The 72,089-nt window shown below is 41.8% G+C and overlaps 1 protein-coding gene across 8 annotated transcripts; it reads left to right on the top strand.

Moving 5' to 3' along the window:
• Positions 1 to 29,970: 29,970 nt before the first annotated feature.
• Positions 29,971 to 56,807, top strand: nudt12 (nudix (nucleoside diphosphate linked moiety X)-type motif 12). Of its 8 annotated transcripts, none has more exons than XM_072281346.1 (8): positions 29,982 to 30,017; positions 31,442 to 31,523; positions 40,320 to 40,536; positions 42,389 to 42,981; positions 46,981 to 47,148; positions 49,391 to 49,504; positions 55,052 to 55,251; positions 55,920 to 56,807. In XM_072281346.1, exons 1-8 carry the CDS (start codon positions 30,015 to 30,017, stop codon positions 56,025 to 56,027), a joined length of 1,485 nt encoding a protein of 494 aa, XP_072137447.1. In that variant the 5' UTR covers positions 29,982 to 30,014; the 3' UTR covers positions 56,028 to 56,807. The 8 variants fall into 8 exon arrangements, with proteins under 8 accessions (XP_072137448.1, XP_072137452.1, XP_072137447.1 ...); XM_072281348.1 differs by having other exon boundaries at positions 29,996 to 30,082; XM_072281347.1 differs by lacking the exon at positions 31,442 to 31,523 and having other exon boundaries at positions 29,971 to 30,082; positions 40,315 to 40,536.
• Positions 56,808 to 72,089: the final 15,282 nt, after the last annotated feature.

The following is a 72,089-nucleotide window of genomic DNA, read 5'->3' as shown; positions in this document are numbered from 1 at the left end:
AAATTGAGTGATGGTGTTAAACCATGGGCTGTGTGTTTAGGTAGCAGTCCATTATGCTGTTTCTGTGGGTGGAGCACGTCCTTGTACCATCACCAGCTTCCATGACCTTACAGAAGATCCTACAAAGGTAGATCCCTACTGTGAGCAATTTAGCGGGCCCCAGACACAACACAGCTATGTTTAAATTTAGTTTTGGTGTTGTTGGCCATTAAATTAATTTCATTCCCTCAGAAATACCTGCACTGGTGACCAAGCTTTCTGCCAACCTCCAACCCCTCCTCCCGTGTGCTTACACCCATCCATTCCTGAGCAACACCTACCCTTGCCTGCCCTGCATTCTTCCGTTCCCCTCACCCCACACCAGTCCCAGAACACAACAGCCTTAAAATTCATCACAATGTCTCTCACTTGTTTTTTTATTAAACCCGCCTGAGAACCGAGCCCTTGGATATTGGAGAGTCTAAGCAAATGGAAAGAAGTGTCGTAAACTTTGCAAATATAAATGAAAGCATTTGTAGAGGAAAACTATTGCTACTTATGAATTATTGGGTCACCTCACCCTTAATAGAATACAAATGGTATTTCATGGGTCCCAATGAAATACTGTCTACCTAATCAAGAAAGACATTTAAGACAAGGCACTTTCAATGTTTGAAGTTTCTTGTTGTCTTTCACAGAAACACCCACTGGGATGGCGAGATTTGAATAGTTTACTTGTAGTACTTTAACTTACAACCTGAGGAATTTCCCCCCAATTCTTAGCAATAGCAAATAGTTTTGTTTTACTAGGCAAACATTGATTTCAGGATATTGTACTGTGCTGATTTAAACCTAAATCTTTTGGCAGGAATAAGGCAAGATGGCTTGCAGCTCATTCTGAACCATTTATTCCAGATTTTTACCAGACAGGTTAAATTACAACTGGGTTTCAGTTACCACTCATGTTCTATGCTTTGTTCTGGTTAATGACCAACAAACCTGTTACTGGCCTTGATTTAGACACACTGATTTAGAACAGAGATGCGGAGGAATTTCCTTAACCATAGGGTGGTAAACCTATGGAATACACCGCCACTGACTGCTGTAGGCGTCAAGTCATTGAGTATATTTAAAGTGAAGATTGATAGTTTTTGATCAGTCAGGGCGTCAAAGGCCACGGGGAGGGGGCAGGAGAATGGGGTTAAGAGGGATGATAAATTAGCCATGATGGAATGATGGAGCACACTCGATGGGTCAAATAGCCTAAATCTCTCTGATGTCTTATTATCACCTACTGAATGCCAGCAAACTTCACATAAAACAGTGAGCATTAATTTAAACAACTTTGTATGGGTCACTCCAGGAAAAATACACAAAGTTCATTAAATGCCTCTAGATTATATTTATATGACACATTTATGCCTGTATAAATAATTATCTGGAAAACTTTCATAATACTGTTATGCATCAACGTTATTCTGACCATATAAGAATTAAAGAACATCAGAAATATTCAGTGCCACATTGACAAATATTTTAAAAATCGAAACATAGCTTTTAATGAAAAAGTTGAAATGATTATTCTCCCCCCCCCCCCACAATGGTTATTAGCCCAAGGCCTCAAAAGCTATGGAGAATGATACCTACGGGGAGTAAGTGTTTGACTGGAGGGAAGCCTGGTATTGTGGGAGGAACTTAACAAGGCTACAAATAGAGGTTTTGTTGAAGTTACACTGTGCTGTCCGCTGAGTGAACCATCTAACCGAAGAAGGCTGCAGCCCGGAACACTAGGTATTGGTTTATTTTGGTACCAAGTCACAGTAAAAAGCTTCTCTTGTAAACTGTTTATATAGATCAAATCATTACACCGTGTATTAAGATCGGATAAAGTAAACAAATAAGACCACAGGATAAAGTGTAAAAGCTGCTGAAAGAGTCAGTGCAGGCACATGATAAAGTGCAAGAGCATAACAATGATCAAGAGGCCAAGAGTCCATCTTTTCGTACAAGAGGTCCGTGATAACAGTGGGATAGAAGCTGTCCTTCAGGCTGCTGAGGTACAGGTTTTCAGTCTTTTGTATCTTCTGCCTGATGGGAGAGGAGAGAAGAGAGAATGCCTGGGATGGGTGGGGTCTTTGATTATGCCAGTTGCTTTGCTGAGGCAGCAAGAAGTGCATACAGGGAAGGCTGGCTCTGCTGAACGTCTCTCTGCAGTTTCTTATGGTCACATGCAGAGCAGCTCCATACCAAACCATTATGCATCCAGGTGTAATGCTTTCTACAGTGCATCGATAAAAACTGATAACAGCCGATAAAAGTTAGTCCTGACAGTGATAATCACGGATCATAGGACAGGCTAGTAACCGTGGCTGGAGAGAAAGGAGTTCAGAAAATAGGCTGGATTATCTGGGACTGAGAAGGAAAAATAATGGTTGAAAAGAGGAAGGGCTAGCTGTGATCGAAAGGGTTACAGGGTCAGCTTGAGTGATCCTGTACCCCCCACCCTATAGGAGTTCATGAGCATCAGGAAAATTTCTCAGGTCTTTGATTACGCAGGAGAAGCCTAAATATTGTTGAGTTCTCTCCTTAATCTCCCTCTCTTTAAGGGGGAGCACTTGTACCCATGGAAATTGTTATGTTTTGTAAATCCAAAACATAAAACTAACTGAAAGAAAAACATGGAGCTCATGTTCATTTAGTTTTTATTTCAGTGAGGCGGGCACATATGACGTAGTGACATAATGCCATATGCCATTCACGTACTTCTCGCATATAACTCATAATGAATTATGGGAATAAATGAAGAATGCTTAATCAAACAATATAGTTACAATATCACTGAAATATTAAATACACTACAGAAAGCTACCCAAATAGGGGTGCCACAGTAGCACTGCTATTACAGTTCAGGATGTCAGAGTTTGGAGTTCAATTCCAGCGTCCTCTGTAAGGAGTTTGTACGTCCTTGCCATGAGCATGTGGGTTTCCTCCAGGTGCTCTGGTTTCCTCCTAGAGTCCAAAGACATACTGATTCAAAAGTTCAAAGTTCGAAGTAAATTTATTATCAAAGTACCATATACAGTACAAGCCTGAGATTCATCTTCTTGTGGCCATTCATAGTAACTACAAGAAACACGATAGAATCAATGAGCATCCGTACCCAACAGGATGGACAAGCAACCAATATGCAATAGACAAAAAACTTTGTAAAATAATGATAACAATAATCATAATAATAAATGTACGCAACAAATATCAAGACTATGAGATGAGGAGACCTTGAAAGTGAGTCCATAGTTTATGGGAACAGTTCAAGGATGGGGCAGGTGAAGTTGAGTGAAGTTATCCACTCTGGTTCAGGAGCACGATGGTTGAGGGGGTAACAACTATTCCTGAACATGATTCTGTGAGTCCTGAGGCTCCTATACCTTCTTCCTGATGGCAGCAGTGAGAAGAGAGCATTACCTGGATGGTGTGCTTCTGTGCCTTCTTTGTAGTGGCATTTGCTGTGCAGGCCCAGGTTAGTAGGTTAATTGGTCATTGTAAATTGTCCTGTGATCAGACTAGGGTTAAATGGGTGCTTTGCTGGGTGGTGCGGCTTATTGGGCAGGAGAGGGCTGTTCCACACTGTAGCTCTAAATAAAATAAATGAAATGGCATAAATAAATAAAACCCTACCAATGTAAAGACATGCACAGAAATGAGAAGGGGCCATATGCCAGATGGTTAGGGTGCTTCGAGGTGGATGCTGCCCTTTTGAAGCATAGCCTCTTGAAGATGTCCTTGATAATGGGGAGGGTTGTGCCCAGGATGGAGCTTGCTGAGTTTATTACCCTCTACAGCCTCCTGGGATCCTGTGCATTGTAGACTCCATATGATGCAACCAGTCAGAGTGCTCTCCAGTATACGTCTATAGAATGGTAACGAAGGTATACTTATCTTGAAGGGTTGAAACAGCTCCACCCACCAACATTGTGGAACAGTGTGATTTCAACTTACTGATGTTCAAAGACAGGGAGGTATTTCCTACTGCTGACGTGCTGGCAGAAGCCGGATGAACAAGGTCACAATTCAGTATGCTCAGTATGAATTGTATATGCATGAAAAATTAGAGGAACAAATGATAGAATACTTCAGAGCACCAGCAACAGTACAGAAGTGGCAAAAGATGCCTTGTTGGTTGAGACACAGGCAAGGTAACCCCTTCCAATGTCCATGAGAAAGAAAAATGCTCAAAGGAGGATGGTATGGTCAACCATAATAGTCCAAAGAAGATGAGACCGGACATTTAATCACTGTCATAAACACCTAAGTTTTCATTTGCAATTTTGATGTGGGTTGTTTAAGTACAGTGGAAGTCCAATTGGAGGAATGCAAACTGTTAATATATATGAGAAACCACAGGGAGCTCAGTACCAATCCCTGTGGCACACCACTCGTCACAGGCCGCTGATCTGGAAAACAGCCCTCTGCTGCCATCCTTTGCCTCCTTCCACCAAGCTAATTTTATATCTAATCAGCTAGCATATCCTGGGTTTCATGTAATCTGACCTTCTGGACCAATCTGCCATGTGGGACCTTACCAAATGCCTTGCTAAAGTCCTATGTAGATAATATTGCCTTGTCAATATTTTGGGGTTTGAGTCTTCAAAAAAACGCAATCAAATTCATGAAACATGTACGAAACCATACTAAGTATCCCCAGGCAGTCCTTTAGAATAAAGTTCAAATAAAAGGTTATTTTGTGTTCAGAACAGAATGTACCAGTATCTGTGAATTAGAATGATGTATCATGAGGCCTTCACACTTCGATTGTCTGATGATGACATCTGATTAACAGAATTGAATTACTAAGATCAATGATCTTAGATATGTCTCAGATAGTCCACAATTCAGATAATATCAGTTCCATTTGGTTACATTATATCTTGTAATATTAATGCCATTGATTGAGAGAAAATGCTTACCGTCACGGTGAAAGGACAAAATCAGCTGACAAATTTTAAATGATAACGAAGCAGTAGCACAATTGCTTTACTGCACCAGCGATCACTGACTAGGCTTTGATTGGCTCTGCTATCTGTAAAGAACTTGTATGCTTTCCCCACGAACACTGGGTTTCTTTCTGGTGTTCTGATTTCCTCCCACGGTCCAAGGACGTATGGTAATTTGTGGACATGCTATGTTGGTGCCAGAAGCATGGCGGCACTGCAGGCCTCCTCCAGCACACGCCTCAGGTTGTATTGGTCACTGGTGCAAAACAATGCATTTCAGCCTCTGTTTTGATTTCACTGATTTTGGAGAAACCTTCTTCACTTAGAGTGTGGTGAAATGCATTTCACTCGAGCTGCCAGAGCAGGTGGCGGATGCAATTTTGATTTCAACATTTAAGAGGAGTTCGGATAGGTACATGGATGGGAGGCGCATAGAGGGCTACAGATCGACAGGACTAGGACGTTTAAATGGTTCGGCACGGACTAGATGGGCTGAAGGGCCTGTTTCTGTGCTGTGGTTTTCAATGACTATGAAATGTGACAAATTAGATCAGATTAGATTATGAGGACATGCAGTCCTCCTTTATTGTCATATAGTAATGCATGCATTAAGAAATGATACAATATTCCTCCGGTGTGATATCACAGAAACACAGGACAAACAAAGACTGAAAAAACTAACAAAACCACCACATAATTATAACATATAGTTACAACAGTGCAACAATACCATAACCTGATGAAGAACAGTCCATGAGCACAATAAAAAGTTCAAATTCTCTCTAATGTCCCACATCTCATGCAGGCGGGAGAAGGAAGAAAACTCTCCCCGCCATGCCCGACCACAGTCCAACTCTGAGTCATCCGAAAACTTCGAGCCTCCGATCAGCCCTCCGACACTGAGTACAGAGCACCATCTCTATCCGAACGATTCAACTTCAATCTCGGTCACCAGCAGCAGGCAAAGCCGGGGATTTTGGGGCCTTCCCTCCGGAAGATTTCTCGATCGCGCAGTAACAACGGCAGAGAACTGACGTTTCAGAAATTTCTCCAGATGTTCCTCTGTGCTTTCACATCTGTCTCCATCAAATCAGAATTGTTCAGGGCCCCTATTTAACAGATACGGTATCATTTTCACCGGAGGGCTGCACGCGCATGGCGCGCTGCTATCTCCTCCTCCCGCCGAGGAAATTAAGCTAATCTTTATATTTATCTTTAAACCTTGAGAATGAATGGTTCTTTAATTCCTGATTTATCCAAAGCACAAGTCAATTCAGAGCTATGATTTGATATTATGATAGTTAAAATGATTTTATATGAACTGAAGTTACGAGTTTTATTAGTAGAAATATATATCTCATAACAAAAGTGTCTATTTATAAAACACCTTTAACATTGGATCACATCATAAGGTACAGGCATCATAGGGATATTTTCATTGACAATTACTTCAGTGAAATCACAGCAGCTTCATGGCTTTATCACTAAAACAATCATTCCGCCCACATAGAATACGTATTCAGATTTGATCACCAGGCTACAAAAAATATGAACTTGACAGAATACAGAGATGAGTAACAAAACTATCTGCAACTATAACTGTATACGAGATGAGTAATTTTTATTTAGAGATACAAATAACAGGTCCTTCCAGTCCAATGAGCCCATGCCACCCAATTACGCCCACTGACCAATTAATGGACTAACCTGTGCATGTTTGCAATATGGGAGGAAACCCATGCAGTCAAAGGAGGAGGGGGGAACGTCGATTCAGACCATGAGAGGCCTGTGTCGGGCATTTTCATGCCTTACAAGGAGCAGATTGGAAGTCTGTGTGGGGCGCCACTCCTCGCACAGACTAGAGCAATGTTTGATTAAGTGCCTTGCTCAAGGGCACAAACATGCTGCCACAGCTGAGGCTCGAATTAGGGATCTTGAGATAACTAGACGAACGCCTTAACCACTTGGCCACGGAAGGAAGAACGTAGAATCTCCTTACAGATAGTGTCAGGAAGGAGCAAAGACTGAGGTTTCAATTACTGTTTGGGTTCCGATGCACAAAAGGAGAATTTTTTTAGTAGGAATACACTTTCTAAATTGTGAACACTGCCTGTGATGTAATACATCAAAGTTGCTGCTGCGTTCACCAGCAACTTTGATGTGTGTTGCTTGAATTTCCAGCATCTGCAGAATTCCTGTTGTCTGTGATGTAATATGGTGCTTCTGAAAAGACAGGGTTTGTTAGGAGCTCATTAATCCTCAATGTAATAGAGTAAACTGAACTGGACTGAATTGGTGTGAACAAAGCCAGTAGTTAGGGCCCCCACCATCCAGGGCATGCCCTCTTCTCATTGCTGCCATCAGGGTGGAGGTACAGGAGGCTAAAAACACGCACTCAATGTTTTAGAAACAGCTTCTTCCCCTCCACCCAGAGATTTCTGAATGGACAATACACCCATGAGCACTACTTCACCATTGCCGTCCTCCCTTTCAGCACTACTTAATTACTCCTTTAAAATATTTTTCTTATTATAATTTACAATATCTTTTTATGCATTGCAATGTACTGCTGCCACAAAACAACTAATTTCACGACATATTTTGGTGATAATAAACCTGATTTTGATTCTAAATTTTACTGCCAGTAACTGAGAAGTATAATTGAAGTTGATAGAAAACAATTTAAAATGTGTATCAGCAAGTAAAACCTTTGCTCATATTTTAAAACTGTTTACTGAAAATACAAGACCATTGAAATCACCAAGAAAAAAACTAATAAACATAAATGCATATTGTCCTGGAATATTGGAATGATTCTGCCTAGCCTGGAGATAAGTTCCTAGGAGTGATGTAAGACAGAGTCTCGTAGTTGTGAGGGTTGATAACTAAAATGACAAAAAATTGCATTTATAAAATATATCTGACATTAATAAAAAAATAACCTTATAATACTAGATTTGACTGAACACCATTAACGGATAGCAAGGTAGCTGACCAAAATTTGTTAAGAGATATCAAAGTTATAGATTTCAATGAGCATGTTAAGAGAGGTCAGGAGGTTTAAGGAAGAAATTTCAAGGTTTAAAAGTAAAGAACATATATATAATAAATATATATCAGGCTATAGACTGTAATAGCTTTTACAGTGCTCGTGGCTATGTGTAATTAACTGCTTCCTACATTGCAACAGAGAGTTATAGGAGGTTGGGAACAGAAAATTCCAGAAGAAAACAGCTGTAAGCATGCCTAGTGGCTTTGTAAGTGGTTTTATGAATGAAGGATCTTTCATAATAGTTTAAATTATAATTCCCAATTTATTTAGGAATGGGCAATCAGTGGCCACTTTATTAGGTACAGGAGCTACTTAATTAAGTGGCCGCTAAGTGCATTTCTATATGTTCGTGGTTTCCACTTCATGTTTAGATCTGTTGTACGTTCGGAGATGCTCTTCTGCACACTGCTGTGGTAAAGCATGATTAGTTGAGTTACTGTCAGCTTGAACCATTCTGGCCATTCTCCTCTGAGCTCCCTCGTTAACGAGGTGTTTTCACCCACAGAACTACCACTCACTGGATGTTCCTTTAGTTTTTCACACCATTCTCTGTAAATCCTAGAGACTGTTGTACGTGAACACCCCAGGAAATCAGCAGTTTCTGAGATACTCAAACCACTCCATCTGGCACACTCAAAGTCACTTTGATTACATTTCTTCCCCATTCTGATGCTTGGCCTGAACAAGAACTGAATCCCTTGACCATGTCTGCATGCTTTCATGCGTTGGGTTGCTGCCACATGTTTGGCTGATTAGATATTTGCTTTATCAAGCAGGTGTACAGGTGTAAAAGTAGCCACTCAGTGCACAATGGAGTTACTAAGAATATATGATTGAAGGGTACTTCAGAAATAAGGAGGAAAAAAGTCATAGAGAGAGTTGGAAGCAAGAATGTAGTCATTGAAACTGAAGTGTTCTTTAATATTAGAAGCTAATTGAGGCAAGCAGCTGTGGACTGGTTGCAAGTGAGAGGATATGGGAACAGAGTTTTAGATGACCATAATTTCAGGGGATAGGTGGTAAATAGTACATTTTTATAGGTAGGCCTCAATATAAGAGGGAATGAACGAGAGTATCAACAACAGATGAAGTAATATTTGTGCACTGTTATGATAATAAACTCTGGCAACATAATCACGAACATTGATTTGGCCAGAGAAAGTTGGTACAGAAAGAGGAATGGATGAGGTTATTATGCTGATTGAATGGTGCCCGTTATTTCCAAAGGGACAGATAATTCTAACGGCTTGCTGTTTAGAACTCTTCCCCAATGCAGAACTTTGAGTGAATTATGAATATCATTGAGTTTAGTCTGCTTGAGAAGCATTCCATTATTATCAGAAACGTTACTGACTTTTAATGAGTGGTGAAAGTCAATGAAATGATTGAAACATTGAAAATCAAATGATGTATCTTCTTGTGAGTTTTGTGCACCTATGTTTGTGACTGCTGGGCCAGTGATAGCTATTACATCTGTGTGTTGTTTCAATTCCTAGATATTGTTAAATGATCCGGCAATGAACTGACCTTCCTGGGAAAAGTTTGCAACTTTCTGCCGGATGTGTTAATTGATTGCTGTCAAAGTTTCCTACTTTCTGCTGAATAGCCAATACCTTCTGCTAATTGTGTACTGCAAATGAGCAAGGTCTGTGCTTGTACTCAGACTGAGTTTGTTAAATGGATGGTGGTAAGGATAAAAAGAAAGGGATACATACTTATGACACCTTCCATCTCCTTCCTCCAAGAGGACCACAACCATGTTGTGGTTTGGAAGCGTACGTGCCTCAGTGACCTGGAGAGCTATGCTGGTTGGAGTCAGGCCCTTATACTTTGGCTTTTGGTAGGGTCATCCATGCCAAACAGGTCAAAGGGTAAAGGCTAGACTATGAGTGGTCCACCAAACCTCCAGGTTTTGGGGGTTCAGCTAGGGGCTAACAACCCTGACCATAAAACAAAATTATTAAGGAAACAGCAATGAAGAATCCTTCTACATCTGAGGGTGATGGTATCTGTGAGTCTCCACCCAGAACTTGCATGACTGACAGTAGTGAAAACCAAGAGGAAGCTACTGACACGATGAAGGAATCCCTGAACACCACCAGTGACGGAGAACTTTCATTGCTGCCCTAAAAGCTAGCAGCATAATGGGCAGTAAGTAAGTAAGATCCATATCCTTAACACTTTGCAAGCAATGAAGTTGTGATTTTGCAAAGAAGCAGCCAGCTTTCACATGTATGGGTTAGGGTTAGTAAGTCGTTGGCATGTGATGCTGGTGCCAGAAGCATGGCACTACTTGTAGGTTAACCGCAGTACTCTCCTCACTGACTCAATTTCACAGTGTGCTTCAATGTTTATGTAGCGATTCCATGACAAATAAAGCTAATCTTTAATCAGTTTTTACAAATTGCGAGAATTATTCGTCAGGCATGACCTATTTGTTCTTTATTAAAGAGTGCCATGAACTTTTTCTGTTCACCCAGAAGAGCAGACAGGAAATTGTTTAATACCTCAAAGGAGCAGTTTTAGTAGTGCAACTGTTTTCGAGATCACATAGGTCTTTACGTCAGAGTGTTTGAAGAAGTCTCCAATACTCAGTCCCAATGTGGAGGCGAAAGTTGTTATTAACTGAGCACCCTACTGCCACTACCCGTTACCCAGTTCAGATATGGCCCGAGTGCGGAGTGAGAGTCACTGAAGCAGGTCGATAGTTCACAAACTTTATTGCAAACAGTGTTAAAGGGAAAATAAGCAATAAATGCTAGGCCAAATAGGGCCGTTAACTAAAACTCTCAAATGGGAAACGAAGCCTACGCTGCAGCTGAAAAGAAACTCTAAACACTAAATGAATACCACTAGCCTTGGAAGTCAGTTGACTCAAAAGTCCAATTTCTCAGGGAAAAGACCGAAAGCAAACAGGCAGCGAAGCGTTGCTGTTCTCTGTCCAAGTCTTGACAAGCATTATGACAACAACTGTGGAGTTAAATACTATCACAATTAAATAATAATTGGCTGACACGTGCAAATTCACAAGCACAATTGCCATATCTACTGCACTGCTACATCCATGGTTGTGACACTTTCAGTGAGAGTCTGTATGTTCTTACCATGACTGAATGTGTTTCTCCAGGTGCTATGGTTTCCTCCCACGTTCCAAAGATGTATGGTTCGATAGGTTTATTGGTCACATTGGTCTAAATGGATGGTGCATGCTCACTGGGCTGGAAAAGCCTTTGTAACCCTCAGGTTCGGCCAGCACATGTTTGTCTAGGGGAAGACAGCCTCTGGCCCCGCCAAACTGAGAAATCTCGTTTGTGTGGATGCTGCGTGATGTTGCCCGGTTACAAATCCGAACCGCAAAATATCAGACAGTACACCATAAGCAATTAAATGATTGAACTTTATAAATCTTAATCTGACTATAGGGTTAGTAGAGAAAATAAAAAGAAAAGGGGCCCATTTTAAAGAAAAAGTCTAATGCGCACGTTGGAGCTCACGGTTCCGTCCATTTGTTCCCCCGTCGACCTCCTCCGAGCGTCACTGACCTTCGGACCCTCGCTCCAAGTCCACTCCGTCCGGTGGTCTACCAACTCTCTCCACTGGCATCTTCTCTCTTCATCTCTCGCCGACAGAAGACCGTGAAATCCTTTCTCCCAGACCCACAAGAAAGAACAACATGCCTCTCATTGGATGGCGCAAGTTCCAATGCCCCCGTTGTCTCTAGTCATAACCCAAACATTGCTGCTGCAGGGAAACTATTACATCAGCAGTGAAACCTTACAGCACATTACACCTGCTTCTATAGTACATCTCTAAACCTAAATCTAAAATCCAAGCTCACTGTAGATCGAAGATTATGAAGATTTTTTTCATTTTTTTAAATCCCTGTTGTTCATAGCAATAAAACTCACTTGACAGTGTACCAATGCGATGTTCTACATCCAATATTCTGTGCTGAATCATTTGTTTTGTTTGTGTTGACCATGGCTCAGAACTTAGCATTCCCCAAGGAGGGAGGATGTACTGGCAGCTACTGAGGGCGAAGGCCTGCAGTACCCGAGGTTAAGAATCAATGTAAATGGGCCCAGAAGACGGGGGCCAGTGACTCCTGATGTCCGCAAATCCCAGGATGGAGGTCGGTTGACAGGTCCCGAGGTCAAAGATCAGTCAGCGGATCCAGATGTTGGAGGTCTGAGGTTGGTGAGTCCAGGGCCGAGGTCTGGAGGTTGGAAGCCTAAAGGTGGCCTGTCTTAGAGTTGGAGGCCTGAGTTCAACAGGTCAAGAGTTTTGGGTGCCCCAAGCATGTGGAGGATGGGGTTTAGGAACGGGTTTGGATTGCTGTGGTAGTGTCTGTCTTGTATATTGGCTGCGTGTTCACCTGCTGAACGTTATCAGCAGGCTACGTTGGCTCTGAAAGCATGGCACTCAGCACATCTGCATATAATGTTGGTTATTAAACCCGTTGATGCCTTTCACTATACGTTTTGATGTATGTATTACTAATTAATTTTCAATCAGCACTGCATGTTTGGGCTGTGCCCCAGCTCCAGTTTGACCTGGCCCATAACGTCCTGTCCTGACCGTCCTGACAAAGGGTCTCAGCCCGAAACGTCGGCTGTACCTCTTCCTAGAGATGCTGCCTAGCCTGCTGCGTTCACCAGCAACTTTGATGTGTGTTACTCAATCCTCTGCTCGTTTTTCAGATTTCATTGGAGTTATTGCTTTCCCACTTGTCCGCTCCCATCCCAGTAACACCAGCATTGTTTCAGTTCACTGGGTCTGATGGGATCGGTCCCTTCTGCTTCACTGGAAATCACTTGCGCTTCATTGAATAACCTGCTATGCCACTGAAAACAAGAAGGCCGAACAGGGATTCAGAATGTAGCCATTGAACGACAGACGTGGACACTCTTGGTTATACTTGAGAAAAAATTAACAGATTTAGGTGGAATTTTAGTAGAGTCCACAATTTCCAGCACAGCTTTAGTGCGAAGGTTGGCAGAACTCCAAACAGCTAGCTAAACTTCTGAGAGAGCTGGAAATAATTGATAATGGTGGCTTTGAGAGAGAGTAACCAACAAGATATTTATTGCTTAATTTAAATCAGAAAGATCATAACGATAAAACAATTGTTCAATTGAGCTAAATAAATACATAAATTGTGAGCATAATGTTTTGTGGTCTGATAGATTTTGATAAATGTTTGAGGGAGTCATTGGCCATAAAGTGAACACATTTGAATAGGTTGGCATTAATATAGAATACAAGACAATAGAACACGAAAGACAACTCCATGGATCTTTTCAGTTAGCAGGGGAAAATGCAGTGGATAATCCACTATCAACAGCCTAGACTGGTCAGACAGAGAGAGACAACAGTTATTATGAAGGTCAAGGGCAAAACATCACCTTGGTGGTCTGATTGGAAATCTTTCAAAAGTGGATATAAAGATTGCTTAGGTAAATTGGATGACCTATTACAATATTCAAGAGTTGAGCTCCTAAAGTCTGTAACATGGACGATAGAAGATGAACCAGAGAAAGGAACAAAAAGAAAATAAATGAGGCCGGCCACAGATTTGGAATACAAAGGGATGTAATGTAGAAGGACACAAGAAATAAAGAATTCTCTGCCCAGTGAAGCAGTGGAGACTACCTCAGTAAATATATTTAAGAGAAGGTTGGATAGGTTTTTGCATAGTAGGGGAATTATGGGTTATGAGGAAAAGGCAGGTAGGTGGAGATGAGTCCATGGCCGGGTCAGTCATGATCTTATTGAATGGTGGCGAAGGCTCAACAGGCCAGACAGCCTACTCCTGCTCCTATTTCTTATGTCCTTATGTTCTTAAATAATCTCCAGAGGTGTAGGGTGAACATTAATAATATCCATGGAGAAAGATAATACAAACATATTTTATAGGTGCAAACATATGCCTGTCAGTCTTTGTTTGTGTGTAGTGTTTCACTGATTCTATTGTATTTCATTGTTCTACTGTGAATACCTGCAAGAAAATGAATCTCAGGGTAGTATTTGGTAACATATGCAGTACATACTTTGATAGTAACTTCACTTTGAAGTTTGAAATTTGAGGTAAATTCTGCTCACGTGTCAGTAAGTGATTACATGTCAGTAAGTGATATTTGTTGGAGCAAAAAAAAATCTGACAAGCTGGAGATGGTCTGTCATATCCAATGATGGCAGGAAATGTGCAGGTGAGTTGTTTAAAGTGGAAAAGCTGTTGCACTGGGGCAGTTCCATTCTCCTGACATCAGAGGTCCAGGTCCAGTGATAGGAATAGTCATCATAGCTGGGATATTTCTCAGTTGTGGCTGATGAGCGTGACTTTGTCTGTGTCTTGTAATGTCCTTCGTTCTCCACAGAGCATTGCAGAACCACCTTCCTGTCCATGGGATCTCACAGTAGATTTCATCCACCCAGTCCAATAGAGCCGACTTTGCATGCTAGGACAGGCATGGTCCTATTTCACTGGGGCATGAGGCTTGCTGCCTACCCTCACCTGGTTTAGCCCGCCTATCGAAGCAGTGTACTGGCGTGCGGCTGCTGTCTCATCCAAATATCTACTTGGAGCCGCAGGAGAGAGTGAATGTCCAGTGGCGACCGAAGGTGAGTGAGCTGCCCCAGAATGGACATGACAAGCCCCTTCACCAGTCCCCTCCCTCTCTGGACACCCCGTACATTCCAAACCTTGTCATTAGAGTCATATAAAACGAGGGCACAGAAACAGCAACACACACAAAATGCTACAGGAACTCATCAGGCCAGGCAGCATCTGTGGAAAAGAGTTTACAGTTGACATTTCAGGCCGAGACCCTTCACCAGGACTGGAGCAAAAAAAATGAGAAGTCAGAGTAAGAGGGTGGGGGGAGGGAAGGAAGAAATACAAGGTTGTTGGTGATAGGTGAAACTTGAGAGGGAGAGTGGTGAAGTAAAGAGCTGAGAAGTTGATTGGTAAAAGTGTGAAGTGGTTCCTTTTGGTAGGTCAAATATCATGGCAGAATATAGTATTAATGGTTAGACTCTTGGCAGTGTGGAGGATCAGAGGGATCTTGGGGTCCAAGTCCATAGGACACTCAAAGCTGCTGCGCAGGTTGACTCTGTGGTTAAGAAGTCATATGGAGTATTGGCCTTCATCAATCATGGGATTGAATTTAGGAGCCGAGAGGTAATGTTGCAGCTATGTAGGACCCTGGTCAGACCCCAATTGGAGTACTGTACTCAATTCTGGTCGCCTCACTACAGGAAGGATGTGGAAACCATAGAAAGGGTGCAGAGGCGATTTACAAGGATGTTGCCTGGATTGGGGAGCATGCCTTATGAAAACAGGTTGAGTGAACTCGGCCTTTTCTCCTCGGAGTGACGGAGGATGAAAGGTGACCTGATAGAGGTGTATAAGATGATGAGAGGCATTGATTGTGTGGATAGTCAGAGGCTTTTTCCCAGGGCTGAAATGGTTGCCACAAGAGGGCACAGGTTTAAGGTGCTGGGGAGTAGGTACAGAGGAGATGTCAGGGGTAAGTTTTTTACGCAGAGAGTGGTAAGTGTGTGGCATAGGCTGTCAGCAAGGGTGGTGGAGGCGGATACGATAGGGCCTTTTAAGAGACTTTTGCATAGGTACATGGAGCTTAGAAAAATAGAGAGCTACGGGTAAACCTAGTAATTTCTAAGTTAGGGACATGTTTGGCACAACTTTGTGGGCCAAAGGGCCTGTATTGTGCTGTAGGTTTTCTATGTTTCTACATTTGAATGTTTCTAAATAAGGAGCTGGAGAAGGGGGAATCTGATAGGAGAGGACAGAAAGGGAAGAAAGGGAAGGGGAGGAGCACCAGAGGGCGGTGCTGGGCAGGTAAGGTGAGAGAGGGAAAAGGCGATGGGGAATCGTGACGGAGAGGAGGGGTGCCATTACCAGAAGTTCAAGAAATCGATGTTCATGCCATCAGGTTGGAGGCTAGCCAGTCAGAATATAAGGTGTTGTTTCTCCAACCTGAGTGTGGCCTCACCGCAACAGTGCAGGAGGCCATGGATGGACATATCAGAATGGGAGTGGGAAGTGGAATTAAAATTGGTGGCCACTGGGAGATCCTGTTTCTTCTGGCAGATGGAGTGTAAGTGCCCGGTGAAGTGGTCTGCCAATCGACGTTGGGTCTCACCGATATACAGGAGGCCACACCGGCAGCACCAGACACAGAAAATGACCCCAACGGACTCACAGGTACAGTGTCGTCTCACCTGAAAGGACTGTTTCGGGCCCTGGATGGCAGTGAGGGAGGAGGTGTAGGGGCAGATGTAGCACTTATTCCACTTGCAAGGGTAAATGCCAGGAGTGAGATCAGTGGGGAGGGTCAAATAGACAAGGGAGTCGCATAGGGAGCGATCCCTGCGGAAAGCAGAAAGTTGGGGGGGGGGGTGAGGGAAAGATGTGTTTGGTGGCAGGATCCCACTGGACATGGTAGAAGTTATGGAGAATTATGTGCTGGAGGATTCAAAGACTGATGGATGGAATTCCCCCTTCTCCAGCCCTTTATCTCTTTCACCATTCAATTTCCCAGTTCTTTTCTTCACCCCTCTCTCCTCCCAGTTTCACTTCTCACCAACTACTCTGCATTTCTTTCTTCCACCACCTCCCCCACACCTTCTTACTTTGATTTCTCGTCTCTTTTCTCCAGTCCTGATGAAAGGTCTCAGCCCAAAATGTTGACTGTTTACTCTTTTCCACAGATGCTGCCTAGCCTGCTGAGTTCCTCCAACATTTTGTGCATGGTGCCTGGATTTCCAGCATCTCCAGATTTTCTCTTGTTTGTGATTAGCACAGAGACAGGCTCTTCAGCCCTTCTTGTCCATGTTGAACCATTTAAACTGCCTACTCCCATCAACCATGGCCCTCCATACCACTCCCATCAATGGACCTATCCAAATTTCTCTTAAATGTTGGGATTTAAATTGCATCCAGCACTTGCACTGGCAGTTCGGTCTACATTCTCACCACCCTCTGAGTAAAGTTTGTTCTTATGTTCCTTTAAACATTTCACCTTTCACCCTTAATCAATGATCTCTAGTTGTAGTCTCACCCAACCTCAGTGGAAAAAGCCTGCTTACGTTTACCTTATCCGTACCCCTCCTAATATTCTATACTTCTATCAAATCTCCCCTCAATCTTCCACATTCGAGGAATAAAATTCTAACCTATTCAATTTTTCCTTCTAATTCAGCTCCTCTAATCCCAGCAATATTCTTGTACATTTTCTCTGTCCTCTTTCAACCTTATTTACATCTTTCCTGTAGGTAGGTAACCAAAACTGCACACAATACTCTAAGTTAGGCCTCACCAATGTCTTATACAACTCTGACATAACATCCCATCTCCTGTACTCAATACTTTGATCTATAAAGGCCAATATGCCCCAAGCTTTCTTTACAATCCTATCTACCTGTGACACCACTTTCAATAAGTTATGGACCTGTATTCATAGATCCCATTGTTCTAAGGCACTTCTCAGTGCCTGACTGCTCACAATGTGAGACCTATTCAAGTTGGTCCTCCCAGAGTGCAAGACCTCACACTCATCTGCATTAAATGCTATCTCCCAATTTTCAGTCCATTTCTCGAGCTGGTCCAGATCCTGCTGCAAACTTTGATAGTTTTCCTCGCTGTTCACTACACCCTCAGTCTTGATATTATCCGAAAATTTGCTGATCCAGTTAACCACATTATCATCCACATCATTGATATAGATGACTAACAACAACAGACCCAGCACTGATCCCTGCGTAACTCTACTAGTCACAGGCCTTCAGTCTAAGAGGCAACCAAATACTACCGCTCTCTAGCTTCTCAGACAAAGCCAATGCCTAATCCAATTTATTACCTCATCTTGAATGCCAAGTGTCTGAACCTTCTTGACCAACCTCCCACAGGGGACCTTGTCAAGTGCTTTGCTGAAGTCCACGTAAACAACATCCACTGCCTTGTTTTCATCAATTGTCCTAATAACATCCTCAAAAACTCTGTAAGATTGGTTAGTCACGACCTACCACACACAAAGCCCTGCTGACCATCCCTAATCAATCCCTGTCTATCCAAATATTAATTTCTCCAGTCTCTTAGAATATTTTCCAGTAACTTTCCCACTACTGATGTCAAGCCCACTGGCAATTTCCTGATTTATTCTTAGAAGCTTTTTTAAATAGCAGAACAACATTAGTTATCCTCCAATTCTCTGGTACCTCACCTGTCACGAAGGGTGAATTAAATATCTCTGCTAGGGCCCCTGCAATTTCTGCACCGGCCATCCACAGGGTCTGAAGGAACACCTTGACAGGCTCTGGAGATTTATCCACACTAATTTGTCTCAGGACATCAAACACCTACTCCTCTGTAATCTGAATAGGGTCCATGACCTTGCTGATGCTTTGCCTCACTTCTATAGACTCTATGTCCATCTCCCAAGTAAATACAGGTGCAAGAATTCCACTTAAGATCTCCCCTATCTCTTTTGGCACCAAGTATAGATTCTGATCTTCCAGAGGACCAAGTTTGTCCTTTGCAATCCTCTTGATCTTAACATATCTGTAGAAGCCCTTAGGATTATCCTTCACCTTGACTGCTTGAACAACCTCATGGCTTCTTTTAGCCCTCCATGATTTCTTTCTTAAGTGTTCTTATACTCTTCAAGTAACTCACTTGTTCCTACCTGCCTATACTTGCAATGAAACTCCTTTATTTTTCTTAACCAAGACTTCAATATCGCTCAAAAACCAATGTTCCCTAAACCTATTATCCTTGCCTGTTTTCTGACAGACACACAGAAGCGTTGTCCTCTCAAAACTTCACTTTTGAAGGCCTCCCACTTACCAATTATACCTTTGCCAGAAAACAACCTGTCCCAAACCACACTTGCCTGATCCTCTCTGATACCATCTAAATTGGCCTTTCTCCAATTTAGAACCTCAACCTGAGAACCAAACTTACCTTTTCCATAATTATCTTGAAACTAATGGCATCATGATCACTAGATGAAAAGTGTTCCCCTACACAAATATCTGTAACCTGCCCAGTCTCATTCCCTAATAACAGATCAAACATTTCACACCTTTCATTGGGACTTCTATGTACTCATTAAGGAAATATTCCTGAATACATTTGACAAACTCTATCTTATCTAGTCATTTTACAATATGAGAATCCCAGTTAATATGTGGAAAGTTAAAGTCACCTACTATAACAACCTTATGTTTCTTGCAACAGTCTGTGATCTCTCTACAAATTTGTTCCTCTAAATCCTACAGGTAGTTCGGTGGCCTGTAATATAGCCCCATTAACATGATCATACCTTTCTTATTCCTCAGTTCCACCCATAAAACCTCACTAGACAAGTTCTCCAGTCTATACTGATTGAGTACTGCCGCGACATTTTCCCTGACTAGTAATGCCACCCCTTCCCCTTTAATCCCTCCCAATCTATCACATCTAAAACAACGGAACCCCAGAATATTGAGCTGCCAGTCCTGCCCCTTCTTCAACCAAGTCTCACTAATGGCAACAATGTCACTGTTCCATATGTTGATCCATGCCCTGAATCATCCACCTCTGCTACAATACTTCTTGTATTGAAATGTACACAACTCAGAACATTAGTCGCACCATGCTCAATCTTTTGCTTCTTGAATTTGTCTAAGATCTTAACAACATCTGTCTCAACAATCTCTCCACTCTCTGTTCTGGCACACTGGTTCTCATCTTACAAAATAAACAAATAATGGCATTAATTAGTAGAAAGGGTGTTTTACATGAAATTAATCCACATATATTAAAGAATGACTATGTTTTAAGAATTACTGCTATTTTAAATAAGATTGAGCATTCGTTGGACATAGCATCCTCAATCATCTACCTCCCACACACACACTCACATTACTGAAGACAAAATTGCAATATTATCTGTAATTTTTTTCTCTTAAGATGAAGCCACAGATTGTCTCCGTTCACATTATAAAGTTATCAAACCTAATTCAATATCCTTTCGTCCTTTCAAGATAAATCAAACCTGGCTGGTCTTCCCTCTGGGCACATGGCTAATGGTCTATTGCGTTTGTATTAAATTGTCACTGATGACATGGTCAATTACAATTGGACACACAGCTTCTTTTCCTGCTCTCATAGCTGTATGCTCAGTAATGGTGATATTTGAGAATCAATCATAGCTTTAGTTTCTATAATTGAAGACATCAAAATCTGTGTCAATCTAGCTGAGGAAGATGAGTGATAATTTTCCAGACCTTTCACATGGCTCAGCTTTTCCCCTTTCCATCTGTCAGTCCATACTTTTCCTGACCCTGATAGTGAATGAGAGATAAATTGTGAACTTCCCAGGGTGTCCATGGAACATTTGTAATCTTTATTTTTTTTCTCTCTGGAGTCTTCTCTTTCCTATTTTTGGGAAGTTAAACCAGGTCAGGACATAGACAGGAAATTAAAATGCCCTGGGGGATGTTGTAAAAAAACAGAGAGGCCTAGGGGTACTATGCAGAGCGAACTCAGCAGCTCCATCATAGACACTAGCCTCCCCATCACCGAGGACATCTTCAAAAGGCAATGCCTCAAGAAGGCAACATCTATCATTGAGGACCCTCACCATCCAGGACATGCTCTCTTCTCATTACTACCATCAGGGTTGAAGTACAGGAGCCTGAAGACAAACGCTCAAATTGTTAGGAACCGCTTCTTCCCCTCTGCCACCAGATTTCTGAATGGTCTATGAACCCACGAACACTACCTCACTCTCTTGCTCTTTATTTGCACTACTGACTTTTTTCTATATTTCTGATTGTAACATGGTGAAGTTTTCTGGATTGCTGCCTCACCCACAGCAACCTTTACAGCATATGACAGTGATAATGAACCTGATTCAGATTCTGCTTCATAGTTTCATGACAGCAGTGACACAGACAGACAATGACATAGCACTGAGTACTGGAGCTTGTACACCTGTGTTGGATGGTGGAGAGACTGCACCTGGAATATTGTACGCAGCTCCAACCACCAAACCTTTGCAAGGGCAAGAAAGAAAGAGTACAGGAAAGATTCATAGGGTTGTTGCTGGAACAAAAGGTTTGAGTTAAAGTGGAAACTAGAATATGTGGGTCTCTTTTCCCTGGATTAAAGAAGACTGAGGCTGAGGGAATAGGTAAGATGGATAAACGTGGTCTTTTTCCCAGGATAGTGGAATCCAAAATTAAAGTGTTTAAAGTGAGGAGGGAAAGATATATTTTATATAATTTACTTCTTCTATGCAGTCCTGCTTAAATGAAATTTATTTTTCTAATCATGCATTTCAATTTGATAATTTTTTTAGAATTCTGAATGTCAGATTTCTATAGGGGCACAACTGAGAGCATCCTGACTGGCTGCATCACTGCCTGGTACGGGAACTGTACCTCCCTTAATCGCAGGACTCTGCAGAGAGTAGTGCAGACAGCCCAGCACATCTGTAGATGTGAACTTCCCATGATTCATTACATTTATAGAGACAGGTGTATAAAAAGGGCCTGAAGGATCATTGGAGACCTGAGTCACCCCAACCACAAACTGTTCCAGCTGCTACCATCTGGGAAATGGTACTACAGCATGAAAGCCAGGACCAAAAGGCTCCGGGACAGGTTCTTCCACCAGGCCGTCAGATTGCTTTAACTCATGCTGACACAACAGTATTTCTGTTATATTGACCATCCTGTTGTACATAATATTTAGGTTATAAATTACTATAAATTGCACATTGCACATTTGAATGGAGACGTAACGTAAAGATTTTTCTCCTCATGTATTTGAAGGATGTAAGCAGTAAATTTAATTCAATTCAGATTCACTATTAATAGATTCATCCTTCCAAATACATCTGTAACTGCAGATCTTGCCGTTTCACAGTGCTTGCAAAGAAACCTACTGCAGTTGAAAAGATTGTATGTTGGTGGTTCTGAAAATGAGATCTAGCTCAAAGGTATTTTAGCTACAAAAGGAGAGAGGGAGAGCTGATGATTGATAATGTTGCCCAAGATACAGAAAGCACAGCAAGCAGTGGGTCAGGAAATGAAAGCTTAATATTCCAGGGTCTGACCCTCTAACTCCAGACTATATTTAATGAAACAATAGTTAAGGATGTTAAACTCAGTGTTAAAGATATTGCAGTGACAGCAGGATTCGTGCGACGGCCTTACTTTTATTAACTTTCATAATCAACAATTTAATGTTTCGGGGAATTGGAGTATGGATTTTTTTGATCAATAGCGTTGTTAAGATAAAGCAGAAAGTTGCTGCAGACCTATAATTTGGATATGTGCCTTTGGATGCTGTCCTCGATGTATAGCACATAAACATTTGAAAGTAAGAAACCAATGAAGGAACTTTATGGTAAATAAGCGGTTATTTTACAGTACATTCAGTGGAGAAAACAGGTGTTTATTTATGCATTTTCAGGGTTAGGGTATCACAGAGAAGCCTAGAATTTTAAGCTCATTCTCACCTACGATTGAGAACCACAGTAATCCTTCTGGTGAAGGTGCTCCCACTTTAGGTCAAGGCAATCCAGAAATTAGACCCAGCAATATTAAGGAAATAAACAACATATTCCAAGATGATGTGTGATCTGGAAGGAAACCTGCAAACGGTGACATTCCCATTTTCCTACTGTTCTTTATCATAGGGGTTTCAGATTTGGGAGATGCTGTCCGCAAAAAAACACTTGCTACCAAGTGCAGATGACGAAAGGAATGAAACTTTAGGATGATAGATGGTACAACAGATAAATGGTCTGTTTTAACCTGAATGGTATTGAAATCAAACTTATTGCCACTGCACTCATTTGGGATGCGATGAATGTTCCATCATCGTCCTAAGATGTGATCTGTCAGTGGAAAGGTTTCGTTCACTCACTTTGTTCCTCATCATCTTCACCGACCTTTAATCTGTCATTGGCGACCCACAGGATTTTGATGGTAGCAGTTTCAATGATGGTAATGCCATTGGAGTCAAAGGTAAGAGGTTAGTCTCTGCCTTGCAGGAGAAGGTCATTGCTCGACCACTTTATGTGGCATGAAAGTTCCTTGCTAAACATCAGCCAATGCCTAAATAAGGTCTGGATCTTGCTGCACATAGGTATGAACTATTTCAATTCCTAAAGAGTGGCAAATGAAATGGAAAATTATATAATCATCTACAAACAACTAACCTTATGATAGAAGGGAGGTTATTGGTGAAGCAGCTAAAATCATTGGCATAAATGAATGAGCCAATATGAGCTTTATTCCTCAAGGTGATTCACTCACTTTCTGCAAAGACCCAAATCTTGCAGCTGTGCCCTTTGACTAAGTCCGTGGTGCTGTTACCAACCCTTTCTTTGTGTTGGATATTGGATATTGAAGTCTTCCACACGATGTCTATTCCATGTCCAAGCTATTCCTAGTGTTTCTCCTGTTGTCCAGTATTGAGGACCACTGATTCGTCGATGAAAGGAGAACTGTGAGTGGTAATGAGGAGGTGGTTTCCTGGCCCATGGCTAATGTGATTCTACCCTTTTGATGAGACAGGCGAGGGCCTCCACTGGTCAGAGTTGACAATGCATATTGCGTCCTAGCTGTCTAATACGCAAGCCTGAGTAGTACGATATGGAGAGCAAGTTGTTGCCCGTGCAGCAAGCTCCCCCTCTCCATATATCAATGAACCCAGAGAAACAGCAGAGACTGATACAGTTAGGTACCAGAAGTGTTACAGGAGTTGCCAGTCAACGTTGACTTAAGGTAGGACTGCCTTAGGGACTCAAGTTCCAGATTTTTCCCTCAGGGTTTACTCCTGAAGCCTTCCCCATGAGTTAGTATAGCCACAAGGCAGCGGTGGTTTGAGATCAGAGTTTTTCTTCCCCTAGATGAGCTGCCAACCATGACTACGAGCCCCATCTGGCTGAAGCCACTGGTTTTAAGGCGCCAGTAATCCACCTTTGCCCTTTTTTCTGACAGTAGGATTGGTTCCATCAGGCTTGGTAGCTGAGCCACATGTTAAGACCTGGAGCTGCACTTGGCTGTCAGAGGCTTAAAGTTGTTATAGGCAGGGGCTGTAACGGGGACAAGATCCTACTACCTATTAAATGCTTTCAATGTTGTGCTGGTGAGACAGGACAAACCAGGGATTATGACAGAAGTCTGACACAGATTCTATGAATAAGTCTGGTCAAGCTACTGCTCAATCAGTGTAGCTTTCCCACTTTAGACTCCAGTTCTCAGATGTGAGCAGGACTTTGCATAGTCACCTGGGAGTGGAGCAACTTTGCTGGATCTGAATTCAGTGCTAGGTCAATTCTAGGTGATCTGTTCTGTTTTGTTCCATCTCTGTTTGAATGTAATGGTACAATTATAGTCTTGATAAACCACATCAAACGTCATTTGAGAGATAATCACCTGGGATGACCCTAGATTTAAAGGTAGGCCTGGGCCAAGTAATGTTGGTGGATATACTTCTCCAAAGAACATTAGTGAACCAAATGGATTTTTACTACAATTCAGTGTTTTTATAGTGCACTTATTAATGAGGCTAGCAGTTTTTTTTAGATCCCAGATTATTAACTGCATTAAAATTCCACAGCAACGCACGCAAAATGCTGGAGGAACTCAGCAGGTCAGGCAGCATCAATGGAGAGGAATAAACAGTCGATGAGTTGGACCGAGATCCTTCTTCAGGACTAGAAAGGAAGGGGGGAAATGCCAGAATAAAGAGGTCGGGGGAGGTTGCCACAGTGGAATTTGAAGTCAAGTTTATTATCATTAACATATGATGTAAAAATTTGTTGTATTCAGACTTTCGATGAGCAGTTGGTAGGCAGTAGGTTGTTAATGTGCTACATCAGTCGCTTACTGTTTGTCACTTACAACCGCTGTTTGACAATAATGGCATCAATTACTAAAGGGAAAGGTACAGAGTTGGAACTAGTGCTGAACAATATATGATTCATTCCAAATCTTGTTCACCTCCCTTCTCGTCACAACAAATGTCTGCTAGTCTCTGACCAGTTTGCCCTCTGGTCCAGTGTTTTCTCATGAGGAATTCGTGATATTGACCTGTGCAGTGTTCATTGCTGTTGGTGATGACTATAAAACAAGTTTGCTCCTTGTCACATCTAACCTCCAAGCTAATTGATTTTTTTTTTAGCAAACTGCTACCTGCCTGTCTCAAGTCATTAACACATCAGATGTTTAAAAAAAAGAATTCTGCTCCATATCTTGACGGGGTGAAAACAGTGAAAGGGATGAAATAATTCCAATATCACCATTCTACCAATAGCCCTGCAATTCAATCCAACTTTGGTCTTCATTTCCACCAAACAAATCACTTCAGAAGTACAAAACCACTTGGAAACCATGCGAAACTTACCACAGGTATGATAGCTGAAATACAGTCACGGCCACAGTATTCCTGGTTTTGTTCTCTGTCAGTAATGAAAGCAGGACGCGGACAACTTGGGTACACATGGGAGCAAAATAAAGGGAGGCTGACAAGCAACTTTAAGGGGACATTCCTTATCAGATGTTGGAACCAGCTCATGATATTTCTTTTGTACATTTTACTTAGAAGATAGAACAGTAGAACACAGTACAGGTCCTTCAGCCCACAATGTAGTGGAAACACTTTAACCTACCCCAAGATCAATCTATCCCTTCCTTCCCACAGAGCAATCTATCCATGTACCTATCTAAAAGTCTCTTCGTTGGGTTTGTATGTTTCCCTCCATCACTCCTGGCAACGCATTCCACGCGCCAACCCGTCTGAGTAAAATTTCTCAGCCCGATTCGGCATCACTTCCTTTCCTCTTCATAGATGCTGCCTGACCTGCCGAGTTCCTCCAGCAACCTGTGTGTGTTACATAGATAGATAGGTAGATAGATAGATAGACATACTTTATTGATTCCGAGGGAAATTAGTTTTTATTACAGTTGCACCAACCAAGAACAGATTGCAAACATAGCAATACAAAACCACAAACAATCAAATAATAATATGTAAACCATGCCAGACGGAAATAAGTCCAGGACCAGCCCATTGGCCCAGCCCAGGGTGTCCAACCCTCCAAGGGAGGAGCTGCAAAGTTTGATGGCCACAGGCAGGAATGACTTCTCGTGACGCTCAGTGCTGCATCCTGGTGGAATGAGTCTCTGGCTGAATGAACTCTGGATTGCCAGTATCTGCACAGTTTCTTGTGCCGCTATGTAAAAAAAAACACTTATCTTTGACATCGCCCCTCGTTTTTGCCATTTCTACCTTAGGGAAAGAAGTTTCTGGCTGAGCACTCAATGAATGCCTCTTGTCATCTTGTACACCTTCTTTGTAAGTCTTGAGCCTCGGTATACTGGAGCATGCTCAAGCACTCCAATATAATTAAAACAAGTTTTGCTCATTTGCAACATCAGGCCTTTGAGAAGTTAGTGTACCGTATGAAAGCAATAACAACAGGGAAATTCAATATACTTGCACATCGAAGGTTTTACTGCTCTCAAATGTTGCGATCATCTTACCAGTATAAACTTAATTTTATGGTAGTGTTGAGACCAAGGAAAAATGGTATGAGTGGTAATAATGTTATCATGCTTGCCTGGTTCATATTGATTCCCAAGGCATTTTACTACTGCTGTCTTCAAATGGATTTAAGGATAAATATAAAATGCCAAAAACAATTGACACGTGGGAATTGACCAAATATTTCTAGCAAGCTTTTCTTTCTGTTTTTATTTTATATTTCAAGCATTTTCAATATTTTGTTTTTATGTCATGAAGCACAATCAATCAGAATGTGTTTTATTATGGTTCTCACTTGTGGCCAACCCAAGCACTGGCTGATACCCGCAGCTGCAAATCTGTAGCCATTGCTGCAAGTTAGATCACAGCAGTGGAAACTGTGAACAGTTTCAAACTCCTGGGAGTGGGCATCTCGCACAACCGCTCATGGACCAGTAACACATTTTACACAAGCAGGAAAGCTCACCAATGCCTCTTCTTTCTGAGGAGACTGAAGAGAGCTGGGCCATGCACAGCCATACTCACGTCATTCTATAGATGCGCAGTAGAGAGCTTCCTGACCAGCTGCATTACTGCATAGTGTGGAAACTGCCCTGCTGCTTTACAATGAGTGGTTAAAACTGCCCAACACATCACCAGCACCAGCCTACCCTCCATCAAGGACGTATATGCAGAAAAATGCCAGGAGAGGACCAGTAACGTCATGAAGGACCCACCCATCCTGCTTAGGGATTGTTTGTTCCCCGCCAATTAGGGAGATGACCACTTAAGCCTGATATATACTTCTGTGTCAACTCGACGCCGTAAGTACTGCGTCACCGCAAACCCTATGCAGAGCCGACGCGGATCCCTACACGAGAGCCTGACGCGCACCTCTCCCAAAATGTAACCACGCGTCGCGGCAACGCAGACCGCAACAGCTGTGATTGGTCAGCTTGGTAGCATCGCATTTCCTCTAAACGTTGCAATAGCTTCCCATTGGGCGACTGAAGGGCAGGGAAGGAACTCTGGCTGCAGTGCTTTCCATAAAGCTTTACAGACCTCCGAAATTATGGAGGGGACATTTCACTTTTACGAAAAAAGACACTCGCTTTAAACTTGTTTACCCCGAGAAAGACTACCATGAACATGAAGCCCTGCACGGGCAGGTGTGTGTGCATGCGTGATGTGCCCGAATTGCAGAGCGACGCAGACACACCAATGCACAAGTATAAATGCTCACAACGTGCGTAGGCCACTTGCGTAGGTTACGGCGTCGAGTTGACACAGAAGTATAAATCAGGCTTTAGCATCCACACCAGTACCACCAGATTGAAAAATAGTTACTCCCCTAAGCAGTAATGCTGATCAATACCTCCAAATACAAACCCACCCCTCCACACCCCCCACCACCACTACTTTATCATTTCTTGTCAGAGTCACCTTATGTACAAACACTCCTGTGCTATCTTCACATTATGGTATACAATCAATCTATGTATATAACCCATCTTGTGTATTTATATTTATTATGTTTTTTTTATTATTTATGTGTTCATTATCTTATTATGATTTTTTTGTGCTGCCTCTGATCTAGAGTAACAATTATTTTGTTCTCCTTTACATTTTTGTACTGGAAATGACATTAAACAGACTTGGATCTCAAAGACTGGCACCTCTATTGGGATCGCAAACACGAGGAAATCTCCAGATGCTGGAATTTCAAGCAACACACATAAAAATTGCTGGTGAACGCAGCAGGCCAGGCAGCATCTCTAGGAAGAGGAACAGTCGACGTTTCGGGCCGAGACCCTTCGTCGGGACCCTTCCTCTTCCTATAGATGCTGCCTGGCCTGCTGCGTTCACCAGCAATTTTTATGTGTGTTAAAGAGACATTCATTTGTATAGCTGCTCAGTGAGTTAGACACAATAATCCAGGCTACCTTGTATAATTTGGAAAATTTACGAGAAGCCTTCCTGTTGTCTGTCAGCTTGCAGGGGACCCAGTTCCTACACTCTTCCTCACCAGGGCTCTGTCTCTGGCAGTCCCTTCTCTGGAAAAACTGGTAATAGTTTTATTATTGTCACATATACCAAGATACTACAAAAAGTTTTTGTTTGCGTGCCATGCAGACAGATTGTCCCATATCTGCTATGAGCCCTGAGGGCCTCTGTGGCTTGCCATAGAGCTTTGGGCTTCTGAGTTTCTCGAGCCCCTGTATTTACTAATATTTGAGCTGCTCAGCCCTGCCACTTTCGGTTTAATCTTGTCAAGTTAATTGTGAATGGCACGATCCCCGCATTCTATGATTATTTCAAGGGGACTCTCTTTGTGCTCTGCAAGCGGTCCCCCTACAGTGTGTTCGGGAGGGTAATTTATCTCGCAGTGCCGTTCAGCTGTGGCCCCGATGTTCTGTTGGTATTCCCATGTCTAATCTCTTGCTTCTGTCTCTTCATGGGGAGCCTGTCTTTCCCCTGCTCCTGAGATCAAGTCCTTACTAGCACTTACCGTGACAGAGAGAGTCTGCCATTTTTTCCACACTTGCGTCCAGTCCCGTGAGCGCGCACCTTGAACGTAGAACATTGCAGGCCCTTCAGCTGACCTTTTAACCTATTCCAAGATAAACCTAATGCTTCTCTCTCATAGAGCAACCACTTTTCTTTTATCCAACTGTCTATCAAAGAGATTCTAATGGACCTGCCTCTCCCACCGCTCACAGTAGAGTGTTCCATGCATTTACCATTCTGTGTAGAAAAAAGCTTCTGACATCCTCCTATAGTTTCCTCCAATCATGCTAAAATTTTGCCCTCTGAAATTAGTTGTCACCACTGTGGGAAAATGTGCTGGCTCCCCATCTGATCTATACCTCTTTATCATCTCAGACACTTCTCATTCTCTGTTCCAAAGAAAAAAGCACTATCTCTCTCAACCTCACCTCATGATCTCCTCTGTACCCTCTATAAAGCTTCCATACCCTTCCTATTATGAGTTAACAGGGGGAAAAATGCAGAAAGTGGTGTTGCAGTTACCCTAGAAATTGCAGTCTGTAGGCAAATCCTATGTAACTTGTAAATAAATATGAATGAGAAGTTAGTTAAGATATGGAGAGAGATTTTAGGCAATAGCACAGGGTGTCTGCTTGTGTGGCACCCAGGTCCCAAGCGCACAGGATGAAATGGCGCTGATTGTGCTATTGCTATTTTGTTTCGTGTTGCTGCAGTTGGTGTTCTGCCGAGCTTTGTGGGCACACTCTGTACGGGCCAGAATGTGTGGCGACCTATGCAGGTTACTCCCAGCTCATTCTTGGGCGTGGTGGTTGTTAACGATGTATACCTTGATGCACATGTGATAAATAAGAAGGAATCCCGATCCTGATCAGACTGGCCTCACGACGCTGGTGGGAGGTGCCGTGACTCTCAGTTCAGCCATCGAGGAAGTACAATGGTAGGAGCTGCAATTGCTGGGACTGCAAGTGCAACGACTAACGAAGCAGTAGGGAATCGCTGGTGGTAAATCAATATATTTAAGATGACAGGATTATATCCGCCTTTAGTAGTTAATGGTGCCCTGAAAGGTTTGGTTGTCGGCCGGGCGCTCCAGCACCGAGCCTCCCGCCTGCTCGGCGTATTCAGACGCAAACTGGGTCCCTTCCTCCCCGCAGCCATGCAGGCGGCCGAGTCCCTGAACTTCGGTCGGACGGCCGACTGTCAGCTGGCTTCAGTTTAAAAGGGTGGCGGGGGGGGGGGGGAGTCCAATAACCACTTTAAATCGGCCTGAATCCGCCGCAGACCGAAAGGCGTAGGTGGTAGTAATGCAAACAGTAAGAACACGCCCGATTTCCGTAAATAGACGGCTGGAATTGCATTCCGATTACCCAACCAGCACCCATTTCAGCAGAATTGACACGTCTTTGCTTTGTATGCGCTTGAACCTGCAGTTCTCAGGGTTGCTAACCAATTTATTGAGATGGTAACTAACGTTAGTAATCTCATGCCGGGCGTGTCCTGGCTTTGTCTGAATAAAGCAGATCTGAATAGACGTTTGCTTTTGAATATAAATATCTGGGCAAGATTTCAAGGCGTTTTTATTCGACTCAGCCAAGTAAGGAATTGGATATGCTGGTTTAAATTGCTTTATTGCACGCTATGTTTCACCTCTGTTCAGCCTCCCAGCAGGCAGCATTGATCGTTTCTGCATAAAGTAAACCAACCTTTGTCTTTCCACCTGACTGTTGGAGGAGGAAGCCCAGGTGACCTTAAGGAATGAGTGATTTGCTAAAAAGGGAAATAGAGATGTTGGAAGTCTGAAACATAAATGGAAAATGCTGAAAACAGTTGACAGTTCAGGTAGCATCTGCGGAGCAAGGAACGCAGGACTCTGGCCAAAAATCCCTGGTCGCTGACGGGGTGTTTCAGATTAACAATTCGTATAAACAGGTCAAGATTCTTTTCTAAACTGAGCATTTGGAACACATCAGTGTGATACCACAATGAAAGAGGTAGGGTCGGCAGTAGGGGAGAGACGGGTGGTTTTAAAAATTCTTAGCGCTGTTAAAGCCATGAGTCAGATCGCAGAAAGAAAGCATTGATCAGAATCAGGTTTAATATCACCGGCATATGTTGCAAAATTTGGTGCCTTCGTGGCAGGACGTTGCAATAATAATTGAGAAAAATGGAATTTACAGCAACTGTGTGTGTGTTTGTGTATATATGCAGTGGCATACAAAAGTTTTACCGGGGTGCCCAAAATTTCTGTTACTGTGAATAAGCGAGTAAAAGTGACCTGATTTCCAAAAGGCATAAAGTTAAAGATGACATATTTCTTTAATATTTTAATCAAGATTACTTTTTTTCCCCCATCTTTTACAGTTTCAAAATAACAAAAAAGGAAAAGGGCCTGAAGCAAAAGTTTGGGCACCCTGCATGGCAGTACTCAGTAACACCTCCTTTGGCAAGTATCACAGCTTGTAAATGTTTTCTATAGCCAGCTAAGATTTTTTCAATTCTTATTTGGGGGATTTTTGCCCATTCTTCCTTGCAAAAGGCTTCTAGTTCTGTGAGATTCTTGGGCTGTCTTTCAATGCACTGCTCTTTTGAGGTCTATCCACAGATTTTCGATGATGTTTAGGTCTGGGGACTGTGAGGGCCGTGGCAAAACCTTCAGCTTGTGCCTCTTGAGCTAGTCCATTGTGGATTTTGAGGTGTGTTTAGGATCATTATCCTGTTGTAGAAGCCATCCACTTTTCATCTTCAGCTTTTTTTTTACAGGCGGTGTGATGTTTGCTTCCAGAATTTGCTAGTATTTAATCGAATTTATTCTTCCCTCTACCAGTGAAATGTTCCCTGTGCCACTGGCTGCAACACAAGTGCAAAGCATGATCGATCCACCCCCATGCTTAACAGTTGGACACGGGTTCTTTTCTTGAACTTCTGCACCTTTTTTTTCTCCAAACATACCTTTGCTCATTACAGCCAAAAAGTTCTATTTTCACTTCATCAGTCCACAGGACTTGTTTCCAAAATGCATCAGGCTTGTTTAGATGTTCCTTTGCAAACTTCTGACACTGAATTTTGTGGTGAGGATGCAGGAAGGGTTTTCTGATGACTTCCATGAAGGTCATATTTGTGCAGGTGTCGCTGCACAGTAGAACAGTGCACCACCACTCCAGGATCTGCTAAATCTTCCTGAAGGTCTTTTGCAGTCAAACATGGGTTTTGATTTTCCTTTCGAGCAATCGTACAAGCAGTTCTCTCGGAAAGTTTTCTTGGTCTTCCAGACCTCAAATTGACCTCCACCGTTCCTGTTAACTGCCATGTCTTAATTACATTATGAACTGAGGAAACAGCTACCTAAAAACACTTTGCATTCTTCTTATAGCCTTCTCCTGCTTTGTGGGCATCATTTATTTTAATTTTCAGAGTGCTAGGCAGCTGCTTAGAGGAGCCCATGGCTGCTGATTGTTGGGACAGGGTTTGAGGAGTCAGTGTATTTATAAAGCTTTGAAATTTGCATCACCTGGCCTTTCCTAACAATGATTGTGAACAATCCTTAGCTCTAACAAGCTATTTAAGGTCTAAGACCTTGGTAAAAGCTATCTGAGAGCTCAAATCTCTTGGGGTGCGCAAACTTTTGCACGGTGCTCCTTTCCTTTTTTTTTCCACTCTAAAATTGTACAAAATAAAAATAATACACTAATCTTGCTTAAAATGTTGAAAAGAATGTTTCATCTTTATGACTTTTGGAGATCAGTTCATCTTCTACTCACTTAACTATTCACAGTAACAGAAATTTTGACCGGGGTGCCCAAGCTTTTACATGCCTCTGAAAAAGCTGTTTCTGAATAGCTAAGTGTGTGCCTTCAGGCTCCTGTACCTCCTACCTGATAGTAGCAGTGAGAAGAGGGCATGCCCTGGATGATGGGGATCCTTAATGACAGATGCCACCTTTTTGCAGTATTGATCTTTGAAGGTGTTCTGGATATGACAGAGACTAGTATCCACGAGGAACTGACTAGATTTACAATTCTCTACAGCATAGTTCGATCCTGTGCAGTAGAACCCCCTCCTCATACCAGATGGTGATGCAGCCAGTTAGAATGCTCTCCACGGTATATCTGTAGAAATTTGTGAGTGTGGTTTGGGCCATTGAGTTTTTACCAGATCAATGGAAGGGACAGTACAGACCTGCCTCCCCCCCCCATCCCCCATCTCCATTAAGTATTTATTTAGCTTTCTTTAAAATGCAATGTTCTTGTATCAAAATTTTATTCCTGATAAGAAAAATATTTACAAGAATAAACTGCATGGCTTTTTGTTCTTGCGTTCGTAGTTAATGCTTTAAATTGTGCTCTGTTACATTCCTGAAAGCCTTTCAGACTGTTGCCATTCATGTGCTGCCACCCCTCACCCTTGCTTTCACAAGGACCCCTGACCCATCCAGAACAGTGATTCCCTCCCAAACTTTTTCAGTTAGTGCCACTTGGATCCCAGAACACATCGCCAACCCTTTCTGGGTATTACATAAAAACTATCAAGAATTTTGATTTATGATGCACGGAGAAAGAAAATAGACAAATAATTGCAAAAGTTGTTCAAATCTGCTTAAAGCTACAAATCAAATTATTTATCTAATTACAATAAAAACAATTTTAATCAACTTTAAAGCATACTAATACTCCAACTATTCACCCCTTCATTGCTTTTTCACCTTTCAGTGAGATGGATGGGCTTGGTGCGATGATATCAGCTTCTTTACATTAGGCCACATGTCTGTCAGAAGGAGTCTCAGATCCCCACGTTCAGTAATTTGCAGTCTGTTTTGCGGCTTTGAAAAAAGTTAGGCGACTTCACTGAAGTCGCTGTCCTCTACATATCACAACAGGCGGAGGACTGGAAGGCAATACAGAACATCTTGACCTTTTTCCATAGCAACCAAAAGTCTTGATATCAGTTTGTAGTGAGATCAGTTGTTCTTCCATTCTTCCTGTTAATTCCTTACTATAAATGTTCATTAGTAGATTTATTACCCAATCTGGAATTTGGATGGAGAGAAGATCCTGAAATCTCTCTGACATGTCCTTATGCAGCTCACCCAGGTGGCCACAGTGTGCATGAAGAGCATCTGATACACTGTTTTTCTCTTCCAACTCAGAGACTTGGAAATTGAAAAAGGTAGCAATAGTCTATGTTGCACTTAAATAGGATTAACTTGGACAGAAATGTGGAGACCAATGATTTGCCTTTGTTAAGATTCACATCATTTCCTTGCAATTGAAGATTGACTTTATTAAATTTTGTGAATAATTCTGACAAATAGCAATGTCATGCCTAATATTCTTGAGTTGATTACTGAATGATGCATTTGAGTCTTCATAGAATTTTATCAGTTTCAAAAAGTGCATGAAAGTATCTCAAGCAGTTTCCTTCATGATTTTAAAAACTTGTAACATCCTCCACATCATAGAATGTCCAAATAAAATGATTATTCTCTGTGTTACCCCATTCAGTCTCATCTGCTCCATGGGGAACAACCTAAGTATCTTCAGCCATTCATGTAACCAAAGTCCCTCATCTCTAAAATAATTCTGGTAAATCCTTTTTGTATTCTTTACAACATCCTCACACCTTTCAGAAAATACAATATCCAAGAGTGGACACAATACTCTGGCTGTGGTTGATACAGAGGTTCGTTGTGACTTTGTCACTGGATTTGTGCTTGATAGTTCACTAGATCTTTTTCCTGGAATGAGAGGAAAAATTGCGTTTGTATTCTCTGGTGTTTAGATCTATGGGAGATTATATGTCTATTGCCCTCGTAGTGTATATGTACAAAGCTATGCAGTGAGTTAAACACCTTTCAAAAATCAACTGAGGCAGAAGCTTCAGGGTTTTTAATGAAATCTTATTCAGGAAAAGATATTGCTGTTTAAGGTGCAAATAAAGAGAGGATGGAGATGGATGTCTTTCCACCATGTGCTTCAAGTTGAAATCCAAATTAATTACCCTGCACGAGAAATGATATAAAAATAGTCTACATATAGGAAGTGATGTTCATACAAAACAAACTGTGCCCTCTAGAGGTCAGAACACTCCCTGCCTGGCATCCACAGGATGTCAAGCTTCACTATTGAAACTAAAGTCAGAAGATCTTTTCACTAGTCTTAGGTAAAGGAAGGATGGTCTCAGAGGGTGGTCTTGAAACAGTCTTACTGCACAGTCTTTAACCATTCTCACATCAAAAATACCGTCTTCGATTATGTGCCTGTTGGAGATCAGCAAGAAAAGGTGTGCCAGTTAACCTTGAGGGGAGAGTGAGCTGATCAACTTGAAGCCATCTTGTGGCATGATTAACCAGTTTGACATAGTTCCATTGGCTGTTCTGGGTTGATTGCCTGATATGTCGGATTCTATGGTGTACATAAACATCGAATCTCCTTGTTTCATTAAATATTTAACTGAGCACAACCTTGCTCGTTGGTAAAGACCTTGATAACATCTCGTTCTATGTCCAGCTCTTTGGTTACATCTCTGCCATCTCAACTACTTGAACAACAGCACTTGGTGAGTGAGTGAGGCCCTCTGTCAGTCAGGGTCGACCATGGATATTGTATCTAATCTAGACTTGGAGAGTACGATATGGAGAGCAAGCTGTTGCCCATGTGGCAAGCTCCCCCTCTCCACGCATCTGATGAACCCAAAGGAACGGCAGAGACTGATACAGTTTGGTACCAGCAGCATCACAGGAGTTGCCAGGCAGCGTTGAACTCAATGTAGGACTGCCTTAGGGACTCCAGCTCTGGATTTTTCCCTTGGGGTTTACTCCCGAGGCCTTCCCCATGAGTGGGTATAGCAGCAAGGCTGTGGAGGTTTGATACCAGAGTTTCCTTTTAGATCAGCTACCAGCCGTGGCTGACAAGCCCCATCTGCCCCATCTGACTGGTTTTAAGGTGCCAGTATCCTGCCTTTGCCCCTTCTCCTGTCAATAGAAATGGTTCCTCTGGGCTTAGTTGCTAAGCCACACGTGAAGGCCAGGAGCTGGTCTTGGTTGTCAGAGGCTATTTGAGGCGGACACCACTGGGAGCATTTAATAGGCAGTGGTGGCTTGTCCCCACTACCACCCCCCCCCCCCACTCTTGGCTATTACAACATTAAGGACCCAGCCGCACCTAGTACAAGCCTTGTTGGGCATAGGGTGCACTTTGCTGTTCATGTACCTTATGTACATGGATGATGTATCTGCCAAGCAAAAAAAAAAAAGAATCTCAGCAGAAGAATCAAGTGGGAGGATCTTATCTGCTATGCCTTCAAAATGTGAATGACTGTGTGCAGCTTCAGGAGTTGGGATAGCTTCACTGTTATTGGGAATATGGTTACTCTCAATAAGAATTGGCTGGGGTAAGAAAATCTCCCCCCATCTTGACTCTGCAACAAATCCACTTGGCTCTTCTTCCAGCAACTTCTGGTGTTCCAGAACATGTCTTTAGTATGTACAGGGGAACAAGAACTTTGAATACTGAATGTTGATTTTGCCAAAAACACATTGCTCTTATCAACCGATATCACATATGCTTTTAATTTTTTGCTCAGAATGTACTTTTGGTGGATATTGGCTAGATATATTTTAGAGCATGATTTGCCTTGAAACATATTGAGTGCGCCTTTAGGAAGTGTCTTCAATCTGCAAGTGGTTTTCTTCTGAATCTTCTGCATTTCGTTAACAAGTGGGGTTTCTTATGGACAGGGCATTGTTTATCAGGGTTCATGATGGAGTTTTCCACTTCAGTTTTGTTGACCGTGATAGGGTTCTGATTTCCCATGCTTGTGTTGTAGATCTCTCTTTGAATGATGTTACCAGAAGTTGAGAGCATAAAACTAGAGTCATTTTGCATTCTGACCTCATTTCCATGCCTTGGCGATCGATACTACTTGAGTCAGAGGCTGACATTGCTGTGTATGGTATTCAGATGCATCTCCAGTCTGTGGGCAAAGCCTTAGAAGATGAGTTATCTTTTTACTCTACTGCACTAGCAGTGCATCTGTTCAAAGCAATGCAGTGAGTTAAAAGATCTTCTCAAGAATTACCCAAGATTGAAGTTTCTTCAGGGTTTTTAATGAGATCTTGCTTGTGAAAAAATACTGCTGTTCCAATAGCAAATAAAGAGAGAATGGAGATGGATGTCTTTCCACTGTTTGCTTCAAATTGAAATCCAAATTAATCCGGGCAGGAAATTATATAAAAAAAAAAAAACAGTTTATGTACAAGAAGTGATATTCATACAAAATGAACTGTGCCTTTAGAGGCCGGAACAATATTGCTCATTGAGAAAACATTCTGAAGGGTCTTGAAAGTGTTGATGCTTTCTAGAGCAGGGGTTCCTAACCTAGGTCCACAGACCTGTTGCTTGATGGTATTGGTCCGTGGCTTTAAAACAAGGGTTCCCAACCTGTTTTTGAGGTTTTTCCCCAGGTGAGCAAACTTAGATCTGGGCAGCAAAGTCTCAAGAAAGGTATCTGGCATTTAGGGCTGAAATAGAAGATTTCTTTTAGAGGATACAAGTGTTTGGAGCGCACTGCCCAAGATAAATGAGGCATAACGAGAGGATACAGTGTGTGCAATGGCCTCCTCTACATTGGAAAAGTGTAGAATGCCAGAGCCCTAGCTGAGAGTGGAATATCCCAGAGCAGCATTTTTTACCAGGGGTGCACTTGCAATCAGGATGGAGACATTCAGCAATGAATCACACTCTTTGGAATCTACTCAGTGGAGGAGACTAAATTGTGATCAATATTTTCAGTCAAAGAATTGTGAGGGGAAAAATATTGCCTTACTGGAAGGATTTAAGAGCATAAGCACTTCATCCAGATATCTAACTTTAAATATTTAAATGTTTATATTGAGCCCTGTAAGTATTTTAATAAAGCCTTTGATGTAGACACTGACAAGTTACAGATATAAATTGTAAAAATCATCTTATATTTTTAAAATTTAAAAACTATTTAAATTGTCCCATATGGAGAGCACCCATTGAGGACAGTTACTGAAACAAAAGCTGCAATTGTACAGTATATTAATCAAATCAGAATCAGGTTTAATATCACTGGCATGTCATGGAACTTGTTGTCTTTGGCAGCAAATTAGAGAAAAGACTGAATTACAGTAAGTATGTACAGTATATATTAAATAGTTAAGTAATGCAAAAATAGAAATAAAAAAGTACTAAGGTAGTGTTCATGGATTCAATGCCCATTCAGAAATCAGATGACAGTGTGGAAGAAGCTGTTCCTGAATCATTGAGGCTGTCCCTTCACGCTTCTGTACTTCCTTCCTGATGGTAACAATGAGAACAAAGCATCACCTGAGCACTAGGGATCCTTTTTGAGGCATGGATCTTTGAAACTGTCCTGGATACCATGGAGTCTAGTGCTCATGATGGAACTGACTAACCTTACAACTCTCTGCAGCTTGCTTCGATCCTGTGCAGTAGATGCACCCCTCCCCTCCCACCATACCAGATGGTGATGCAGCCAATTAGAATGCTCTGCACGGTACAGCTATAGAAATTTTCAAGTGTTTTGGAGATGTACCAAATCTTCTCAATCTCCTAATGAAACGTAGCCATTGCTGTGCCTTCTTTGTAGCTACAGCAATGTGTTGGGTCCAGGTTAGATCCTCAGAGACATTGACATCCAGGAGCCTGAAATTGCTCACATTTTTCATTTCTGATCCCCCTATAAGGACTAATGCCCGCTCCCTCCACTTACCCTTTCTGAAGTTCACAATCCGCTCTCTGGTCTTTCTGATGTGGAGTGCAGGGTTGATGCTACGACACCACTCACCCAGCTGATATATCTCACTCCTGCATGTCCTCTCGTCACCATCTGAAATTCTTGAACGCTTGAAGGAGAAAAGACGGGTGAGTTCTAGGAGAGTGAACTGCCGATGAAACCAAAGGTGAGTATTTCTAATGAGATTCAGCCTCAAGCACCTTCCTCTCTCTGTTTCTCATAACTTTTGTGCGAGTTTGATTGGGGTGGCCTGCAGGTAATGAATGACACAGCACTAGATTGAACTAAGCTGAACTGAATATTTCTGGACTCTTTCAATGACTTTGTGGGTTGGTGTTTTATCTTTTTTTTGCCATTTGCGCTTGGTGGGGAGGGTTAGATGTTTCTCGTTGAACGGGTTCCAGGGCTTTATTTATTTCATGGCTCTCCGTGGGAAGGCAAATCTCAGGGTTGTATACTGCATAAATACTTTGATAATAAGTCTACTTTGAATCTATGAACTTTAAAAAATACGTTTGCCTTGAAGCTTCTGGTTTAAGATGACACTGCCAAACTTGTGGTAGTTCAAAAGACAAGAAATTCGACTAAACACATTACTGGTAACACCTTTTTTGAAGTAAATTGTGATGAACTATCACAGCAAACGATGAAGAAACAAGCGGAGGCAAAGCTGTTTCGAAGGGTGAACCGTGCGGGTGCATTGTAAAGCTGAAATGCTACGTCTTCCAGACTAGGTCACAGGCAGAGTTGCTATCGCTGTTGGACTTGAAGTGAGCGATTTAGAGAGGAGACAATGTGGAAGAGGTTTGGTGCCCTTCCACCTAATCTGGGTGCGAGGTTGGATTGTTCCAAGCACCGAGCCGAGTTGGTGAGATCGAGTACGGCTTTGGTCTGTGCAACCCAAGCGGGTCGCCGCATCGGGATCCAGAGCCTAGAGCGAGGCACTACCCGACGCTTGGACAAGTTAAACACCAGTCCTGGTAGACTGGACAGCCCGAGCGTTGGGACCAGAAGCGAAGGTCGGGCTGATTTCACTCATTCTCCAATGTTCATTCCTCTCTCTGTTGCACCGAGGCTGTGAGTTGGTCCGGCAGCTGTGTTTTTGCCCAGTTAATATGGGATCGAGGCTTGGGCCTGAGCCGGCTGCTCCGGGGGGGCAGATCTAAGGACTCAGTCTGGTTTTGGAATGCTGTTGTTCGCATGATTTAGGTGTGTTTTTATTCACCCCTCTTTTTCTGCACAGTGGTTATGGTCTTTTTTAAATTGGATTCTTTGGGTTTCTTGCTTTGTGGCTGCCTGTAAGCAAGCAAATCGCAACCTTTGATAATAAATGTACTTTGAATCGTGATCTAAGTATACAGGTCGGTAAGTTCAGTATTTATAATCCAGTATCTCTTACATTAATTCCTCATGTGCACCATAATCCACATTGAATCTAATTTTCGCATTGTTTCCAGTTCAGAAAACATAAGGATGGCGAATTCTGGAAACACTCTAAAGAAAGAAATGGTTGCCCGGTTCCATGAGACTGCTGCTAAAGGAGATGCAGCAAAATTATCCACTATGCTAACTTACTCTACGTCTCTTGTTGATGAAGTGGATGAGAAGGGCTGGACTGCTTTGATGTATGCCAGCAGGAATGGACATTTTGAGGTGGCCCGCCTGCTACTTGAAAAGGGGTAAGTTTTGCGAATGATTGTAATCCTGTTACAATGCCAATAAGAAGTATTCATCCACTGCACCACCCCCCCCCCCCCCACCCCCGGAAGTCTCTGAACGCACTACATATCAAACCATAGTGGATGGGCTACAGCAGTAAAAGACCACACCAGGTTCCACTCCGGTAGCTAATAAAGTGGCCGTTCAGTGACTATTCCATCTCTTGATCTGACATGGGGTATGTTCCAAAAGTGACAAGAGCCATCTAACAGCTAACCAAGATGCAGTTACGCAAGAGTGAAGTTGGAGGTTTACTTGATATTGGCTATGTTATCAAGTGTAAGGAATAGAAGCAGAACAAGGCCATTCATCCACTTCTGCTGTTCCGTCAATAAGAGTCAGGTTAACGTTTTACCTTAGCACTGATCTCTGTACTAATCCTTTGATTCCCTAAATATCCAAAAATCTACTAGTCTGTGCCATATATATCAGAATCAGATTTAATATCACTGGCATATGTCTTTAAAGTTTGTTTTATGTGGCAGCAGTACATCGTAATACATAATAGATAATGTAAATTACAGTAAAAAGTGCACGCGTACACACAGACTACTTCTTACTGTTGTGTGTGAAAATGAATAGTGAGGTAGTGTTCATGGGTTCAAGGTCCATTCAGAAATCTGATGACAGAGGGGAAAAGAAGCTCTTCCTGAATCATTGAGTGTGTGCCTTCGGGCTCCTGTACCTCCTCCCTGATGGGATGTATCCTCAGCAAAGTATCCTCCACAGCCCAGTTGGATTAAGAATTCCAAAGATTCACTGGAGCTTGATGTAGAAATTTTTTCTCAGTCCTAATAACTGGCCCTCTTATTTTGTAAAATTGACTCCGGTATTAACTCTAGATCAGAGGAAACATTCATTCTACATCTACTCAGTCAAGACTTCAGTGATATTGAGTTGCCTTTAGCCAAGTCCATGGATTGAACCATCTACGTGACAGGTATTGAACTCTGGAAATTTTAGGCAATTTGCTGCTGATAAATCCTTGTGTATTGGTGCCAGTTTGAACACTCCTGGTGCTGTTGTAGTAGAGGCAAATTAATACGAGAATGAAAGCTGGGAGCTTTTTTTTTGGTGGTGTTGAGCTGCTGTTCAGTTAGCCACTGGGGAATCTAGAATCACTTCATGATTAAATATCTATCATTGTTAGATTAATTGATTTATTTATCCTGTTATTTCTGACTTTCATGGAACCAAGCTTAAAATATTTAAGCCTTTCTTAGTAACAACATTTCTCCTTTTCTCAATCACAAAGTAATCTATTGACAAGAAAAATAAGGAGTTTCTACATTCTCTCCATGATCGTGTGGGTTTCCTCTGGGTGATCTGGTTTCCTCCCATGTTCCAAAGGTGTGCAGGTTATTAGTTTAACTGGACACATGGGTGTGATTGGACAGCGCGTCCTTACCGGGCTGGAAGGACCTGTTACCGTGCTGCATCTCTAAATAAAAGAGCGCCACAGTAGCGTAGTGGTTAGCGCTATGCTATTGCAGCTCGGGGCGGTGGAGCTTGCCGCCCTCCATAAGGAGTTTATCCGGCACGTTCTCTCTGTGACTGCGTGAGTTTCTTCCAGGTGCTCCAGTTTCATGCCTCAGTCCAAAGACGTATGGGTTAGTAGGTTAGGTTAATTGGTCATTGTGAATTGTCCTGTGATTAGGCTAGATTTAAATAGGTTGGTTGCTGGGCGATTTGGCTCATTAGGCCGCAAGGGCCTGCTCCACACTGTGTCTCTAAATAAATAAGTAAATTTTACTTTAGATGACTTGACTGTTAGACGTTATCTGAATTTAATTTTGTGCTTTTTTCCCCCAGCTGTAATCGATCTCTTTCAAATAAATCAGGACAAACTGCACAGGACATTGCTAAATTCTGGGGCTACAGAACTATTGCTGATTTATTGGCAAATCCTACACTTGCTGCAGGAACTGGAACAAGGCCTGATGGGCTGCAGGAAGAGAATGAAAACTATTTCGGCAGAACGCTGCTGAATAAACTAAGTGAAAAAAGAAGTGATTCCAATTGGCTAAAAGCCAAACAGATTCACCCGGCCACTGTCTACATCTTATTTTCCAACTTAAATCCATTGGTTATTTCACCAAAATATAACGAGTCCAGAAATCCTGACATTCAACTCTGCAGGTTGAACTATGAAGATGTTGAGCAAGTCTTGGCCAAACCAGAAGTCACTTCTGTTTTTCTCGGAGTAGAGCAGCAGAACAGAACTGGAGGGTCACAAATGAAATGTTTGGAGAGCGAAGACTCAGCAGATGATGACGGGCTTCTTGCCTGGTTTGCATTGAATTCAAATTATGAATCTGCCGATAACTTTAAGATTAAATCCCCGGGTTGTTGCTTTCTCCAACCAGTTTTGCCACATCTACTGAACTTAAATCAGGAGGAGGCCGGTGAGTATGAAAGCATTTGGTACTTAGTTGCCCTCTGGATATATGACCACTGTGGGATATTCCCCCTGAATTTCAATTTGCATTGTATTTGATTTGCAAAGTGCACCAACTTGGACTTACAATGAGCCACAAGTGAAGTAGTAGGGTAGAAAACTAAAAGCCTGGTCAAAGAGGTGGGTTTTAAGCAAAGTCTAAAAGGAGGAAAGAGAGATATTGAGACTGAGAGGTTCATAGAAGGAACTCTAGATCGTCAGGCTTGGGTAGCAGTGAGCAGTGTTACTAATAAAACGGAATATAGAATATTACAACACAGTACAGATCCTTTGCCCCATAATGTTATGCCAATCTTTTAACCTGCTCTGAGATCAATCTAACCATTCCCTCCTACATTGCTCTGCAAATAAAATTGAACATCGAAGAGCCCTGCAGCACAGAATTGGGTCTTTTGGTGGACTGTGTCCAAACCGACCTTCAAGAACCTATCCCCACCAATCCATTTTTTACTGCTTTGTATGTTTACTGCTGTCTTACATGTGCGATGTGTGATTTGTGCTGTGTGTGACTTTTTGTACTACATTTTGCACCTTAGCCCCAGAGGAATACTTGTTTCCTTTGGATGTATTCATGTATGGTTGAACGACAATTGAACTTGAACCAGCACTTAGTCTGTAACCTCCAGTGCTGTGCTGATACAGATGATCTTGATATTTCTTAAATGTAATACAAGAGTGTTTGCCTCCATCGTTTCCTCAGGCGGTGCATTTCAGATTCCAACCATCTGTTAGGTGAAAAAGAATCTTTCATACGTCCTCTAATTGTTCAACCTCCTTATCCTTCCGTTATGAGAAAATGTTTCCTTTTATCAATAATCTGTATTCTTGTATCCAGTCACACCCCTCCCAGCCTCCTCCAAGGAATATAAACCCAGCCCATCTGGTTTTTCCACATTACTGAAACATTCCATCCCAGCAAACACACACAAAATTCTTCTGTTCCAAACAAGGGTCTCGGCACGAATTGTTGACTGTTCAGTCAATTCCATAGACGCTGCCTGACCAGCTGAGCTCCCCCAGCATTTTGTGGGGTGTTGCTTTGGATTTCGAACATCTGCAGAATTTCTTGTGTTTATGATCCCAGTAAACATCAGTCAACTCTAAATTGGCTACTTTGCTGCTGTAAGTTGGTTTTTGAATTTGCTTGGTTGTTGTCATGTGCACTTTGACTTTGAACATTCTGGTGAATCTCTTCAGCACCCTCTCCTGTCCAGTCACACCTTCCTATTACGTGATGACCAGAGCCAGTAATTGGTTCAACCTGGTTTGCATTATAGTACATTGTACTTTTGAGGAATGAAAGTGATCTCAGAGATAGAAATAAGCAAGACTGTGGAAAAAGTTACTTTTGGAACATAATATAACATTAAAGTAGTAGCCAAAATAATTTTTTAAAAGTTCTGTGGGAGGTTTTGGCCGGCTGTTCTGTGGAACTGCTGATGATCAGTGACTCATACAGATGCAAGCCCCAGACATTCTCCCATATGCTGTGAAATATTTAAATCCAAGACACCTAACCGAATCAGAGGCTGACTATGTCAGTTCTCTCCACCACCAGACTCCTTGTAGGCTCTTCTCATCTGGACCTTTTTAAAAACTTGTACATTTTATCCTCATGTGCTCCGGTTCCACATTCACGGTCCAAATAATATGATTGTTCAATCTGCAATGCCCCTTTCAACATTTTAAAAACCTGGTCCATATTTTCTCTGTTTGCTAATGAAACCCAGTTCGGCTCCACTACACATGCCTGTAATGGATTTAAGATTGACTCAATAAGAGGGATGATGGACACGGATGGAAACATTTTACATTTATAGTTTGAAGTTATGCATTAACATAGAGGTTTTATGGGGGCTCATTTGATCCGTCGTCCTTGTAAAGTATTAATGATATCGTGCCTAGAACATATAAATTCTGAAGGCCTTCTTTTGAAGATTGTTTTATGGCCCAAGTTCAATCTCATCCAGTTTTGATTCTCGATAGTCTCTTTAACAGGAATCTGAACATGGTTCAGTCCTTTGGTCTTTCACGTATTCATTTTCAGGTTTATAGGTTAAATAGGCCAAAGGCCCTCAGCCTTTGGGGCCCTTGGCCTACTTAAAGGTACACCAAGATTTGTTTGCAGCAAGATCAATAATGGAGTAACTTATAAAATTAAAAACAAATGGTGTTGTTGCTCCATAGTGTGGATTTGAAATAGCATTTCTTGGGTATCCTACGGTACAATGGTGGATACAATGGGCACACAGAGGCATAATGTCAAAAGAAATTTGACGCACTGTGAAGTGGGCAACCAATTTGTTATAACCCTACTTCACAAAACCGGTGAGGACTAGGGCGCCACGATAGCGTAGGGGTTAGTGTGACACTATTCCGGCTCAGAGCATAGGAGCACAGAGTTCAAATCCAGTGCTATCAATAACGAGTTTGTACATTCTCTCTGTATCGGCATGGGTTTTCTCATGGTGCTCCAGTTTCCTCTCTCAATCCAAAGATGTACTAACAAGTAGATTAATAGGTCATTGTAAATTGTCCTGTGATTAGGCTAGGGTTAGATAAGTGGGTTGCTGGGTGGTATGGCTCATTGTGCTGGCAGGGCCTGTTCCACACTGTATCTCTAAATAAAAAATAATTTCACCATAAGTATTTGGACTTCCTTTATCTTTATAAATTTTAATAAATGTGAGACTTCAGTGTTCATATAAAAATTATGCTATAATCCTGTGGACCTGTAAAAGCTTATAAAAACTGATAATGTTTCAAAAGTTCAAAAGCAAATTTATCAAAGCCAAGCAGAATTTGCTGCACAAACTATATTTTCACAAGTCCTTACACTCCATCATCCTCATTCCATCTCCATTTTATTTGTTTTTAAGTAGTTAGTGTAAGTGCCATTTCCAAATCTGTCAAATGCTGATCCATACTCAATGAAGACTATACTTTTGCCACAGTTTCTGATTTCTGCATTTACAGTGCCTTTAGCTTAGTCTTTGTCGTGCTACTCAAAGTTCAAAGTAAAGTTATTACTAAGTACGTATATGTTCAAAGTTCACAATTCAAATTAAATTTATTGTCAAAGTACATATATGTGACCATATACTACCCTGAAATTAATTTTCTTACAGGCATTCACTGCAGAACAAAGAAGTACATATGTTGAGAACATGAGTTTATTTATTTATTACTTTTTGGATTTGCACATTGGATGTTTGTCGGCCTTTGTGTGTAGTTTTTCATTGCTTCTATTGTGTTTCTTTGTTCTACGGTCGCAACACTGAACTGATTCCGCGGCCAATGTTGAGATGAGTGAAGATATACCTATGATGGTTCAGGAGCCTGGTGGTTGAAGGGTAGTTTGTGTAGGGAAGCCTGGGGTTAATAGTTGTTGACTTTTATCTGAACTGGAGATGTTACTGATAACAGGTAAAGGTCCATGGTCTGAGAAAATGGACAGAGGAAGGAAAACAGAGGGGGGAAAAAAAGTTAGTGATTGGTTCAAGGGTGTGATTAAACCAAGAGAATGTTGTTGCAGGAAGCAACAATAGAGGGCAAGAGATGTGTACAGCAGAGAGAGGGGAATGCTGAGAATATCCAACGATGCAGAAAAAGCCTCAGTGGCTCTAAAATGTAATGATAGACAGCAGGGAGATGATTTACCATTTCATTGACGTAAGCATTTTCCCTTCCCTCAACCATAGCTTCTTTCATATCTCCAGTTCCCATTTTCTGTTCCCTTCATCAGCCCAGTAAAATCATTGGGATATGAATGAAGAAATGTCAAAAACATCAATCTGTGGTTTTTCTCTCCCCGGAAGCTGCTTGACCTGCTGAGTTTTTTTTTCTTGGCATTTTCGGTTTCTTTCAGATTTCCAGCATCTGCAGCATTTAGTGTTGTGTGCAAATTTTATTTTGGTTTAAACCAGCTGTTTTGTTTTGCATTCAGGTGTGGTTGCACAGGCCAGGTCTGTCCTTGACTGGCACAATAGATACAGGTTCTGCCCTACCTGTGGAAGCGATACAAAAGTTACAGAGGGTGGGTACAAGAGGGTATGCTTAAAGGAAAACTGTCCAAGTCTACAAGGAATTCAAAACACCTCCTATCCACGTGTAGGTAAGGAGAAGATATGAAGAATAAGATCTTTGTTCTGAATATTTATTTAAATGTTATTGCTTGTTATAAAACCTAGCAGAAAAAATTGGTTAATTTTGAGAGATCACTTGGAAAGTTTGTGCTTGCTAAGGCCTGGGGATTTTTTTTTTTCTCTCTCATACCCATTGAACCCAATGTTGGCAAAACTTCAGAGAGTGAATAGGAGCCAAGAACATCACTTGCATCATTGTTGGAAAGGCTGGTAGCAAAGCAGTCAGCATTCAATGAACAATCAGTTGCACAATCCAGAACTGTGAGGAATTCTCCGAGGAGCAAATAATATGTTTTTGATGCACAGAAATTAAGTGGGAGCAATGATGTTTATCATCTTCACTGATAGTCATGAACGAGAGTGAGGGGCTTTAAATAATATTTTGTGATGCTTCCAAACTGAGAGCAATACTCCATGAAAGCAAATAATCTGTGTTCAAATTATATCCCCTCTTCTGAAAGAATAGTTACACAGCATATCACAGTGAATATGAATTTATAGAATTCTAGCAACTCCAATTGTTTCTGTTTTTTTAAATTTAGTTTAGGAAGTCATGGTACAGGAAGATTGAAACAATATTCTGGAGTTTTAGAATGTCATACCTTCACAGTGAAAATACTCATTTTTCTTTTGTGCTGTGATTCCAATCTTGCACAATATTTCTCAGATAATGAGGATTTAATTTGCAATTAAATTCATGACAAAACTGTCACAATGGAAGATAATTAGAATGTTATTTTTATGTTCATTGTTCTATTTTAAACACAACAGAGTATCACCATACTTACTTAAAGATAGTGGTATATATTTTTGCTCCAAAAAGGTTTAATGAAATCCTTTGATATAAAAGTCTATTTGCATCTGTCCATATGTTATATTTTCCATTTAACAAAAAATGCCTGGAAAACTTTGATTTGCTGGCATGTTCTGACTGGCATCCGTGGTATCTGATTGTTAACACACATTGGTACAGAGAGGTAGGAACTACATGCTTCTGTGATATGTCTCTATCCAGGCGCTGAGATTACAGAAGGATGAAGAATGGTCACATAGGCTGCTGACGAGGCCTAATGCAGAAAATGGAAATACTACACAAAAGGAAACAGGAAGCAATTTTAAATTTACTTAAGACATTTATGACTAATAAAATACTTCTTTTAATCTTGTATTTTTTTTAAATTCTGGAAATACAATTTGAGTTTTAGCATTATATACAGCTTGTGCTTAGCATATCAAAAGCAGTAAATAGGAATATGTAGATGCACATATCTCTATACTCTGATTCCCAATTTGATCTGTGAAAATCAAGAACGGATTAGACTTGTAGCACTATTTGACATCTATTAGTAATGACTGAAGCGTCTGTCACATAGACAAGTTTGCCAAATAGTCTACACGTAGCATGATACCAAAACCAAAAATTAAAAACTGTTTTCTTTAACAGAAAAATATTGGGCCAGAAAAGGATAAAGCAAACTTCTGTACATTCTCTACGTTAACTAAAGAATGTGGCAGACAATTGGGAGACATGGAAGCGTAACGGTTAGCGTACCACTGTTACAGCGCCCGTGACCCGGATTCGTTTCCCGGAGCTGCCTGTGAGAAGTTTGTGCATTCTTGGGGTGACAGTGAGGTGCTCAGCTTTTCTCCCGCAGTCCAAAGATGTATGGGAAGGTAGATTAATTGGTCACATAGGTGTAATTGGGTGGCACAGGCTTGATGAGCCAGGAGGGCCTGTTACCATGATGAGTCTCTAAATAAATAAAAGTCAAAGTAAAATAAAAGGGCACCTTAGTATCTTCCTCCACAACCCCACCTCTGGCTAAAGGGCGATTTGAGTAAGGACCAAAAAAATGAGCTCCTCCAAGATTCTAAGCAGTTTCGAATAATGGTTGAGAAACTTTGCAGACTATTTGAATTATTCATGGCATGTGGCACTTCTGTTTTAAAAACACATTCAAAAGACGCTACCATCTTCCCCTGTGTTTGAATATCGGTGTAAATTTGGTATACAGATACCAGTGCATGTATTTCAATTACTTGGACTAAATGTTCACTCATTTCAAGTAATGAAATAACGGCTGACCAGTACACCTGCTTGCTAGTGCTTTTAATGTACAACTTCAATATGGACGTTCTTAAAAAGCGTTATTTTCTTTCAAGGTGTGCAGACATTTTATAATAGCAGAAGAGTATTTTTATGCCCTGTAGATCCAGTGGTAATAATGCTGGTCATTCATCCTGATGGTAATAATTGCCTTCTGGGAAGACAGAGACGATACCCCCCAGGAATGTTTTCCTGTCTGGCTGGATTTATTGAACCAGGTGAGAGAAGGTTTCGTGTCATGACAAAATTGATTTTACTGCTTTATTTTGAGACATCTTTATTAAACCAATATGATCTTACAAGCTCGAGCAAGTGATGCATTTGACCACTGAGTCTTAAAGTGGTTTAGCTGTGCTCCTTTATGACCGGCTTCTCAGAAGCAACCAGATTAAGAGAGATGAAAGAGCATGAGCAAGTGGGTCTGTTAGTTTTGCACTTGTAGTTGTAATTCAAATGGTCAATAAGGAGAGAACATAATCGGGCCAATTGGTAACCACTAGGTCTGAAGGAAGAAGCATATTTAAGCCACTTACATCTCAGGATATCTTGTACTTCATAAAGTGTGAAAACTCTGAAGCTCAAGATCAGATATTGGCAAATCTTTCTGGCACCCCACCGCTGCATGCAGAATCAAAATCAGGTTTATTACCATTGACATACTGTGAAATGTATTGTTTTGTGGCAGCAGTACAGAGCAGAACATAAAAATATAAAATAAGTAAGTACTGCAAAAGTGGAATAGTGAGGTAGCGTTCATGGACTTTGGAAATCTGATGGTGGAGGGGAAGATGCAGTCAGAAGCAGAGCAGTAACAGGCTGAAGGAAGGGTCTTCGCTTCCAGTATAACACTATGACCAGTGAGGCTGGTGTACCAGCAGTCACCCATGGGTGGACTGCTGATGCTGCTGGGGAGAAAACAGGAAGCACTTCATTACATTCACAAGAAATTCTGCAGAAGCTGAGCAACACTCAAGATGCTGGAGGAACTCAGCAGGACAGGCAGCGTCCCCGGAAATGAATAAACAGTTGAGGTTTCAGGCCAAGACCCTTCTTCAGGACTGGAAAAGAAGGGGGAAGATGCCAGGATGAAAAGGTGGTGGGAGGGGAGGGAGGACTTGCTAGAAGGTGATGTGAAGCCAGGTGGATGGGAAAGGCAAAGGACTGGAGAGAAGGATTCTGACAGGAGAGGAGTGTGGACCACAGGAGAAAGAGGAGGAGGCAGGGAACTGGGGGAGGTGATAGGTGAAAAGAGGTAAGAGACCAGTGTTGGGAATAGAAGAAGAGGAAGGGAAAGGAAAATAATTGATGCCGGAAGAAGATACCGATATTCATGCCATCAGGTTGGAGGCCACCCTGACGGAATGTAAGGTGTTGCTGCTCCACCCTCATCCATGTTGATACAAAAGACTGCAAATGCTGAAATATAGAGCAACACACCAGAATGCTGGAGGAACTCAATGGGTCAGGCAGCATCTACGGGAATGGATAAAGAGTTGATGTTTTGCGCCGAGACATCAGGACTGAAAAGGAAGGGGAAAGAAGCCAGAAAAATGGGAAATGGACAAATCAGAAGAAGGGTCTCAACCCAAAGCATCACCTGCTCATTTCTTATTTCCTTCTATTGATGCTGCCTGACCTGCTGAACTCTTCCAGTGTTGGTGTAGTACTCAATTCTGTTCTTTTACTTCAATCTTTTTATTGACTTATTAATGTCTGATATGCTTTCAATTACACACATATTTTTAAATTGCTGTCTTCACTATTTCAGTAATTTAAATCAAATTGAATATGTATCAAATGTCCTCAGATATGTGTGACATTTAAAAACTGTTAGAAAGCTTTTGACAGCCAGCATTCTGAAGCGTAGTCAATACTTGGAACTTGGTTGCCTTGTCAGCTATATGGCAGGCACTGGTGAGTCTCTTTGTAGAGGTTGCATGAAGCTCAAAGTGTTGTGTCAAACAACCCTTGCATGCTTAGCATTCTTAAATAGCTTCTCTCTGGACCGTGAGATGGAAGACAGATTAAGTTGAGGCCATGTGACAGGTAGGAGGCTTTGGTGGATGTTGAATATCAGGTCAGCAGTAGTGTTGGATTGTGGGGATTTGGGAAGGTACACAGTTGGGAGAATCACATCCGGGTCAGAGTAAGAATCATGATGAGATGTGTTATGGTAGCATAGTGGTTAGAGCAACACTTTACAGAGTCAGCTGTGAGATCGGTGTTCAATTTCTGCTGCTCTCTGTAAGGAGTTTGTACATTCTTCCTGTGACTGCAGGGGTTTCTTCCGGGTGCTCCAGTTTCCTCCGAAAGTCCAAAGACATCAGGTTAAGGTTAGTAAGTTGTGGACATGCACAAATGTATCATGCTGGAAGCATGACGCCACTTGTAGGCTGCCCCCAGCACATCCTTGGACTGTGATGGTCATTGATGCAAATGATGCATTTCATTGTATCTTTCAATATTTTGATGTACTTTTTTTTATTGTTGAAGTATGCATGTACAATACAACTCTGGTATTAGTCTTCTCCAGATAGTCAGGGTACACACAAAATAATGCATACTTTGACAATAAAATGAACCTTTGTACACATGACAAGTAAAGTTAATCTTTAAACAGCCTCAAGTGGTAAGTTTTAATTAAGGTGAACCTACCTGAAATTTATTTTGAGTGTCAATGATAAAATCTGGCGCATACTCCAATTATAGTTGTTAGGTAGGTCTCAGAGTCATTCAAACAATCCCTTTGTCTAGTCTGTGCCAAACTGTTATTCTGTCTAGACCCATTGACCTGCACCTTGACCCTCTATATCCCTCCCTCCCTCTCCCAGCCATGTATCTATTCAAATTTCTCTTAAATGTTGAAATTGAATCTGCTTCCACCACTTGCCCCGGCTGCATATTCTACAAATGCACCACCCTCTGGGTGAAGAACTTCCCCCTCAGATTCCCCTTAAATAATTCACCTTTCACCCTTAACCTATAACCTCTAGTTCTAGTCTCACCCAACCTCAATGGAAAAAGCTTGCTTGCATTTACCTTATCTATACCCCTCATAATTTTGTATACCTCTGTCAAATCTCCCTTCATTCACCAGGAAATAAAGTCCCAACCTATTTAACCCTTTCCCTATAATTCAGGTCCTCAAGTCCTGGCAACATCCTGTAAAATTTCCCTGTAACTCTTTCAATCTTATCAATATCTTTCTTTTAGGTAAGTGACCAAAACAGCATATGATACTTCAAATTAGGCCTCACCAAATTCACTTCATACTTGTCTGCATTAATTTACATCTCCCACTTTTCAGCCCAATTTTCCAGCTAGTCTGGAGCCTGCTGCAAGCTTCTTTAGCTTTCCTTGCTGTTCACTATGCCCCCAACCTTAGTGCTTCCTCTTGCGCCGGTAGCGTACATCGTCAGCTGACCATGAATGTACAAATACAAATCTTCGACGTCAGCCAGACAAGTGTTGCACGCACAGGCTGCCAGTGTCCATGTTTGCCTGCCTCGGTGTGTTAGTAGATCAGTTCACTTCGGAGAAGCCAGCAAGAAAATTACAGAGAACAAGGGGTATACATGACTCCCTGATCATGTTTCCTGGTAGTTTTTCTAAGAAATGTGATTAAAATGTTTAAGTCATTGTACTCTTCACCCATTTGGTATGTATGTTTTGAAAAGAGACTGGTGGAAAATATTCCTTACATGAACTGAATTAAATATTATCATTAATAAGCATTTGCACCTGGAATGATTCCTCCATGGATTGATAAAATGCAAAGTGTCCTTCCCACTAGAAGAGTGAAGAGTGAAATTATGCTCAGAGAAAATTTCACATGGTAAGATCCAGCTGTGTTTCATATTCCAGGCCAGTAATTTGCAATGTTAACATTTTTTTAAAAAAACACAAACTGCACAATTAGGGAGTTCAATTCCACATCAAGATTTTTATTCAGAATGTGAACACAGACTATAAACAGTCACCCCTAGTGTTCTACAATCTCCAAAATGGAGCTGTAAAATTATGCCGCCAGGAAAATTAATTTGATAATCTGCAGAGCATGTGAATTTCACCAAGAATGTAGATGTGGTTTGAGAGAGATGTAGGATGGTTTAGTGATAATATAGAAGAAGAGGCTTGTCTCTCCTTAGTACTGAGAATGCAGTTCAGCTCAAGTTTTTACCTCAAAAGATATAGCAAAAAGGGAGCAAAAAAAAACTTCATCTCGTGAAGATCCAAAACTGATGGAACCTTTAACTTTCCACCACAAAAGTAGGTGTAATTAGGGTATCTTTTTCCACAAAAAGAGCCATCACACACGTCGAAGCATTTAGAAGGCAAGTTCTTTTCTATAATGAATAAAGCACCAATCTGGCGTTTTTTTTCGGGGGGGAAAAAAGACTTCGTTAAAGCCTACATTTCCAATAAAGTATGAAAAAAAACACCTCTGGTCCTTTCCAGAGCATACATATGGGGGAAGGGGTGGGAGGAAGGTGCTGAAATATAATTAAATCCATGGCATCACAACAGGAGACTATTAGAAGAACAAAGACAAACAGATGGATAGTGGATGAGAATGCTTTCAGTGAAACAAGTTCATATGGAATGATGAATAAAGGCAGCAATTGCACACTGAGAACCAAAACATTAAAAGATTTATGATGAGATCATGAAAGGGAAGGTTTGATAAAGCTGTGTTGCCAGTACTTCTGCCCCAACCCCCTTGACAAACCTGTGTTGGGGAAGCCACCAATTTTTCATTTACTAATGTGGCAAAAATGCAATGTTAAAGTTATCACCGATTAGACCACAAGATACTTGCTGAGAAATTTAATTACATGTGGCTATTTGCTTGGCATTCTGATTTTTTTAAACTTTTTCATTCTCTTGGAGAAAAGTATGATAGCCACCATTTTCTCAATGTCTCATCTTACTATGGAAATTTATCCATGGGACTTGATTGTGCCTTTAATAATTATCAGGGATGCTTTACTTCTGTTCTTCTCTGTACAGACATTACTTTTGAATGACGTAATTACTTTTGAATGGCGTACAAGACAATCTGGTCTTTGTGTGTAATCGGCAGAGATCCTTAGCAAGGAAACCCCTTGCTTATTTTTCATCCCCTTGAGGTCCCTCCATTATGCCAGCCTCCACATCCAGCACGTGACCTCAATCCTAATCATCAAAGACATAATCCCCTAATTGCAAGGCCCTAGAGGGAGGAGTTTTGAATTTTTCAATCATAACCACAACTATAACCAGTGCCACAGATGGCTGCAGAGGCTAAGTCATTGTGTATATTTAAAACAGAGGTTAATGAATTCTTGATTAGCAAGAGAGTCAAATGTTACAAGAGAAGGCAGGAGAACAGGGTTGAGCGGGATAATAAATCAGCCCCAATGAAATAGTAGAGCAGACTCGAAGGGCCAAATGGCCTAATTATGCTCCTATGTCTTTTGGTCACCATTTAGTGTAGTATTCATCAGTATTTATTTCAGAATCCATTAGAAAAAATGGTTTGAGTTTAGCTATCAAAACAGCTTTGCTTTTTGAAAATAACCGTAACTGGAAGAACCACTAGACCTTGTACAGTTCACTCAGCCATCTCCAGGTATCATGAAGAAAAGCTTTGACTTTGTGTCAGGACTCTCAGTTGAAGTCTACATCTGGTGGATCTTTTGCACTTTCTACACCTGAATAATAACAAGGAGAAGTTGGAAATATCACTATACAAAGTTCCTTAATTGCTGTTTTTTTTTAAAAAGGAGAGACAATAGAGGATGCTGTTCGAAGAGAAGTAGCCGAAGAGACCACAGTCAATGTTGGACATGTTCAATATGTTTCCAGTCAGCCTTGGCCACTGCCATCATCACTCATGATTGGTTGCCTAGCTAATGCTCTATCAACTGAAATTATTGTGGACAAGGCAGAAATTGTAGATGCACAATGGTTCAGTCGGCAGCAGGTAGGTTGGACTGTTTGGAATCGGACTCAGAACCGTTTATCTGATGCTGCTTTTTTTGCTTCTTGGTGAAATAAAGTATCAGCTAGAGTGAGAATGGATCATCAAATCGTGTCACACTATCACAGATACTTCCTGTAGGACTCTATTAAATATCCTGAGGTAAGTGGATAAACTTATGCAAAAACTAAGCTCTCTGAAATTTCTTACCAAACCCAAAGCAAGCCAACAAACCTCATAGTCAGATAGTGTAATTTAACTGAGATTTGAATGTGTTGGAACCAGCTCACTCATTATGTAAAAAAAAATTCGCTAACTGTCTTGCTCAGATTTGATGTTAGACTGAGTCAGAATAATTTTCATTTTTGGATTATATTTAGCTAAGCACAAAAAAATGCGTTTTTACCAATTATGACTTTTTTAAAATTTTCTTCATTTGAACATCGCGTAGAACTGTTTTATATAAATATCACAGACTTGTTGATTTAAAAAAATACCCAAAATTAAATTGTGTAGACAAATCTTACTTATAGTATTAAGAAGTGCATTAAAACACAGCAGTCAAGTGAAAGATTGTTAAACATTTTGACTGTTAAATAGCTTTATTAACTGATAATAAAGCTTTGTAATATTCAGGGTGGATAACTAATCCTGTCTTTTGATATTTACAGATAATTGAAATTATGACCGAACAGGATCACCCTATAAGTATACCTCCGCAGCAAACCATTGCAAACCAGCTAATTAAACAGTGGCTTAAAAAGAATGCAAATCTCTGAATGTGTTGCTAGGGTAGCATCTTCCTAATAAGCTGCATTAAGACAGATGATTTGAGAAGCCCTCAACTGGAAAAGCAGACACTGTAAATAAAGAAATCTTCTGTATAGTGAAGTGAGAATTACAAATCTGTATGAATTTCTGCCTAACTTATTGTCTTGTAACAATCAATGTGAGGAATTTTAACTATGAAATTTACATTTCAGGAATCACATATTCTCAGATATTTACCAATTGATTAGAAACTTTAAATTGCCAGAAAATAAATAATCTGCTCCAACATCATAATTTCTCTAATTTCAAATACTTTGTGGACAATTTGCTTTGCTGTAGAAAAAGAAAAATCACCAGAAATTGTAGACCAGATTTTCTTCCCTGTGGAGACTGTCAGGCCTTGTTTCTATTTTTAGAATTATTTTCCACCAAATACCAGCTTGTAAACAAATCAAGAAGTTTTAAAATGATTAACTTCTTTGTAAGTCATCAATTTAGCATTACTGGAAATGATTTGAGCCTTCAGAGGAAACCCTACTGGGCAATTGAAATCTGCTGGAATCTAGTTTGTAACCAGGCAAATAACAGGTAATTCTTGCCACTGAATCAAGGACTTGCCAATTCCCTTTAATCACTGAGCAGCAATATTGAAATTCATAATGTAGATTTTAAAGGTAAAGTTCTGTTGTAATTACATGTTCTTTTTGAAATTATTTTACTGTAAAACAAATTTTATCATGGTGCAGGATATAATAAAGATGACTTTTTAATAAGATATTAAATATTAAGTTAGCTTCTGCTTTGTTAATTTTCAATAATGGTTTTGTTACTTGACATATAGTACCACTTACCATACTTTGTGGTCAGTAGCATACCATCCACATTCAATATTGCTTATAAGAATTATTCACACTTTTCAGCACCGCTATTAAAAAAAAAATCTTGCAAGTTGCTGGCTCTATTTTCAGTGGGAAGATTGTATGTTTGTCAGTGCCCTCCTCCGCTTAAACCCCAGCAAATGAAACAAGCAGGAAGAGTCTACCAACAACACAGATTAAATGAACTGACAGTTGACTCCGTTTAGGCACCTGGTTTAGCAGGCTGTGGAAACCTTTGAATATTTCTGATGTCTTGTTCATTCAAAAACCATAAGAAAACTATACTATACTCAAAATTTGAAAAATAATAAAAATTGAAATAAGGAACACAAAATGCATATTTTAATAATTATTTGTAAATGTTTAAATTGTTTCAATTTACTGATGTGCTGATCCCTCTGCCAGCCATCTGCCTTCTCCAGAAAGTCAATGTTCCTTGCTCAGATACCTGCGGAGTGAAAAGGTGCTGGGTGCAGAACAGAAGCGTATTCAAGTCCCCATGCATTTATGGTGGAGAAACTTCTGGAATCCTATCCAAGTTTGAAGCTGGCACAGGATCCACAAGTCAATTTGCTTAAATGGGAATTACTGGGCTACAGGAAAAAAAAAGGAACTCTTTCAACTATTTAGTTTATTTAATTTTAAGTGTTTCAGGTTAATTTTACTTTAAGCTTTAAGTTGATGACTCCAGCTTTCATGTTTGTGACACTTAACAGCTGACAAAGCTGGGAAAATACTTTTTGGTTGTGTGACCTGTTCTAGTTCGTCCACCTCCTCCATCACATAGTTCATGGCCTACCTCAAGTTACACAGTAGAGCACAATTGGGAAGTTACTGGTAGAACTCACCCAGTAAATTCAGTACCTCTGTGTTAGCAGTGGAATCTTTGTACATCTGGACACTAATACCCCGTCTGTTCTGTATGGTTACCAGTAAAATGTAGACCACTAGCACCTAATGTAATCTTTTGTAATTAACTTCTTACATGAAAATTTTTAGGACATATTTTTCAAATCACTTGCTTAACAAAGGTTGGGAATTGAGCAATTTTACACTTCACCACTCAACACCAGGGGGAGTGAGGATATAAGAGCAAAAATATAATGCTGAGGCTTTATGAGGCACTGGTCAGACCACACCTGGAGTATTGTCGTCCCTTATCTGAGAAAGGATATGCCAACATTGGAAAGAGTCCAGAGGAAGTTCATTAGATTGATCCAAGGAATAAAAGGATTAATGTAAGAGGATTGTTTGACAACTCTGGCCCTGTACTTCCTGGAATTTGGAAGGTTGAGCAGGACTCTCATTGAAATGTATAGCCTTGATAGAGTGGACATGGAAAATGTCTCCTAAAGTAGCTCAGTCTAAGACCAGAGGGGATAGCCTCACGCTAGCCCCTTTAGAACAGAGATGGAACTTCTTTAGCCAGTGGGTGATGAATCTGTGGAATCCTTTGCCACATATGGCTGTGGAGGCCAAGTCATTGGGTCTATTTAAAGTGAAAGTTGATCTGTTCTTGATTAGTAAAAGCATCCAGGGTTACAGGGAGAAGGCAAGAGAATGGGGTTGAGAGGGATAATAAATCAGCCATGATAGAATGACTGAACAGACTTGATGGGCCAAGTTGCTAATTGTGCTCCTATGTCTTATGGTTCTATGTTCTAATAATATTGTCAGTAACCATTACCATTACGATATGTTGGTCCATGGCTGCCTCTCTTTCCTCTCTTTCCATGATGAGGCCACTCTCAGAGTGGAGGAGCAACATCTCATATTCCATCTAGGTAGCCTCCAACCTGATGGCGTGAGCATAAATTTCTCCTTCTCATAATTATTTTCCCTCCACCTTCTCTCTTCTATTCCCCACTCCGGATTCTTAGCTCTTCTCCTCACGTCCCTGCCACCTCCTCCTGGTTCCCTTCCCTCTTCCCTTTCTCCCATGGTCTATTCTCCTCTCCTATCAGATTTCTTCCTCTCCAGTCTTTTACTTTTCCCACCCAACTGGCTTCACCTCTTACCTTCTGGTTAGTCCTTCTTCCCCTCCCCCTCCCCCACCATCCTTTTGTTCTGGAACCTTCCCCCTTCTTTTCCAGTCCTGAGGAGGGGTCTCAGACTGAAATATCGACACTTTATTCATTTCTTTGGATACTACCTGACCTGCTGAGCTCCTCCAGCATTTTGTGTGTGTTGCTCTCCATCTCACTGAAAGACTAAGCCTCTGGTGACAGCATTTCCAAATTTAAAGTCCTTTCACTAACGGACTAGGAATTCACTATCCATTTTTTAAAGTTTTTAACAAGATCGTCCCTGAAGCAGCAGCTGACGTTTGAAATAGTATGGATTGACAGTCCCGGTAACATTAACTGCGTTTTGTGGAATATGCAGTCTGGTTTTAATTCCTTGTTCTCAAAAGAGAACGCCAACTTCTGAAGGATAACTTCAAAGAACAAAAATAATTTTTAAACCGTCAGACTTAAAATTCTCTCTGCAGTTCTTCCTTCCTTCCAGAATTGTGATGTAAGGATTAAGTGAAATCTGTCTGAAGATTTGCAGGTGGAGCAATCCTTTGTAGTACTGCAGGTTCTCCTATTTAAAACACAAGAGATTCTGCAGATGCTGGAAATTCAGAGTAACACAGACAAAATGCTGGAAGATCTCAGCAAGTCAGGCAGCATCTATGGAGAGGAATAAACAGTTGATTTTTTGGTCCAAGATCCTTCATCCGGACGTCCTTTCGTTCGAAATGTTGTCTTTTTTGCTAAGGTCAGGTAGTGCAGCCTATGTACAGGGCAGCACAGTAGTGTAGCAGTTAGTGCAAAGCTCTACAGCATCCTGCTGTAAGGTTGGGAATTGATTCCCACGGCTGTTTGTAAGCAGTTTGTACAGTCTCCCCGTGACCCCGTAGGTTTCATCCGAGTGCCCTGGTTTCCTCCACATTTCAAAGATGTACATCTGTGGAGAGAAAGAAACAGTTGAAGCTTCGGGCCAAGATCCTTCATCGGGACGTCCTTTTGTTCCAAATATTGACTTTTTTGTAGTAAGGTCAGGTAGCATACTGTAGGTTTTGCACAGGGCAGCCCAGTAGTTAGTGAGTTTGGGGTTTATGAGTTGTGGGTGTGCCATGTTAGTACTGGAAGTGAGACAGTACACCTGGGCTGCCCCCAGCACAATCCTTGCTGATTTTTGCATAGGGTTCTGCGTAGATACGTTCCAATGAGACAGGGAAATGATGGTAGAGTACAGGAACCGTGGAGTACAAAGGCTGTTGTAAATCTAGTCAAGAGAAAAGAAGAGCTTACAAAAGGTTTAAAAAACTAAGTAGTGATAGAGACCTACAAGATTATAAGGCTAGCAGGAAGGAGTTTAAGAATGAAATTAGGAGAGCCAGCAGGATCCATGAGAAGGCCTTGGTTAGCAGGATTAAGGAAAACCAACAAGGCATTCTACAGGTATATGAAGAGCAAGAGGATAAGACGTGAGAGAATGGGACCAAAGTGTGACAGTGGAAAAGTGTGAATGGAACCGGAGGAGATGGCAGAGGTACTTAATGAATACTTTAGATTAGATTAAATTATGAGGACATGCAGTCCTCTTTTATTGTCATTTAGTAATGCATGCAATAAGAAATGATGCAATATTCCTCTGGTGTGATATCACAGAAACACAGGACAGACCAAGATTGAAAAACTAACAAAAATCACATAATTATAACATATAGTTCCAACAGTGCAACAATACCATAACTTGATGAAGAACAGGCCATGGCACAGTAAAAAAGATCAAAGTCTCTTTAAAGTCCCACATCTCACGCAGACGGGAGAAGGAAGAAAACTCTCCCTGCCATGCCCGACCACAGTCAGACTCTGAGTCGTCCGAAAACTTCGAGCTCTGATCAGCCCTCCGACACCGAGTACCGAGCACCATCTCTGCCGAACGCTTCAACCTCAGCCTCGGTCGCCAGCAGAAGGCAAAACCAGGGATTTTGGGGCCTTCCCCTCTGGAGATTCTCGATCACACAGTAGCAGCAGCAGCGAACCAGTCGTTTCAGAAGTTTCTCCAGTGTTCCTCTGCTTCTCACGTCTGTCTCCATCAAATCAGAACTGTGCACAGCATTCTACTTACAAATATGATATCATTTCACCGGAGAGCTGTGCGCACTGTGTTGCATCGCCATCTTCTCCTCCCTCCTCAATAAACTTTGCTTCAGCATTCACTATGGAAAAGGATCTTGGCAATTGTAGGCATGACTTGCAGTGGACTGAAAAGCTTAAGCATGTAGATATTAAGAAAGAGGATGTGCTGGAGCTTTTGGAAAGCATCAAGTTGGGTAAGTCACCAGGACTGGACGGGATGTACCCCAGGCTAATGTGGAAAGCGAGGGAGGAGATTGCTGAGCCTCTGGCAATGATCTTTGCATCATTAATGAGGACAGGAGAGGTTCCGGAGGATTGGAGGGTTGTTCGCTTGTTCAAGAAGGGGAGTAGGGGTAGCCCAGGAAATTATAGACCAGTGAGGCTTACTTCAGTGGTTGGTAAGTTGATGGAGAAGATCCTGAGAGGCAGAATTTAGGAACTTTTGGAGAGGCATAATATGATTAGGAATAGTCAGCGCGGCTTTGTCAAAGGCAGGTCATGCTTTACGAGCCTGATTGAATTTTTTGAGGATGTGGCTGAACACATTGATGAAGTAGAGCTGTAGATGGAGTGTATATGGATTTTAGCAAGGCATTTGATAAGGTACTCCATGCAAGGCTTATTGAGAAAATAAGGAGGCATGGGATCCAAGAGGACATTGCCTTGTGGATCCAGAACTGGCTTGCCCACAGAAGGCAAAGAGTGGTTGTAGGCGGGTGACATTCTGCATGGAGGCCGGTAATCAATGGTGTGCCTCAGGGATCTGTTCTGGGACCCCTACTCCTTGTGATTTTTATAAATGACCTGGATGAGGAAGTGGAGGAATGGGCTAGTAAATTTGCTGATGACACAAAGGTTGGGGGTATTATGGATAGTGTGGAGGGTTGTCAGAGGTTACACCAGGACATTGATAGGATGCAAAACTGGTCTGAGAAGTGGCAGATGGAGTTCAACTCAGCTAAGTGTGAGGTTGTTCATTTTGGTAGGTCAAATATGATGGCAGAATATAGTATTAATGGTAAGCCTCTTGGCAGTGTGGAGGATCAGCGGGATCTTGGGGTCTAAGTCCACAGGACACTCAAAGCTGCTGCGCAGGTTGACTCTGTGGTTAAGAAGGCATACGGTACATTGGCCTTCATCAATGGTGAAATTGAATTTAGCAGCCGAGAGGTAATGTTGCAGCTGTATAGGACCCTGGTCAGACCCCACTTGGAGTACTGTGCTCAGTTCTGGTCACCTCACTACAGGAAGGATGTGGAAACCATAGAAAGGGTGCAGAAGAGATTTACAAGGATGTTACCTGGTTCGGGGAGCATGCCTTATGAGAATAGGTTGAGTGAACTCAGCCTTTTCTCCTTGGAGCAGTGGAGGATGAGAGGTGACTTGATAGAGGTGTACAAGATATTGAGAGGCATTGATCGTGTGGATAGTCAGAGGCTTTTTCCCAGGGCTGAAATGGCTAGCACGAGAGTGCATAGTTTTATGTTGCTTGGAAGTAGGTACAAAGGAGATGTCAGGAGTATGTTTTTTACGCAGAGAGTGGTGAGTGCGTGGAATGGGCTGTCGGCGGCAGTGGTGGAGGCAGAAACAATAGGGTCTTCTAAGAGACTCCTGGATTGACACATGGAGCTTAGAAAAATAGAGGGCTATAGGTAAGCCTAGGGAGTTCTAAGGTAAGGCCATGTTCGGCACAGCTTTGTGGGTCAAAGGGCCTGTATTGTGCTGTAGATTTTATATGTTTCGTCTATGTTTCTATGATTTGCCTTTACACAAAATGACGCATTTCACTGTACTTCAACGTACATGTGACAAATAAAATTAATATTTAATCTTCTGCTATAATCATAGAAACATAGAAACATAGAAAATAGGTGCAGGAGTAGGCCATTCGGCCCTTCGAGCCTGTACCGCCATTTATTATGATCATGGCTGATCATCCAACTCAGAACCCTGCACCAGCCTTCCCTCCATACCCCCTGACCCCCGTAGCCACAAGGGCCATATCTAACTCCCTCTTAAATATAGCCAATGTACTGGCCTCAACTGCTTCCTGTGGCAGAGAATTCCACAGATTCACCACTCTCTGAGTGAAGAAGTTTTTCCTAATCTCGGTCCTTAAAGGCTTCCCCTTTATCCTCAAACTGTGACCCCTTGTTCTGGACTTCCCCAACATCGGGAACAATCTTCCTGCATCTAGCCTGTCCAATCCCTTTAGGATTTTATACGTTTCAATCAGATCCCCCCTCAATCTTCTAAATTCCAACGAGTACAAACCCAGTTCATCCAGTCTTTCTTCATATGAAAGTCCTGCCATCCCAGGAATCAATCTGGTGAACCTTCTTTGTACTCCCTGTATGGCAAGGATGTCTTTCCTCAGATTAGGGGACCAAAACTGCACACAATACTCCAGGTGTGGTCTCACCAAAGCCTTGTACAACTGCAGTAGTACCTCCCTGCTCCTGTACTCAAATCCTCTCGCTATAAATGCCAGCATACCATTCGCCTTTTTCACCGCCTGCTGTACCTGCATGCCCACTTTCAATGACTGGTGTATAATGACACCCAGGTCTCGTTGCACCTCCCCTTTTCCTAATCGGCCACCATTCAGATAATAATCTGTTTTCCTATTTTTGCTACCAAAGTGGATAACTTCACATTTATCCACATTAAATTGCATCTGCCATGAATTTGCCCACTCACCCAACCTATCCAAGTCACTCTGCATGCTCTTAGCATCCTCCTCACAGCTAACACTGCCACCCAGCTTCATGTCATCCGCAAACTTGGAGATGCTGCATTTAATTCCCTCATCCAAGTCATTAATATATATTGTAAACAACTGGGGTCCCAGCACTGAGCCTTGCAGTACCCCACCAGTCACCGCCTGCCATTCTGAAAAAGTCCCGTTTATTCCCACTCTTTGCTTCCTGTCTGCTAACCAATTCTCCATCCACATCAATACCTTACCCCCAATACTATGTGCTTTAGTTTGCACACTAATCTCCTGTGTGGGACCTTGTCAAAAGCCTTTTGAAAATCCAAATATACCACATCCACTGGTTCTCCCTTATCCACTCTACTAGTTACATCCTCAAAAAATTCACTGAGATTCGTCAGACATGATTTTCCTTTCACAAATCCATGTTGACTTTGTCCGATTATTTCACCGCTTTCCAAATGTGCTGTTATCACATCTTTGATAACTGACTCCAGCAGTTTCCCCACCACCGACGTTAGGCTAACCGGTCTATAATTCCCCGGTTTCTCTTTCCCTCCTTTTTTAAAAAGTGGGGTTACATTAGCCACCCTCCAATCCTCAGGAACTAGTCCAGAATCTAACGAGTTTTGAAAAATTATCACTAATGCATCCACTATTTCTTGGGCTACTTCCTTAAGCACTCTAGAATGCAGACCATCTGGCCCTAGGGATTTATCTGCCTTCAATCCCTTCAATTTACCTAACACCACTTCCCTACTAACAAGTATTTCGCTCAGTTCCTCCATCTCACTGGACCCTCTGTCCCCTACTATTTCTGGAAGATTATTTATGTCCTCCTTAATGAAGACAGAACCAAAGTAATTATTCAATTGGTCTGCCATGTCCTTGCTCCCCATAATCAATTCACCTTTTTCTGTCTGTAGGGGACCTACATTTGTCTTTACCAGTCTTTTCCTTTTTACATACCTATAAAAGCTTTTACAGTCAGTTTTTTATGTTCCCTGCCAGTTTTCTCTCATAATCTTTTTTCCCCTTCCTAATTAAGCCCTTTGTCCTCCTCTGCTGAACTCTGAATTTCTCCCAGTCCTCAGGTGAGCCACTTTCTCTGGCTAATTTGTATGCTGCTTCTTTGGAATTGATACTATCCCTAATTTCTCTTGTCAGCCACGGGTGCACTACCTTCCTTGATTTATTCTTTTGCCAAACTGGGATGAACAATTGTTGTAGTTCATCCATGCAACCTTTAAATGCTTGCCATTGCATATCCACCGTCAATCCTTTAAGTGTCATTTGCCAGTGTATCTTAGCTAATTCACATCTCATACCTTCAAAGTTACCCCTCTTTAAGTTCAGAACCTTTGTTTCTGAATTAACTATGTCACTCTCCATCTTAATGAAGAATTCCACCATATTATGGTCACTCTTACCCAAAGGGCCTCTCACGACAAGATTGCTAATTAACCCTTCCTCATTGCTCAAAACCCAGTCCAGAATAGCCTGCTCTCTAGTTGGTTCCTCGACATGTTGGTTCAAAAAACCATCCCACATACATTCCAAGAAATCCTCTTCCTCAGCACCTTTACCAATTTGGTTCACCCAATCTACATGTAGATTGAAGTCACCCATTATAACTGCTGTTCCTTTATTGCACACATTTCTAATTTCCTGTTTAATACCATCTCCGACCTCACTACTACTGTTAGGTGGCCTGTACACAACTCCCACCAGCGTCTTCTGCCCCTTAGTGTTACGCAGCTCTACCCATATCGATTCCACATCTTCCCGGCTTATGTCCTTCCTTTCTATTGCGTTAGTCTCTTCTTTAACCAGCAACGCCACCCCACCTCCCCTTCCTTCATGTCTATCCCTCCTGAATATCGAATATCCCTGAACGTTGAGCTCCCATCCTTGGTCACCCTGGAGCCATGTCTCTGTGATCCCAACTATATCATAATCATTAATAACAATCTGCACTTTCAATTCATCCACCTTATTACGAATGCTCCTTGCATTGACACACAAAGCCTTCAGGCGCTCTTTTACAACTCTCTTAGCCCTTATACAATTATGTTGAAAAGTGGCCCTTTTTAATGCTTGCCCTGGATTTGTCGGCCTGCCACTTTTACTCTTCTCCTTAGTACTTTTTGCTTCTACCCTCACTTTACAACCCCCTGTCTCTCTGCACTGGTTTCCATCCCCCTGTTGTGAACTAACCTCCTCACACCTAGCCTCTTTAATTTGATTCCCACACCCCAACCATTCTAGTTTAAAGTCACCTCAGTAGCCCTCGCTAATCTCCCTGCCAGGATATTGGTCCCCCTAGGATTCAAGTGTAACTCGTCCTTTTTGTACAGGTCACGCCTGCGCCAAAAGAGGTCCCAATGATCCAAAAACTTGAATCCCTGCCCCCTGCTCCAATCCCTCAGCCACGCATTTATCCTCCACCTCATAGCATTCCTACTCTCACTGTCGCGTGGCACAGGCAGTAATCCCGAGATTACTACCTTTGCGGTCCTTTTTCTCAACTCCCTTCCTAGCTCCCTATATTCTCCTTTCAGGACCTCATCCCTTTTCCTACCTATGTTATTGGTACCTATATGTACCACGACCTCTGGCTCCTCACCCTCCCACTTCAGGATATCTTGGACACGATCAGAAATATCCCGGACCCTGGCACCAGAGAGGCAGACTACCATCCGGGTCTCTGGACTGCGTCCACAGAATCGCCTATCTGACCCCCTTACTATCGAGTCCCCTATCACAACTGCCCTCCTCTTCCTTGCCCTACCCTTCTGAGCTACAGGGCCAGACTCTGTGCCGGAGGCACGGCCACTGTCGCTTCCCCCGGGTAAGCTGTCCCCCCCAACAGTACTCAAACAGGAGTACCTATTGTTAAGGGGAACAGCCATCGGGGTACTCCCTATTACCTGACTCTTCCCCTTCCCCCTCCTAACCGTGACCCACTTGTCTGCCTCCCGTGGCCCTGGCGTGACCACCTGCCTGCAACTCCTCTCTATCACCTCCTCACTCTCCCTGACCAGACGAAGGTCATCGAGCTGCAGCTCCAGTTCCGTAGCGCGGTCTCTTAGGAGCTGCATCTCGATGCACTTGGCGCAGATGTAGACGTCCAATCAATAGTTACAATCTTAAGAGACATGGATACACTGGCAGCCCTGCCTGTAAACCCATGTGTAGTGACAAAGAGAGTAGAATGAGATAGGAAAATGAACAGGAGATGGAGGGGTATAGACCATGTGCAGACTGATGCAGTTACCCTAAATATTGTCATGATAGTCAGAGCCACTCTGCACTGAGAGACATGTGGGTCTATGAAACAAGCTGCCAGAGGAAACGGTAGAGATGTGTACAATTATAACACTTGAAAGATATTTGGACAGGTATATGGATAAGAAATGTTTACAGGTATATGGGACAAATGCAAGCAATAGGACTAACTCAAGAAGACTCTTTGGTGGCATTGACATTTTGGGCTGTAGGACACGTTTCTGTGCTGCATTCCCTAAGACTCTTGGAAACTTTGTGTTATAGTAAGTCACATTATTAGGTTAGATTAGATTAGATTAGATTCAACTTTATTGTCATTTTGCCGAGTACAGATACAAAGCCAATGAAATGCATTTAGCATCTGACCAGAAATGCAAAGAATAGTGTTATTTACATAATAACTGTGAATAAAAAAAGTGCTACAGCACACAAATATAAAAGTTCTGAGACAGTACAATACAGATGCAATACTGCTGAGCACTGTGATGAAAGATTCAGCAGGGTCACAGCCTCAGGGAAGAAGCTCTTCCTGTGCCTGCTGGTGCGGGAGCGGAGGCTCCTGTCACGCCTACCGGATGGGAGGAGAGTGAAGAATTCATGGTTAGGGTGAGATGCATCCTCGATAATGCTTTTCGCCCTGCCCAGGCAGCATTTATGGTAGATGATCTCAGTGGTGGGCAATTGGGTGCCGATAATCTGCTGGGCAGTTTTCACCACACGCTGGAGTGCTTTGCGATCCGATATGGGACAATTGTCATACCACACTGAGATGCAGTTGGTGAGTATGCTCTCAATGGTACAGCGGTAAAAGTCTGTCAGTATCCTGGGACAGAGGTGAGCTTTCTTCATGCTCCGCAGGAAATAAAGGTGCTGTTGTGCCTTTTTGATCAGGATGGAGGAGTTCAGGGACCAGGTGAGATCCTCGGAAACGTGGACACCAAAGAATTTGAAGCTTGATACACGCTCCACTACTGCTCTGTTGATGTAGATGGGGACATGAGTGTGACTCCTGGCATGCCTGAAGTCCACAATGATCTCCTTGGTCTTCAGGGTGTTAAGGGCCTGATTGTTGTCGGCACACCAAGCAGCCAGGTGCTGAACCTCGTCCCTGGAGGACATCTCGTCATCCCCTCTAACAATAACAGAAAGAGCTGTAATTCCCTTCAAAGCATAGATCTAAGTGGGTTTTCCTGATCATAGTCACGCTATAACCAATGCGGCCTGCATAAAGCAATAGTGTTCTCTAATCTATGCATCACATTCTAACTAATTTGTGTTATGGAAACACGCATTGTAGTAGAATGATCTGTATTTTATATTTACTATCATTTGGAAATGTGACTGACAGCAGTGTACATACTGTAGTTTGCCTGCATACAGCTCATACCAGGTCCCCAAACTTTGAAATGCTGACTGCATTAGATGGTAACTACACCTGTCTCACTTCCAATTGTACCATTGCAATGGCGGAGTCTGGAGCATGGTCCCAAACATAATTTCAGTGTGAGAACTATGAGAACAGCAGAAAGCAAACTTGTAAAATGGAGCAAACTAAAACAATTTATTATCATTTTAAAGTACAACAGATTGAAAATGTCAGCAGCTTGACAAAAAAGAATAACTTGCAAAAAACTGACACAAGAAGTGGCAAAATATACCTTAGTTTATTTTTCAATGATCAGCTGATGGGAGTATATTGAATAGTGAATAAACCAGGACAAACCAGGGGTATGTCTATCGAGCACTGAAAGAAATAGTATATGTAGATACTTCTCCGATGTTTTTCTGCTGATTTACAGCTTTACTCAGCGGCGGGACAATTTAGAAATCTATATACTTGTACTAAATTCCATTAGGAAGGGGTTAAGATTCTACTCAATTGTCCAGAAGCTAGTTGAGGAGCTTCACAGTTACAGAGGTGCTCTGCAGTCTGTGTGAAATAGGCTTGAGTGTACTTCTGTATTTGCATCATTACATTCAAATTACAGAGCTAATCTCACTTTGCATTTGCAGCGGGAAAGGCTTGCACTGCTAAATTCACCCTCAGACTACTCTGCAATGATACACACATTTGCAGGGCATGGTTCTCCAAACATAGAATTAATAATGGGAGAATATCATGAACTCCATGCCTAAATTTCTGAAATGCTGTCATTACATGCAACCTGTAGATTCATTATTTAAGCATCTAACATAGAAGAATATCATCCAAAAGCTGTACTTAACTTCTATCCTGCATGCAGACAGATTGATAGAATGGAGCTCTTAATAATGTGTACATTCAGTGGATCTTTAACTGGCCTGCAGCTGTTGACTGGCTTTCAATCTGATTTGCCTCGGATCCAGTCGTAGTTGATGAATGTGCAGTTTCTGTAATGGATTCAGCTGATTGACTTGTTCATTCTTAATAGACTGACATAGTGAAGTAATTGTAGAGGAAAGGAAACAAATAGGTGTCAATTGGTCAGTGAAAGATCTGGATAATATTTTGATATAATTATATAAATATTACTAATACCTATTTCTGATATATATATTAGAATGACAACATGCATCCTTATAGAAAGGAGTAAGACATAGGTACTGTCTTTGAGCCTTCAGAGCAGTGGTCCCCAAGCTTTTCTGGGTTACCACTCTCTTGACCCCCGCCCCCCACCCCAGTCCACATCTTCGGTGCCCCCCTCTCTCTTTCCGGCCATTACATGAAAACTACAAAGAAATTTAGATAGATAGATAGATATACTTGATTAATTCCGAGGGAAATTTGGTTTCATTGCAGCCAGCCGCACCAACCAAGAATAGGGCGTAAATATAGCAATACAAAAACCCCAACAATCAAACAACAAAATGCAAAACTATGCCAGATGGAAAATAAGTCCAGGACCAGTCTATTGGCTCAGGGTGTCTGACCCTCCACGGGAGGAGCTGTACATTCGATGGCCACAGGCAGGAACAACCTCCTGTGCCGCCAAGTGTTGTATCACGGTGGAATGTGGCCGAAGTCCAACAGTAAAAAGTTCAATATCCGGTCTGCAAACACTTTCCTCGATCGTAATATACCCCAGATTGCACCATCCGTTGTTAGCCAGAACAGTAAGCACCCCACTCCTTCACGCCGCTTACCGCTCTCAGTGCACTTCCGGTCAGGCGGAACGGTATTACCCACCAAACTCCTCTTCTCCAAAAGTCTCTGTTGTCTCGACCCGGTCCTCTTTCCTCGGCTTTGTGATCCAACTCTGTGTGTTTTCCTCTGGATTTCAGCAGGGGTGTCCGCCGCTCTGTTCGCTAAGCCGACCAGAATTTGCTGGTCCGTGGAATACACAATGCGACCTTGCTTCTGTCCCGCGTGTCGGGATGTAACCATTTCCAGCACTAAAGAAAACCCAAATAAAACTCTCTCTACCAGCATGTTAGAGAGGGCGCAGCTTCGACGTGTTGCCGTGAGAAAAAAAATACAAAAAATAACGTAAATTAAAAAGTAAGAAGATGAAAGTAAAAGAATAGATCGGAACGGCTGTACCAGGCTGCATGCACGACCGGCGCATGCGCACTAGATATTTGATTTATAATGCACAGAATCATGCTCTCAATTCTCAGCTACTTTGAGAGCTTTGTATTCAGGGTGATGAGCAGTTTGAATGCTTGGACCACAGACATCAGATAAAAGGAAAACGCCTGAGATACTATAAGCTTTTAGAAACTTTGTTAAAATTCTTTGAAAATTCAAATGCTTCATTCAGTAATCAATTCCAGAATATTAAGTATGACATTGCTTTTTTTTCAGAATTATTTAGAAAGAAAATAGAAAGTGCAAATTTAAGGCAGTGACAAATATTTGTGTAATGCTCAGTTATATTGGCTGGTATATGTCTAGGGAAAATCCCGCCCGGCACCGGCCTGAACGCTTCCCGCTGGGTCGGTTGCTGTACCACTGTCACCCAAATCAATCCCAAACATCAATCATCAGCCAGCACACACAGTATGTTTTACCAAGTACACTTTATACATATTACTAAGTCTACTGCATTAATATCAGTTCGATACAGAAAAGGAAGTAATGGGAAAAAAAGGCGTCAGACTTATCAAAGTCCAAGTTCTTCATGCACAACCGTTGGAGCTCAATCGATTCCTGACGACCACCCAGATCCTGTCGACTCACGGCTCGGGACCACCCGGAGTGATTGACCGGAGCCTTTCCACACGTCCGCCATCCTCCCCATCTCTCCTCCGACTCCCTGTCAAACACTCCCGTTCCCAGTCATATGAGACAGCATTATCATCCGAAAAAAATGATACATGAACACCCATTGGCTAATAGCACCCTGCTGTCTGTATAAACCCAAGCTAATATCTAGCTAGAGACTTTCTCAGCATTTAGCATAACAAGGAAGCCATTTTAATCCACATACGCAGCAATTTAAAAGATTAACATAACAAAGAAGCCATTTTAAATTTAACATACAAAAAAGACCCTGTACATTTGCAAAAAAAATTATTCCAATCTATTTAAAGCTACAAATAAAATTATTTCTTTAATTACAGTAAAAACAATTTTCATCAGCAATTTTAGAGCATACATTAATAGTCCAACTTATTCACTCCTTCCTTGCTTTCTCACCTTTCAATGAGATGGATGGGCTTGGTGCGGTGATATCGGTTCCTCAACATCAGACTGAATGTCAGTCAGAAGGAGTCTCAGATCCCCACGTTCAGTAATTTGCAGTCTGCTTTGTTGCTTTGGAAGGAGTTGGGTGATTGCACTGAAACTGCGCTCCACTATATATGATGCTGTAAAGGCAACAAGGAACATCTTGACCGATTTCCATAGTGCAGGGTAGCATTCAGCGACTTCTTTCTGCAGCCTAAAGTCTTGATATGAGTTTTTGAGCCTCATCTTTAGCTCAAAGTAATTTTGTAGGGAGATCACAAACACGAGAAAATCTGCAGATGCTGGAAGTTCAAGCAACACACACAAAATGCTGGTGGAACGCAGCAGGCCATCTATAGGAAGAAGTACAGTTGACATTTCAGGCCAAGACCCTTTGTCAGGACCGG

This window comes from Mobula birostris, chromosome 17, assembly GCF_030028105.1.
Source record: "Mobula birostris isolate sMobBir1 chromosome 17, sMobBir1.hap1, whole genome shotgun sequence".
NCBI classification, from domain to species: domain Eukaryota; kingdom Metazoa; phylum Chordata; class Chondrichthyes; order Myliobatiformes; family Myliobatidae; genus Mobula; species Mobula birostris.
Note: the sequence above shows the minus strand (reverse complement) of the source record. Positions and strands in the feature narration are given on the sequence as shown.

What these genes read in the sequence shown, in the direction of transcription:
- nudt12 (XM_072281346.1), top strand. An exon ending in CGCCTGCTACTTGAAAAGGG is followed by an intron (nt 40,537 to 42,388) that starts GTAAGTTTTGCG and finishes TTTTTCCCCCAG; the next exon opens with CTGTAATCGATCTCTTTCAA. An exon ending in AATGGTTCAGTCGGCAGCAG is followed by an intron (nt 55,252 to 55,919) that starts GTAGGTTGGACT and finishes TGATATTTACAG; the next exon opens with ATAATTGAAATTATGACCGA.